The sequence below is a fragment of the Petromyzon marinus genome, chromosome 2, assembly GCF_048934315.1.
Source record: "Petromyzon marinus isolate PM22_M1 ecotype Great Lakes invasive population chromosome 2, UKy_Petmar_22M1.pri1.0, whole genome shotgun sequence".
In the NCBI taxonomy this organism is placed as follows: domain Eukaryota; kingdom Metazoa; phylum Chordata; class Hyperoartia; order Petromyzontiformes; family Petromyzontidae; genus Petromyzon; species Petromyzon marinus.
In genome coordinates, this window is record NC_133668.1 from 8222633 (window position 1) to 8293880 (window position 71248).

At 49.1% G+C, this 71248-nt stretch overlaps 1 protein-coding gene and 1 long non-coding RNA gene across 3 annotated transcripts; one reads left to right on the forward strand and one right to left on the reverse strand.

Annotated features, from left to right (window-relative positions):
• Positions 1-21952: 21952 nt before the first annotated feature.
• LOC103091701 (homeobox protein DLX-5) lies at positions 21953-33912 on the reverse strand. Its single transcript, XM_032964974.2, has 3 exons — positions 33091-33912; positions 30599-30813; positions 21953-23464 (listed from the first exon to the last, which is right to left on the reverse strand). Exons 1-3 carry the CDS (start codon positions 33605-33607, stop codon positions 23009-23011), a joined length of 1188 nt encoding a protein of 395 aa, XP_032820865.2. The 5' UTR covers positions 33608-33912; the 3' UTR covers positions 21953-23008.
• LOC142928757 (uncharacterized) lies at positions 25380-31216 on the forward strand. 2 transcript variants are annotated; one of them, XR_012945077.1, is made up of 3 exons: positions 25387-25723; positions 28779-28835; positions 30550-31216. It is a non-coding gene; the product is annotated as an uncharacterized LOC142928757 (long non-coding RNA). The 2 variants fall into 2 exon arrangements; XR_012945071.1 differs by lacking the exon at positions 30550-31216 and having other exon boundaries at positions 25380-25723; positions 28779-29185.
• Positions 33913-71248: the final 37336 nt, after the last annotated feature.

Consider the following 71248-nt stretch of genomic DNA (forward strand, 5'->3'; position numbering starts at 1 on the left):
GAACTTTGTAGATTATTTTCTTGAACATTTTTAGAGCCTGCTGACATATGTATATGTATCTAGCTATATATATGGTGACAGGTTAATTATAACATACGACGGTGCATGCTGCTACGCATATCCGCCCATTCGCTAATTTTTCATCGCAAGGCTTTATTGTTATTTTTAAGACGATCAATGAATCACGTCAGAAGTTAAAAGTCAAAGTGATTTCCTGCTCAAATGAGCGATGAGGCGGAGCTCCGTCTCCTGTTTACAGCCCTGCCTGATACACCAATCGAAATTCCACATTTATATGGCGGGGGAGTGTATATCCATAGGACGACCACTGTCAACATCCCCACGAGGTGATACTCATTGTATCTACCCCGGTCGGATGATTAATGTATGCATCATCTATTAATGTATGCATCATCTGTTTATGCATGTGTAGTGGGAACAAACTAGAGGGAGACTTCTCTCTTGGAGGCAACACGTTTATTTTCCAATAGCGATACGGCCCCTTCCACCCGCTACACGAGGGAGGTATATCCTCCTCACTGGCGTGCCCTAGACATTCGGGAGTAATGTCTATAGGGTCCTCCACTATCAGGGTCTAGGAGGCTATCTTACCCGACCCAACCAAGGTCCTCGGGTCCGGCTCTGGCTCCTAGGTCTTCAGGGCAGTCTTCAGGGCAGCCTCTTCATCTTCGAGTGGACGACAACTGCCGGTCCCATTCAGGGGTCCGGCTTTGAAACCGGTTCCCGGCTCACTCCATCACTAGCCACTCCTCCCTTCTGGAACCGTCTAGAGGGGCCTGGAGTGGAACGTTGTCAATCGCACACAGCGCTCAATGATGCCGCTACATCACCCCCCGCCCCTCGTAGCACACAGCCGTCCCGGCTGTCAACAACTCCCATCGAAAGAGGTAAGAAAAAGAAACGAGCAAGGTACATGTGCCTCACGAACAAGAACAACAACATCAACAAACGCAACAAAAAGTAAGTGACCCAACATAAATACCCCAGCCCACCTGTACAAATTTACACTATATATATACCAACACTAAGCAAGCAACGCGCGAAGCCCATGACCCCGCCTCACCCCCCCCCCCACCCCGTATTGTGTACCATAACGAACAATTTAATAAAGGCAAAAAGGAAATGGCCAACAGTGTGCGGTACTCAATGAGCGGTGTGCGGGGAGTGTATGTGGTTGGGGGAGGGGGGGTCAAGATAATCGAGGAGCTTTGGTCCGAGTCTTTGTCACCGGACTCCCGGTGGAGGCGGCCTCCCCCGACCCGGTAGAGCCGGGGGGGGGGGCGGGGGGGGTAGGCAAGTGTGGTGGGGCAGCATGTTCCGCACACGGAGCGTCCGGAAGAGAAGAGGAGCTCCCTGCGACCGGAGCCGGGGGCGCTAGGAGCGTCGTCAGTTGTGCGGCATCTGGGGGAGAAGGGGGGGAGAAGATTTTCATTAGCAGGCACACAACCCAGCTCGCCGGGCACACTCAGCCCTGGAATTGTGGAGGTGAGACAGGGTCACGTGGGGCAACGAATGGCTTCAGGCGTGATGGGTGCACGAACCAGCAACGGTGACCCTAGCGAATCTGAATGCATTGCGGATGGACAACGCGGATCACAACGACTGGCCCTCTCCAGGGCTTGAACAATTTGGGTGATGTCCCTACCGGAACCTGCGGGCAGTGGAGCCATGCCTTGTGTCCGACCCTCCACATATGTTGCGAAGTACGCAGGCCCTGCAGATGTTCATTGGCCAATTGGTGCGAATCAGAGTTCACCCTCGAAGCTTTAGGTGGCGTTATGCGCAGCTGAACGTCGATAGGGGGGTCGTGATCCTTGCCATACATGAGGAAGAAGGGCGAATAGCCGGTGGACGCGTGAGGGGCCATACGGTATGCAGCTAAGACGCCGGAATGCGTAAGTCTCAGCCCTGCTGAGATTAGCTGACCTATTGGCTGAGCATAGCTGTGAGCATCCGGTTCAGATGCTCAACCATACTATCCGTTTGGGGGTGGTACGGTAATGTCCGAACTTTCTGAGTTGCCCAGCAGGATGCACACTTCCCTTAGCTATTTTGATGAATTGTTTTTCCCTTGATCCGTCAGCAATCGCTCGGGGGCCCCCTTATCCATGACGTAACCATTAAGGAAGACTTCCGTGATGGCGGCCGCCGATTGGTTGGGGAGAGGCCAGGCCACGGGCCATCGTGTTAAATATTCAACCCCAACCAGTAAAAATGTATTACCCCGCGGAGTGGCAGGAAAGGGGTCCAAGATGTCTAAAGCGATGAGCTCATTGATGCGGGAAACCTGGATTGACTGCAGGGGCGGACAGCAGGGTTTTGCCGGACGATTTCGCCGTGCGCACTGCACACAACCCTTCAGCAGGTTAGCCATATCTGTGGCCATGCCTGGCCAGAAAAATTCCCGATGGATCGTGTCTAGGGTTTTATGCACACTCAAGTGCATAAGCCGTTCGTGAACCGCCCACACAACGCTCCCCCGCAGGGCTGTGGGCACAACGATGACATGTCAGCGAGCATCCTCAAGCATCCTCGGCCATCTACCCCGTCTGCATGCACGACACGGCAGCGCATCCTGACCAAGGAAGCATCCTCCATCTGGAGACGTCCCCATTCAGCCAGGTCAAGATTGAGCACGGCGTCACGTGCTACAGGATCGTGAGTCACCTCCGGGTTGACCACCTCAGCTGAAGCGGCAAGGGGCGGGGCTGAATTGCATGAAGGCTGCTTACAGCGGCCAGAGCCTGAAAGGCAAGCGCACTTGGCGCGAAGCGGCAAGTGCGACAGGGCGTCAGCAATTGAGTGCTGGGTGCCCTTCCTGTACAAAATAGTGAAGGAGAAATCCTGAAGGACCTCTCGCCATCTTTACAGCTGGCCGGACGGCTGGTCGACCCGCAGCGCATATTGCAGCGCAAGCGTGGTCAGATCACACCGTAAAATGCCTACCGTGCAGATACGGGCGGTATAGGCGTACGGAAAACACGATCGCCAGGAGTTCGCGGCGCGTAACGCAATGGAGTTGTTCGGTCGGGGAGAGAACCCTGCTACCGTACGCGATCACACAATCAACTCCATTGAGGATTTGCAACAGGACCACGCCAATACTGGTGTTACTTGCGTCTGTGTCGAGGATAAACGGCACAGAGGAATTGGGGTATCGGAGGGGAGGGGCGTTAACCAAAGCCTTCCGGAGCGCCCAAAACGAGGCCTCCTCCTTCCCCCAATTAATGTTTTGACCTTTGGCCGTCAACACGTGGAGTGGTTTTGCGATGGTGGCAAACCCGGCAACAAAGTGGCGGTAATATGATGCGAAGCCGATGAAGCTTCGCACTTCTCCAACCGACGTAGGGGTAGGCCACGTCCTGACGCGCTTAGTTTTCTTGGGGTCTGTTGCAATGCCGGACACGCTGACGATAGGCAATTGCCAAAACCCGGACAGGAGGTCAAGTGTGGAAAAGTACCGAGTGCCGGCCAGGGCATCTAAAGAATCGTCCATCCGTGGTAGCGGGTACGCATCTGCGACTGTAATTTTGTTGAGTTTATGGAAATCGAAACAGAAGCGGAAGCTTCCATTGTGCTTTTTAACAAGTACAATAGGTGCACCCCATGGGCTAGTGGATGGTGAAATAATGTCGGCAGCCAACATTTCATCAACGGCCAGCTGAACATGTTCCTTCTCTGCAGAACTGAGCCTGTAATCATTTCTGCGGATGGGAGCGGCGTCCCCTGTGTCAATATGATGGCTTTGCAAGGTGGTGCGGCCAATATCGAATTTGCCCGTCCTGAAGACATCCAAAAACTTGGGGCTCGACAACTCAGCCGATTCCGAGCATAGGGAGTCAATCCAGCGGACATCAGGTCCGGACATGACCCAGCCTCAATGCTACCCATGACGCACGCATCACGAAGTGCGGGTGATGCATGGGCAAGGACCGTGCCCTGCGACACGACAAATGTTGTCAACCCGGCATTCAGGACCTGGATGAACGGTTCCCTGTCAGCGGACACTAGGGTCTGCACACCCACGAGCTCCAACCCCCCTACAGCCGTGTTGGAAGGGCCCAACAGGATCCCTCTGGCCGTAGTAGCCAGGTCAAGTGGCTTACACAGGTGCAGGGGGACCAGTCTTTGCGCGCCATGGCATTTGCCACGCACAAACGGGTGGAAGACGGCAGGAATGCCAATCGGCGACCTGACGGCAACTCAACAAACATGGCCGATGATCTCCAATTTGGCCGATGATCTCCAATTTTGCCGATGATCTCCAATTTGGCCGATGATCTCCAACGAACCCCCGTTGGCGGCAAAACACGGAACCTCGAAGGGGCGCAGAGAGCGACATTTATCTGGCAAAATGCTGAAAATAAGCTCCGAAATAATGGTAGCGGACGCACCCGTGTCGACGAGTATTCAGAACTCAATGCCTTCTATGGAGCCCATAACAACGGACAACCCCGCGGTCGCGGTGACCACCCTGTGGGCCAACTCCGACCACTGACCCGGTCGGAGTGGCTAGTCCTCCCGGACACATTCCGTCGCCCTGCGAACCAACGTACGACCCGACCCTGAACCGGCGCGGTGAGATGTGTGAGGTGTAACCACGGGCCGAGTGTGTGAGGTGCCGCGACTCGCCTCAGGTTGACGTGAAGAGGATGGAGGTCGGTCGGACGAGGGTGGAGGACCAGGAAAAGCGGCGTCGAGGTGCCCAACAGCCTGAAGCGACGTGGTCCTGCAGGCCACAGTTGAAGCAGGACATGAGGCCCTGCTCCCAGTTGAAGCAGGACATGAGGCCCCGCTCCCGGCGCGGCGACGTCCTCTTCCAAGTGCGATCACCGTCCCAACGTGGCCGGTCGTCCCTCCTCCATCCCCTGTCAGGGGCAGACGCGAAGACTTGAGCAGGAGCTGGATCTTCAGGAGCACTGCGCACCTCACCGGCTGCAGAACACACCGTCAGCCCCGTCTCTCGCTTGAGGAGCAGGTGGGCTTGGACGCTCCGTGCAGCTTGCAGGGAGCACAGGTCTGAATAGTCGATCGCGTGGACGACCACGCCAAGCTCCCGAGCCAGCGCCAGCAGCTTCTCCATCACCAGCGTGTCGATGCCCACATCATCCATCCTCGGGTAAGCGGCCTTTGCCAACACCAGCAGCGCGCTGCGGAAGGCGACGGGTGTCTCAGAGTCCACGCGCATCCGCTCGGCGAAGCGATGGCGAGTGCTTGACGGTGATCCATAAATAGCGGCCATCTGCTGCATCGCCTGCTGTAAGGTGGCGCGATCAGCCGGCGGGATGGAGATGAGGGCTGCCTGAGCATTGTCGTCGAGGGGCGTGGGGAGCGTTCAGAGCGCCTCTTCCTCGGACTACCCCGCCATCGCAGCGTTGGTGAGGAAGCGCCTCTGGAAGGCAGCCCAGTGACCCTCGGCGGTGGAAAATTATTTCAGGGCGGGCAGGCGTTGCTGTAGCGATGGGACACGTACAGCCGGGCGGTGCTTCTCCCCACACGTGGCGGGAAATGCACCGCTCTCCCCTGGCAAGATTGCGGCTCCTTTTTCCGATCGCGGAGATGATGACGTGGCGGTTCCCGATTGGCGGGAAGTTTCGGCGGGTGATTTGAAAATTTCGGCGGGAGTCCTGGGAGCGTTGGTGGGAGCTGCAGCCCCACACGGTTCTACTTGCCTGTCCATCGCCGCTGGCTCCCCGCGATGTATTTTGTTAAGGGACGCCGCAGCATGCAGGCGCTTGGCGAGGTGAGAGTGCGCCGCCCGGAGCGCCCTCCCCGATGGCGGTGAGCCGCCGAGCGACCGGACGGCGTGATGCACGGCCAGTGGCGCTTCTCCCCCTTCCTCCGGGGTCCCCAGTCCCGGGGCTGTTGCATCGTTGTCGGCGTCTTCTGAAGCCCAGGTACGTACAGCTTTGCTTCTTGTCTCCATAGTTCCAACTGGATAACCAATAGCTATCTTGGCCACTTCAGGCACCAAATGTAGTGGGGACAAACTAGAGGGAGACTTCTCTATTGGAGGCAACACGTTTATTTTCCAATAGCGATGCAGAACACTGAGGGGTACGGCCCCTTCCACCCGCTACACTCGGGAGGTATATCCTTCTCACTGGCGTGCCCTATACATTCGGGAGTAATGTCTATAGGGTCCTCCACTATCAGGGTCTAGGAGGCTATCTTACCTGACCCAGCCAAGGTCCTCGGGTCCGGCTCTGGCTCCTAGGTCTTCAGGGCAGTCTTCAGGGCAGCCTCTTCATCTTCGAGTGGACGACAACTGCCGGTCCCATTCAGGGGTCCAGCTTTGAAACCGGTTCCCGGTTCACTCCGCCACGAGCCACTCCTCCCTTCTGGAACCGTCTAGAGGGGCCTGGAGTGGAACGTTATCCCCCAGCCCCCCTCTAGGGGGTCTGGGGTCTGTACCTCTGGTCCCGAGCTACCCTCACTCATCTCCATCAGCCTCCCTTCTGCCCCCAGTTGACTCGAGGCCATTATTACAGTCTGTAAGTAGTGGCAATCGCACACAGCGCTCAACGATGCCGCTACACGTCACATGCAAAGGATTGGTCAAATAACAAATTAAATATTTTCATTCATAAATGGTATTTAGTTCACATCGCGTAAGAACAAATGTGTCGTACTCCCTCCTCGACCCGACAAAGCCGAACATATACATTTGGCACGTCACAATAACTTAGTGGTGAACTGGCGGCTGTTTACATATGTACGGCGAACTTCTTTCGCATCGCACGTAGCCAACCGTGATAATAGGAGGTGTATTTGGGGCAGTCACGTGGCTCATCGGTTGCAAGTGCAGCCACAACACTGTTCCGATTAACACGGTTGACTACGTGCGTTTCGAATCTATTAGGCCACCCTGGTTAATTACTGTGACGGTTTTCCCCCCCATTAAACACGCACAGTTTGATTCACAGTGGACGTCAAAGATCCCGTGACATCATTCGAAGAAGGATAGGACATTGCATGCAGGGGTTGCGTATCGAATTTAGCCAGATTTGACAAATGTACTTGCTTGTTATTTAATTGACAAGCACATAACAATCATCACCCGTAACTACAAAACCGTACGTACGAGTCTTCAGACTCAGTCAGGCTCTCCCGAATAAACAATCGTCGTCGTCATCATCATTTGTGTTTGTCTGTGAGTGCGTAATTCGCTCTACGTGTGTCCATTCTTTTTTGTTTGTGATTGTGTTTGTGTGCAAATTGTACTGCTCCGCGGACTTATCTCCTTGACTCAAGGGAGAGATAATAGTAATGCCACTGATTGAGCCGGGAACGCCTCACTGAGTCTTGGTGGATGTCCCGCATCGTGACGTTTGTACTCACTTTCGTGACGATTAAATATCCGTGTGGGAGGAAACTGGTGTTGAAACTGGAGTGAGCCCACCACGCATGTGAGGAGACGATTCGCACGGACGAGTTCATCACCTCGCTTGCTGTATTGCCATCTCGTGTACGTTGGACTTCTTTCTCACCGTACGTAGCCAGCCGTGCTAATCGGAATTTGAGGGAGGGGGGGGACAACACACTTAACACAAAAAGCAGTTATAAAATTAATGTGGTAGCCCCGCTGGTTTGAGATTTTTCACAAATCGACGTGATCCACACATCCTTGTTTGCTCCTCGCACAAATGATTTTGCTGTAGGTTCTGCCGTGGAAGGCCGTGTGTGCAAGCATGGCGTATGTTCATTCGCATGCCAAGGAGAATCAAACCAGACTTTGTCCCTTTCATTATATTTAATAAATCGCCTATAGCCTGGCCATGAATCACCATGGTTACTCTTCCCATGAACTCCACTCATTGATTCCCCCATACCCATGAACTCGGTCTCTTCACCAGACTGGCCGTTTCGTCTCAGCCTACGATGTGTTCAACTCCCACCATCATCACTGCAGATCACAAGCACTCCTCTCTGTCTGCTTCTTACGTATGTACGTTGACCTTCTTTCACACCGTACGTAGCCAGCCTCGCTAATCGGAGGTGCGGGGGTTTCTGTACCTCGGACTGCTCAACTTTGGAATTCCCTTCCATTGTCTGTGTGTTTTCCTTGACGTGCCCGGTGCCTTCGGTGGGACTGTGCGCACTCGCGCGTTTTTCCAGCGCCAGCCACAATGAAACTCGAACGTTTCTAGACGCGCTGCACTGACGTCACGTTCAGCTATCCTCGTGCCCATTGACACGTGCGCGCGCCTGGCGCCCGTACTCCAGGGCTTGTGGTGCTGGCCGTGTGCTCGTTATAAATCACCATGGGACATGATCATTCCACTGCTGGTGTCTCCGCCGCTGCGGCGTGGCAGTTGTAGCGGGCGGCGCGCTGCGCTAAGAACCCGGCGATATCGGCCAACAACAGTGATGATTATCTAAACCGATCCTGGGCGTCCCCTAGGTCGACTCAGCCATAAATTAGGACCAAATACTGTGTGTGGACATCGCCAATAGGGAGAGAAATGCGGCCGGGCGTAGTGCTTGCCATCTACCCCCTCGTATGCCGTGTCAGCCTTCATAGGCTCCCACTAACAGCACTTTCCCCAAATGGTATGTTAAGGACATATGAGGGAGCTTTGTCTTTGCTCTGTATAAATCAGCATGGGACATGATCAATCCACTGCTGACTCCATCGACTCACGATGCTGCGATGTAACGATCCACCTAGCACCTGCACACGTGCTCCATCTTCACGCTCGGCGTCCCATCGGACACGTGCACTATATACGGCAGTGTGTGTGTTTCTACAGACCAATCATCTGGTTACAGTGTATAGAATGCAGTGTATTGAGAGGTCACATTAGGCCAGGTGGTTTACTTCCGCTCAAATGGAGAGGTTACATTAGGCAAGGTGGTTTACTTCCGCTCAAATGGAGAGGTTACATTAGGCCAGGTGGTTTACTTCCACTCAAATGGAGAGGTTACATTAGGCAAGGTGGTTTACTTCCGCTCAAATAGAGAGGTTACATTAGGCAAAGTGGTTTACTTCCGCTCAAATAGAGAGGTTACATTAGGCCAGGTGGTTTACTTCCGCTCAAATGGAGAGGTTACAATAGGCAAGGTGGTTTACTTCCGCTCAAATGGAGAGGTCACATTAGGCAAGGTGGTTTACTTCCACTCAAATGGAGAGGTCACATTAGGCAAAGTGGTTTACTTCCGCTCAAATAGAGAGGTTACATTAGGCAAGGTGGTTTACTTCCGCTCAAATGGAGAGGTTACATTAGGCAAGGTGGTTTACTTCCGCTCAAATGGAGAGGTTACAATAGGCAAGGTGGTTTACTTCCGCTCAAATGGAGAGGTTACATTAGGCAAGGTGGTTTACTTCCGCTCAAATGGAGAGGTTACATTAGGCAAAGTGGTTTACTTCCGCTCAAATAGAGAGGTTACATTAGGCAAGGTGGTTTACTTCCGCTCAAATGGAGAGGTTACATTAGGCAAGGTGGTTTACTTTCACTCAAATGGAGAGGTTACATTAGGCAAGGTGGTTTACTTCCGCTCAAATGGAGAGGTTACATTAGGCAAGGTGGTTTACTTTCACTCAAATGGAGAGGTTACAATAGGCAAGGTGGTTTACTTCCGCTCAAATGGAGAGGTTACATTAGGCAAAGTGGTTTACTTCCGCTCAAATGGAGAGGTTACATTAGGCAAGGTGGTTTACTTCTGCTCAAATGGAGAGGTTACATTAGGCAAGGTGGTTTACTTCCGCTCAAATAGAGAGGTTACATTAGGCCAGGTGGTTTACTTCCGCTCAAATAGAGAGGTTACATTAGGCCAGGTGGTTTACTTCCGCTCAAATGGAGAGGTTACAATAGGCAAGGTGGTTTACTTCCGCTCAAATGGAGAGGTCACATTAGGCAAGGTGGTTTACTTCCGCTCAAATGGAGAGGTTACATTAGGCAAAGTGGTTTACTTCCGCTCAAATGGAGAGGTTACATTAGGCAAGGTGGTTTACTTCCGCTCAAATGGAGAGGTTACATTAGGCAAGGTGGTTTACTTCCGCTCAAATGTAGAGGTTATGTTAGGCAAAGTGGTTTACTTCCGCTCAAATAGAGAGGTTACATTAGGCAAGGTGGTTTACTTCCACTCAAATGGAGAGGTCACATTAGGCAAGGTGGCTTACTTCCGCTCAAATGAGCATTTAGATGGTGACCATCTCCCATTTACAGCCCTGAGTTAATCTAGGAAATACCACATTCCCATGGCGGTTGGCGAGTATATCCACAGGACAACCATTGTAGACTCCCCCACAACGTGGTAACAATTGTATCAATCCCGGAGGGATGATGGGCTGAGTCAAACAGGATTTTAAAACTCGTAATATTATGTTTTCGTGCCGCTCACTCTACCGCCAAGATACCTCGCCAGATGGATTGGTAATGTGCACACTAGACAGACAGATCTCTTTATCTTGAATTATTACCAATCAAGCGGTGGTGCCATGCCTACTGGGCAGTTGGAGGCAACGACAATGGAGGGTAGAGGAGCGGACCGCCGGGCGGCGAAAGCGCAGCGAGTTCATACAGAAGGGACTATTTATTGATCGTGCATGTGCCAGTCATCTCAGTCAGTAAACCCATGGCACGTGGGTCTGTCCCGTGACCTCCTGCCATCAAGCGATCCTTCGACACTTTCACGTGGCCTCAGAGTGCACCAAGTCGTGGTGACGTCACCATCACTTAGTGGCGAATGACGGCTGCTGTTGTGCCTTGGCGCGCGCACGCGCGCGCGTGTGCGTTTGGATGCGTGCGGGGCGTGCGCGTTGCCTTGTTGGCGCGTGCGTACGTGCGTACGTGCGTGTGCCTGAGCGTGTGCTGGTTTCCTGCGTGCGTGACTCTTTATACTTAAGCGCGTGCGTGCGCGTGCATATTAAGACGTGCTCTAATGCCTTAGTGCGTTCCCGCGTGCAACTTGTATTCATGAATCCGTGCGTGTGTCCATTCCTGCGTGTCCACGCGTGAGTTTTTACGCGAGCAACGTGCGTCCATCCCTACGTGGCGTGGCGTGGCGTGCGTGCATTCGCGGTAATCGGAGTGATCTTGACGGCTACTCTCATGAGTAGCCCTGGCTGTCAGGGGGCGGGGGCGCTCTGGCTGAGCGGCTGTGTGATGTCCGCGCCTGCGGGCGCGCCCGCCGCCAGGGCTGTCACTCACGCAGCGCCGGGGCTCCACGGAGTCTGCCCGCAGATTTCGCGCGCGCATTTCGGTCGTGAGCGAGCGCGACTAAAAAGGAAGACTCCGCGTTGCACGCCTCCTTCGAGTCCCCAGTCAATGCGCGTACGCGCGCGTGTGTTACTGTGGGGGAGCGGTGCTGTCGTGGTTAGCGCGTTGTGCTACGAAGCCCGCCCACCCGAGTTCGATTCTCACTGCCGGCCACCAACACCGGTGACGATTATCTCAACCGGTCCGGGGCCTCCCCCTAAGTCGACTCGGCCTCAAATAAATACCCGGTGCAGTGTTGAAACAACCGCCCCGCTGGAGAGACAAGGTGGACAGGCGTGGTTGCTGGCCACCCCACTCCCTTTCGTGCGCCGTGCCGGCCTTCGTAGGCGCTCGCTAACAGCACTTTGCCCAATAGTCTGTTACAGGCTACACGGGACATCTTTGTCTTTTGTGTGTGACTGTGTGTGTGGGGGGGGGGGAGGGTGTTGGCGCGGCGGTGGTGAACGCGCTGCGCTGGACCCGGCGATCCGACTTCCGATTCCTGATCAGGGCGAACATCGGTGAACAAATATTTTGAGCGGCGTCTTGGACCCCCCTCTTGGCCAGGGGTCGGCAACCGGTGCCTCCGGATGCGCACGCGGCTCGTTGAGGACTGCTTCGTGACTTTGCTCACAAGCATTGCGGCTCGTGAAATATATAAATGTATATATTTTTTAGAATTTCCGAAAACAAATATTTTGGTTACCGACCCCAGGTCCTAGATCGTTAGATGTGTTCCTGGTGGAGGTCTTAAACATCGGTATTGGGGAGAGCGTTTTCCCCCACCAGCCCGCGTTGATTACACAGGGGAACTTTATCTTTGTGGGTGTGCGCGCGCGTGTAGTGTGCGTACGTGTCACGTCGACCACTCGCGCGCCTCGCCTTGCTCTTAATAGGCGCTCGCTGACAGGGCTTGCCCCGAAAAAGTCTGTTCAGCCGATACGTTGATGCTTTTGCTGTTGTTACGTGCATTGTGGGGAGCGGTGGGCACGGTGGTTAGCGCAATTAGCCGAGTTCGTTTCAAGGCCACGGGTAACGTCAGCGGGGCGAGTTTAATACCCGTGGCATGAATCGGGATGTGAGAAGTTACATCCCTACCTGCAGCGGCCTGTAGACATTGGAGAGACCAACGCGGTCGCGCATGGCCCTCTGACGTATACGAGAGTGTTATATTGTATATGACTGCATGCGCGTGTGTGTGCATGGCTGTACACGCGTGTAGGGGCGTATGCGGTTAGAGTGGGGATCGAGCGGTCGTGCATCGCTTTTGCGCGCCGCGCTCCGACACCCGGCCACGCGAGTTCGATTCCCGCTCGCGGACACCAAAGCCAGTGACGAACATCGCCCAGGTCGACGCAGCCTCGAATGGCTTGCCACTCTGGGGAGACAAAGGCGCGTGGATCTGCTGAGTAGGTGTGCTCCGTGACGTGACATTACTGTAGCCTGTAGGCGACAACTGTTGCGTGCTGTGTATGCGAATGGTGGAGGATATGTATTCGCTTGAAACTCGAGTCCATCAGCAATGCGCACTCGATGCATGAGTGTGTCTATTGTATGTGCGTCTAATATGGCTTTTTTTTGTGTGCACCCAGGCTGTTAAAATGCTACTGGGGGAACTGTGGCTGTGTTTGTATCGACTGTCGACTGTATGGTGTGGACGCCTGTGTATGTGTGTGTGAAGACTCAAATGAGTGCCTGGTGCGGTGTGTAAACATCGCCACTTGGGGAGACAAAGGCGGCCGGGCGTGGTGCTGGTCACCCCACCCCTTCGTGTACCGTGCCGGCCTGGTGCTAGCCAACAGCACTTGCCCCAGCAGTCTGTTCAGGCTATCTGGGGGATCTTTGTTGTTGTGAAGGTGCAGTATATATGTTGCTATGCAAGGTCGCGTGCGTGTGTGTTTTATATATATAGCTACACGGGGGAACGCGTGCTTGTAAGTGTGGGTGTGCCACTTCTATCGACTCAATGAGTACCGAGTGTGACTCAATGAGTTCCTAGCGTTCAAGACATAACCGTTAGGGGAGACAAAGGCGGCCGGCAAGCCACCTTGGTACGCCGTGTCACCTTTCATAGGTGCTCGCTTACGGCGCTTTGTGTGCCTGTAGGATAGCGAGTGTTGCCTGGCTGCGTGCATATTATTCAGAGTAGCACAGCGAGTCACGTTTTTTTGCGCAAACACTTGCGGCAAACAGGAGGAATGATTGCATCTGAACCTGTTCTGGGCCTCGCCTAGGTCGACTCAGACTTAATGACTAGCTGGTGCGGTGCGTGAGCATTTAGCAGGGTGTTTGTGTATGCAACTGTATAAGAGTGTGAGTGTGCGCGCGTGAGTGTTGACACGGGTCTTGTGTGCTGTGTGTATGACCGCGTAACGCCACAGATATATAACGCATTGCCGTACTAAGCCTTAAGGCATCTGTTTAATGGCTGTGATTCATGTATACAGAAACATAGTTGAAACATCCTCTGTTTGTGCAGCGCAGCTTGAGTTGACATATCTACAAAGTCTCAGTAGATGAACCCTTAAGATTTTTGCACTTGTTTAGCGACGTTCCTTCTCCGTGTGCGTATTTTAAACACGCATTAAACCACGTTGCGACAGGCTTGCTCTCAAAACCTTTGTATTGTCATCATTAATACGTACAAATACGCTGTTTCCAAATCGGCCGTGCCAATTCGACGTGACCCTACTCAAGCGGGGTGGCGCGTATTTTCTTCGCACTCGACGCTCGGGATCTCGCCACCTCGGCTCCGATTCCCGGCAGCGGTTTAACGACATCAGTCGAGAGCTGAAACCGGTTCTGAAAACACCGACTCGCACTGACCAGCGTGGTGAAGTATGGTCAAACAGGCCACATGATCCACACGACAAGGGTTGAGGCATTCGTCTAGCGGTGGCTTGACAAATTGAAAGTGTTATTATTGTCATACGCAGCGGTGAGTCCGCGTATGCACTGTGTGCAGTGAATAGGATGTTGTGAATAGGCCCTGTTCACTTCTCTACATACGGTTTTATATATATACACACACAGTGTATATAGGATGTGAAGAAAGCACGTGCTTAGTAATATTCTATATACGGAGATGTGTATATGTATAGATATAAACACGTGTATATATGGGATGTGTATTATGGTGAGACCGTGTATTGAGCTCTTGTATTTACATTATGGGCATTGTAAGTTCAATATGTATTTAGTCAGAAATTTCCCAGGGTGTATATTTGCATCCCATGTACACGGGATGTGTATTCATACAGCGTGCGTTAGAGGATACGTAGTGTCCTAATGACATAACGGGTGAACGGTGTATGTGTGTGTAGAACGCGTGCCCATCTCGTGTTCACAATGCGCGTGTGTGCTGACCCTGTGTGTAGAACGCGTGCCCGTTTCGTGTTCACAATGCGCGTGTGTGCTGACCCTGTGTGTGTACAGAACGCGTGCCCATCTCGTGTTCACAATGCGCGCGTGTGCTGCTCCTGTGTGTGTACATTGAACATGTGCCAATTTCGTGTTCACAATGCATTGTAGTGACCCCTGTGTGTAAGACCACGGTCTGACCGGCCGCTATCGAGTTTCTCGCATGCACGCAAGTGCTTCCATTTGCTCCGCAGGGGAAGGTCGCGCGCGTTTAATGTAAAAATACTGCGCGCCCATGCGTGCGTGTTATGTACGCGCGCGCGTGCGTTAAAGGTTTTGTGAGCAGCGGTTTTTTTCATTTCAGTTTCATCTGTTAGGTATGGCCCTGTGAGCCATGAGGCTCTTGACTCGGGTGCTACCGCAACAAACAAAAACGGTAGCTGGAGTGGTTAGCCCACCGAGTTACGAACCAGTGCAACATAAGTTCGATTCCCGCTCGCGGTCAACAGCAGCGACGAATATCTGAATTGGGTCTGGGTATGTAAACATCAACATTGGAGGGGGGGGGGGGGGGAGGACATGGTTCTGGCAACATAGGTGCCCTTTAACAGCGCTTTCCGCACAAGTATATGCAGGCTACACGGAGGATATTTGTCAGTGGCGACAGCCTTCGATACACAGAACCGTGATAGTCTCTTCAGCTTCGGGTCCGCACACAACACCAATGGCATGAACCTCATCCATCGTCACCACACGCAGAAGCAAAAGTGTTGCTGCGTTTGGTAGCATCACCGTTGCTGAATAACACTGGCGTCAAATGAAACGGAAAAAAATGGGATGTGTAACAGGCGACGTTTCAGGCAACGGCCCGTCCGCAGTGAAGCATGTGTTTGTCTTCTATTATATCCCTTGCCTGGTCGTGGGTTCGGTGCTCGACCCTGACGGCCTGCTGTATATATTTGGAGTTTGCGTGTTTTCTCCGTTCGTCGCGAGGATTTTTCTCCGTTTCCCTCCGGGTCCACTCCCCCCACCTCTCCACATTTAGAATCAACATCACGCGTTTAGATTATTTGACTGCTACTATACATTTCCACGCGGTAAGCCACTTCGTTGAGCTATCATTTATGATTGCCGGGTCGCTTCTTTAAAAAAAGAGCTATACAGCTCAGTGGACCCGTACCTGATAAAATAGAAATTAAATAGAACGCCGTCAATCATAAGCCGCGCGAGACCGATCCCCGTGTGAACAGAGAGGCGTCTTCGCGAACGTGAATGCAGAACTCTCACCCCGAACCTGCACGGCCGCTGATATCCATCTCGCTACCCGACTCTTGGTTCTTTCGGTAAAGTCACGTAGGTAGAAAAAAATATATTAATAAAAAAAATAAAGTGAATTAAAAATATCACGACGTTTCGTGCGCAAAGTCACGTAGATAGAAAAAAAAATATTAATAAAAAAATAAAGTGAATAAAAAATATCACGACGTTTCCATCGCAACGCACGGTGCGCTAACCGCTTCGCTACCGCTCGCGAAGCCCATCCAATATGTCCTGTGTATTTGATATGTGTAGAATACAATTCACGATAGACGATAAGTGCGTGTGTGGGCGTGTGTCTTTGAGCCCTGCAGTAGAGAAATAAAAACACCTCCCATCTCTCCCCCCCCCCCCACTCCCTACACCTTCATCCAGACATAGACCGACAACAAGGATTGTTGTCAGATAAAGATCCCCCTGATATAGACTAAATATAATGTTGGGGCAAGGGCTGTTATAACGAGCACCTCCGAAATGCCGGAACGGTCCATCAGGGAGTGGGTTGGACAGCAGCACGCCCGACCGCCTTTGGAGAAGTTTGCACACCGCACCAGGCACTCATTTGAGGCCGAGTAGACCTAGGGAAGGCCCAGGACCGGTTCAGATAATCGTCACCGATGGTGTTGGTGGACGTGATCGGGAATCGAACTCGGATCGCCGGGTTCGTTGCGCAACGCGCTAACCGCTAAAAACTCGTGCCCCATGCGGCTCCCATCTTCGGAATCACGAATCAGACCGAATCATTTGGGAAACAGAGGCCTGTGGAATATTATTCCGTGAAGCGCATTCATTGTACATCGTAGCGTAGGAAAAAGAGAGAGAGAGAGTGAGAGAGAGTCTCAGGTCAAGTCACCTGCACGCCTTGCGTGCACATGGCCACCGTACTCTGCCCCGTGCACGCACCCACTGCTGCACACGCGGCACGCATTAGTGCAGTGCGTGTGCACTGTGTATGTGTGCTATGTGCAGTGTGTGTGTGTGCAGTGTGTGTGTGTGTGCAGTGTGTGTGCACTGTGTATGTGTGCTATGTGCAGTGTGTGTGTGCAATGTGTGCGTGTGCACTGTGTATGTGTGCAGTGTGTACGTGTGCACTGTGTATGTGTGCAGTGTGTATGTGTGCACTGTGTATGTGTGCTGTGTGCAGTGTGTACGTGTGCAGTGTGCAGTGTGTGTGTGCAGTGTGTACGTGCGCAGTGTGTATGTGTGCAGTGTGTATGAGTGCAGTGTGTGTGTGCAGTGTGTACGTGTGCAGTGTGTGTGCAGTGTGTATGTGTGCAGTGTGTATGAGTGCAGTGTGTGCAGTGTGTACGTGTGCAGTGTGTGTGCAGTATGTACGTGAGCAGTGTGTGTGTGCAGTGTGTATGAGTGCAGTGTGTATGAGTGCAGTGTGTATGAGTGCAGTGTGTGTGCAGTGTGGTGCAGTGTGTGTGTGTGCAGTGTGTACGTGAGCAGTGTGTATGTGTGTACGTGTGTATGTGTGCAGTGTGTATGAGTGTAGTAAGGGGCCATACATTCAGTAGGTACGCAAAAATATGTCAAAACTTGACCCCTCTCCCCCTCCCTGTATGTACGCGAACTTTTACACCTATAGAACCGCCGATATTTAATCTACGCAGAAACGATAATGGATGCACAATATTAACGTGTTTAAGCAAACAGATAGTCCACCGCGGCTGCATTAAATAATAGAGTTGCGTACCTGTCAAAAGTTTGTCTGGTGTCCGCTCGGTTCAAACGCCGACTGAACCCAGTCGAACAGGTGACGTATTCTAGGGATTTCGCCAACAGGCGCGGTGTCAGGCTTGAAGCACAGCAGCGCGATAGCGAGCAGTCACGGGCACGGTGGCATACCAGTGGCACCTCTCCCACAGTCCCACTTCTCCCGGTAGCACTTGTTGTCTGACAGCTGAAGAAACTGAACTGTGGCTCATTTGAAGGCCAATCTAGACAAATTATTATGGAGGCTTCAACCCCACCCCCCGTTACCTATGCTACGTACATTGTCAGTAGGCCCCCCATGCGCCAGCGTACGCATTTGGGTTAACCCCCCCGCCTACCCCCTCCATGCGTACGTACTAAATGGATGGCCCCTAAGTACGCGTGCAGTACAAGGCCGTAAAATATATTGGGGGGGACACATCCCCCCCAATATTCAAATATGCTCAAAACGTCCCCCCCCCCCAATATATTGCTATAAAATAGATTTCTATTTATATGATTGTGGTTATGGTTGTAATTTATTAATCCCTAATCTCTGCCATTACATACAATGAAACAAGAAATGGTATAAAAGAAAAAAAAACAGAGCAATGTAATACAATACACTTTTAGACATTGTTAAAAATAAATAAAAAGTCCATCCTATGTGTTAGTGATTTATTTTTATATTTTAGGCAGGAAATTAGTTTTCAAATTTAGATTTTTTTTCTTGGGGGGGGGACCCACAGACCCCCTGGAAGATTTGGTCTCCCCCAATGTTTACTCCATGGCTACGGCCTTCGTGCAGGGTGTATGTGTGCAGTAAGTACCTGTGCAGTGTGTACGGGTGCAGTAAGTACCTGTGCAGTGTGCAGTAAGTACTTGTGCAGTGTGTACGTGTGCAGTAAGTACCGGTGCAGTATGTGTGCAGTAAGTACCTGTGCAGTGTGTATATGTGCAGTAAGTACCTGTGCAGTGTGTATGTGTGCAGTAAGTACCTGTGCAGTGTGTATGTGTGCAGTAAGTACCTGTGCAGTGTGTATGTGTGCAGCAAGGATGTCTCCAGTACGTGTACAGTAATTATGTGTGCAGTATGTGTGTGCAGTAAGTACGTGTGCGGTAGGTATGTGTGCAGTACGTGTGCAGTGATTGTGTGTGCAGCATGTACTGCACACGTGCTGCATTAGTGCAGTACGGGTGTTAGTATTTGCTTTATGCAAGCTCGCCCGCAAATGTCTTTAAATACACGTTGAATGCATTAATGTTTTAAATAAAGAACCATTTAATTATACTATGAAATCTAAATTTACTTCACGTCGCTATATCGTTATCTATATGTAATGTTACAATTGCTTCTGCTGTTGTCCTATGTACGTATATATATAAAATAAAAGCACCGGCTATACAGCTTATCTCAGATACACAACGGTAGTCGCTAAAGTTTCCTGCCTGCGTCCCCTAAAACCCCGTCCATGTTCAATCCACTGCTAGAGGAGAGGCTTCCCCACGGCTTCCCTGGTCGTTCGGAATACATTTCACCATACCTCGCCACGCGGGCCCGCCCTGGTGAGGCGTAACACCTCGCAAATGGAGCCGATTATCGCCTCCCGGTAATATTCGTGCTGTGTACGACACTGTGCGACAACGTTTACAGAAAGCGAAACACACAGCACGTGCGCATCGCTGTGAGACCTCGCGATCAGCATAATGCTAGAGGAGGAAAGGAGGTTGGGTGGGGGGGGGGGTGGGAGACTGGCGCGGGGCCTGGCAAGATCTCACGATTCGGTTGGCGAAACATCCCTAGATGAAATCACCACGGATGGCGAAGAACCGTCTTCTGGAGGCGAAGCATATTTCCTCACTCGCAATTGTGTTGATGTCCGGGACGCGTTACCATCTTTACCAAACGGTCGAAACTAAACCCACAACCTCCCATTGTTACAGGTGATACATTATTGCATATATTGTGTAGATGGGAAACTTACTTCTTCAGATTTTTTTTACGTTTAGTTTGTTTTGGCATTCCACCCGCACCTCAGATTATCGCGGTTTGGCTACGTACGGTGCGAAAGATATGCAACATACATACGTACGGTGATCAATTTAGAGACACCGCGCTTAGTGGTACAGAGAGTAAGCAACATGTATTAAATGTTCGTATCCTCCAAAGCAAACCTCCGTTCTCATGTATTCTTCACCTATAATGCTTCACAGCAACGAGACCAAAACAAAATAACGGATGATATTGGTTTGGAAAGACAATATGTCGAGTGAATAAAACGTAGTTTATTTATATGTGGCACCGAATTTAATTATGTAAAACATTACACATTATGTGTATAAACGTTATTTTCGGAGGAGCTGCTGTGTAGTGGTGAGCGCGCTGTACTGGCAATCCAAAGGTTGCCGTTTCAATACCATCTTCTGCTGCGACAGTAGAAATAATAAAATTACTGAAAACACAACACCGTAAAAAAAACCACTGAGGCCTTAAAGATGAAAAAAAATGACAATGATGATAAGTGGAAGTTTCGGTCAATGGCCCTTCTTTGTTGCACGTACGATCAGAAATAATAGGCGAGTTCTTCAGCAGAGACCCTTCAACCATGCAGATCGAGCGAATAATTATCAATGGCAGATTCATCCCAGCACGTGCGTAATCGCCGAGCCACGCGGTCGCGTCCTCGCTGGCTGCGTGTCGCTCTCGGTAGCCCTCCGGTGAACCTAATTAGAGGGCGATCATTAACGATACGCCACGTTGTGTTTTTTTTTTACAAAGCCACAACTGCAAGTCTGGAGATCGTCATGAAGGCATCAACGGTGGAGGTTGTCCGCACATAGGCGTTGCTCTGTGTCGGGAACCTGTCCAGCAGAGCCCATTGGCGACGTGGCAGTGTTGGAGCCTGCACGTGGACAGACTTTGACCGTACGATCCGCGATAATGAACTGGACTAGGTGCTGAAATACCCCTCCATTCCTCCTGGTCTCTGCCAAGCAGTCCAACGCCACGTTGGGTGTTGTGATTATGGGAACCGTGCGGTAACCGTCCGGTATAGGTGGACGTCGGGGATATTCGTTGTAGCTGTGAAGGGTTATGATGGTCGGCGTATGATCTTCACCAGGTGGGTTTTTTTTGCTCGTTGACAACTTCCCCGTCGGATGTGCGAAGGGCGGTTGCCCGTGTTGCTCGGGACCCAGGGGAGCGGCAGCTGCGAACACTCGGTCGCGTGTTCGCCAAGAGAAGAGACGTTTGCGGGACAAGGGAAGAATTGGGCGAATTCGCCGACAGCACGTGGAGCGACGCTGCCACCACCGCCGCCACCGCCGCCGCCTCGCGTTCTGCCCGTCCCCGTCCGTGGCACGGCGCGTGCTTCTATAGCCCCGTAGATATATTTATATATATGTTTTGACTCGGTCGTTTTTTTCTCTAAACACATGACTCTGGGCAGCACTTCAAAGCGCCCGAAAATTAGCAACAGATTTTCCGGACGAGTTGCCACGTGATGCCGGTACGCGCTCCGTGCTCTCGGTCCGTGCGTGCGCTGTGCCGCGCGTGGTGTGAGCTGTACACGACGTTCCAGCACCATCATCGCCGCGTTACGTGCGATGCGCGCAAGTGCGCTCCATTGACGTCAGGCAGGACTGGAATTGTACACCGCGTGAGATGAGTTTTTTGTTGTTGTTGTAAAACATATATATAAACTATCCCCAAAAGTTAATTGTGATAATAAAAAAAAATATATTGGCCGTCTAGAGACGGAGTAACCCCCCCCCCCTCATTTTGTAGTCATAATTAATAATCGTAATAACCAACGTTGATGAGTGCATGGATGTCACGCGAGTTGTGCGAACATACGAAAGAACGAATTGTATTCATGTCAGCTCCTTCGTCAGTCAATTCACGGCGGTGGGATGAGGACCTCCCTCGTGACGGTTTGCGCTACGGGGTAATTACGCGAGCGAGCACCCATTAAGATTTGCGTATGACAGCACGGGGGTTCCTGGCGTGGCTAGCACTACGCCAAATTAGAACCGGTTCAGATAGCACGAGCCACTGATGTTAACCGTGGCCGGGAATCAAACCTAGATGGTCGGCTTCACAGTGCCGCGTGCTCACCACCGCGCGTGTAGTAACTACGCGCACATATACAGTATACGTATACTGCATCATAATAGTAATTTTATCTCTCTCGCAGCGGCTGACGGGGCGCGTTGCAGCCACGCGTTAAGTTGGCTCTAGCAACTGCCCACGCTCTGCGGTCATCCACGTAGGTACGTGTGTACGGTACACTATATCGCAGCGTGGAGACAAGAGGCGGTATGCAGCAGAAGGAGAAAAATACCAGCTGACATGATTTAAAGAGAGCACGTTTCTTTATTAATGCATCGATTCGTAAATGGTGCAGTCTGTAAGTACATCGATAGGATGTTGCTTCATCGGCAGCAGCAGCAGCTATGTACATCGTAACCGAAGTGACGGGACGCCGCTTCGCAACAAACAAACCAAAATTAATCGGCGAGTTCCGTAACAAAATCATATCGCGGCGGCACTTAAAAGGGAATCAATAAGTTACATGCAAAACATCGTGATGCGCAAAGTGTTGACATTAGTTTTCCCCCTCGTTCAATCTCAACAATTGCTCTCTATGTACATTCTTGTATTTTACAAACGAAGCGAGTACACGCCGATTAAGTTAGAAATTCCATGTACAACCCAAAAAAGGCACTGCTGGATCATCGTACAAATGAGGCTCCATGCGTCTTTGACAGGAGCTCCGCGTAGCCCGCGTGTCTGTGTGTGTGCGCTCCCACAGTCTGTTAAAACACCTTAACGTGGAATCTTTGCTTTGAGTACGTATGTGCGTGTGAGCAAGGAGCGATGCAACAGGCGGTGCATGCGATGATGACGATGCCTCTGCCATTAACCTCAGTCAGTCATCCCGTAACATCTGGGTCTGGCCTATGACCCTCTGCCTCTTGACGCACTTGACCCCCAACGTGCACCTAGCCTGGTGCGGCGAGCACGGCGATGACGTCGCCACCCCTTAGCGGCGAGTCGTATCTACGTGCAGGAGTGGGCTCGTTGTATAACATCCCTTTCCCTGAGGCTAGCAACGCTATAACCAAGACGGACTCATTAATCCACTCGCTCGCGAACTATGAACGGGGAAGTCCTGTCGACGCAATGGTTGTTCATCTGCCGCGTGGGACAAGTGTGTGTGGGGGGGGGGGGGGGGTTCATGCGGGGGGGGGGGGGGCTCTCGGGATAGGAGAGTTCACCACGCAAGCACCGCGGGTGCTAACACACAGCCCCGTGCTGCACACAGCCTCGTGTGCACGCACGCGTCTATGTGTGTGTGCACGTGTGCGTGCGTTATGCACGTGTGCGTTGGAACACCGCGTTCGTTAAGTTAGTACACTGCCGAAGTGGCGCCACTTACATTCGGCTGCGCTAGCGCCAGCAGTGACGGCGGACTGTGCCTGAACGCGGTGGGACCTCCGCTCTGCTGCTGCTGTTGCTGCTGTTGCTGCTGCTGCTGCTGCTGGTGCTGCTGGTGCTGCTGGTGCTGCAGGTACCAGGGCGGCACGGGCGAGTAGGGGTGCTGCGGGAGGTGGTGCGGGGCTTGCAGTGCGGCCGATGGGACCCCTAGACCCCCAGCGGGGCTCAAGGGTGACTCCCAGGGCGCTGGCACTCCGTGCAGGAGTGGGGCGGCAGAGCCGAGCTGCTGGTGTTGCCGGCCCGGAGATGCGGGGGAGTTGCAGGCCATCGGGTCGCTGCTGCTCGGGCTGGCTTGTGCAGGCGCCATCTCGCCGTTCTTGCCCAGCTTCTTGAACTTGGAGCGCCGGTTCTGGAACCAGATCTTCACCTATTGCGAGGATGGGATGAATTGGGGGGGGGGGTGAGATATGAGGATGTTGATGATGATGCTTTGTAAATTCTACATAGTCGTCATTCGTGCCATAATGCATACATCGCCGTCATCCATACATGTCATTATTTTCGTTCAAACCTCAATCATCATCATCAATATATCAATCATCATACATATATACATCATATATCCATCGTCATCCATACACACGCTACATCATCATCACTTCAATTATTATCATCATCATCAAGCAAACGTCCATCATCGTCATCATCATCATCCATTCAACATATCAACGACCAACACCTTTAATTAATAATGCACAATGCAACATGTATAACACAACGGGGACGCATGCTATAAGAGGAAACAAAGTATATGTTGAATATAAAAGTAGTGTTTCATGTAGGCCTACTACAAAACGAGTACACAAGTAATATATAAGTAGACAACTATTGCACTAAATGATGTACTGTGTACAATTTGTATTCATCTTGTGTTAAGATAAATGTAAAAAAAAACTCATTACCTGCGCCATTAACACCATCCTATAACAGAAATTATTTACTAAGCTGATGTTTTGGGGAATGACCCTTCTGCAGAGCAAATACAGACCAAGAAGGACTGCGTTTTATATCTGGTGTTGGATCACTCTCCATATTATTTGGGGCCTTGTGAATACTCCTGATACGTTATGCTGTGCTGTACATTATCTTGCAGGGTTAATGATGATGTGAGATCTTTTTTTTTAACTTGCACAGTACTTGTACAGCACTGCATAACGAGTCTCCATTGTAAATTTTTCAACAAGTAAATAATTAGTGCAATGAGAGTTTACTGGTCTTTGCTATGGATGGGTTAATAGAGCAGTGCCCTAACCTCACCCACCCCCCCCCCCGAATGTGGTTGCTTGTACCAAAATAAAATTACGCTTGGATACAGAAAAAAAAACATTTCAGCACTGTAATCAATACAGCATTGTATACTGTATCTAATGAGCGGGGTTTTTAAATGTTTCATGTCCGAGATTATATTCCCGTGTACGTCATGACCTCGACGCGAGTGCGTTCATTATGCACGTACGAGTACATTTCAACATTCCAGTTTCGTGTGCTCTTGGCGACATTCATATATCTCGACGGGAAACTCTACTGGGGCCCGCGCTTACGGGTGTCCTCTGGAGTACATCTAAATGTGCATGCATAACGCGTTGCTGTGGAGTGTGGAACGATCTCACCATGAATAAATTGCACGGCGCGAGGGCCAATTCATCCAGCGGTGGATTTGACAAAGAGGCTGAAGTAATTACAATTCCTATGCTGTAAATGTGTGTTATCAAGGCGGTCGGGCGTGGTGTTGGCTACCCACCCCCTCGTGCGCCGTTCCGGCCTTTATCAGGTGCTCGTTTACAGCACTTGCCCTAACACACTTTGTGTGTGATAGTTGTGTTATTGGTATATATATAGTTTTTATGTTGTCCTTAATGTGCTAATACGCGCCATATTCTGTATTCACAATTATTTCTTTTGCAGTCTGAAAGTACATTGACATTTAAAAAAAATATATAAATGCACATTGTAATATGATACATTTTTCGTCGTTAAATATGCATTTATGTAGATCAATTAAATAGTGACCAATGTATCAGCTGGTTAAATTACGTACGTTTATATATATACATGCACACATATACACAAAATTAAATCGTCTCGGTCACATATCTTAAAATATTAACATCGCATAGCGTACATCAGGAGTTAATTGCACTGTTATCCACAACATAGAAATATAATATTAAAATACACATTTTAATTGCAATTATTACGCGTGCGTGTAAGTAGTAAGCCCGAAAGCACAAACGCGTGAATAAATAACTACGCGTGTATTCCAGCGCGGTCCAATTTAAGATGCAAGCATCTCGTAATAATATAATTACGGCAATCTTAATTCAGCACGCGTCTGAACACAGGTGGCATGCCTCGCAGGTAAACACGGCTGGAAACTGCAGACGGCTATGCGCAATGTTGCCTACAGCACGCGGTCAGCTATTTACACCCACCACACACAGAGACCGAGCAATGTCCCCCTTCCCCCCCGCACCCCGTAGAGGCTTTACAGACTGCTGGGGCAAGTGCTGTCTGCGAGCACATATGAAGGTCGGCACGGCACACACGGAGGGGGTGGGTCGGCCAGCATCACATCCGTGCTGCCGTTGCCTCCCCAGCGCGCGATGTTTTTGACACACCGCACCAGGTACTCGTCTGATGCTGAGTCGACCTAGGGGAGGCCCAGGTCCGGTTCAGATAATCGTCACTGGTGTTGTTGGTGGACGGGTTCGCAGCGTGGCGCGCTAAGCGCTACACCACCGCTCCCCGACAACGACGGACAAACAAAGACATACACACACAAGAGCGCATATACGGTACAAACACACACACAGCCAAACGTGCACACGGCTGAATCTTAATTTGAAGTCACAACCGCGAGTTTCCTGGCTCGTGAAACCCGCGTTAGCGTTGCGCACGAATTGGACAGAAAAGTTACGCAAAAAGCAATTTGAAAGCTGCATCCTCCAACTTGCCCCTGGCAGGCAGCCCGCCTGCTGATGCTGCTGCTGCTGCTGCAGCATCAGCCCTGCTGCATCAGCCCTGCTGCTGCAGCAGGCAGCCCGCCTGCTGATGCTGCTGCTGCTGCTGCAGCATCAGCAGGCAGCCCGCCTGCTGATGCTGCTGCTGCTGCAGCATCAGCAGGCAGCCCGCCTGCTGCTGCTGCTGCTGCAGCATCAGCAGGCAGCCCGCCTGCTGATGCTGCTGCTGCTGCTGCTGCAGCAACGCCCGCGACGAGGCGTGGACCAGGGGCTGAGCAAACACCGTGGATGCGTAGGAGCACAAAAACAGGTTTCCGAAAGTAACACAGTATAGCAGTGCTGGTGATGATGATGTTGCTAATAATAACAAAACTAATCGGTTTCAATATCGGTACCCGAATGTGCTTTTGCAAGTTGTAAATCAGCACAAGCGTAAGTTGTAAATCAGCACAAGTGGTTGGCCCAGGATTTATCCCCACAAGTAAAAGTGTCCGATGTGTCTCTCTCCTCGCACGCAAAGCAATGAATAGGGTGCTCGTAAATCGTTGGCGGTCCTGGGTAAATGAGTGGAAATTCCACATTCTCGCGGCGGCGGGGAAGGGGGGGGGGGATTGTTATTTTTTTTAAATATTCCAAATGTTGAGTTTATTTTTTAAGACTACGGTAAACTCCACTCGCGGTGTCAATGGCGCTAGACGGCGGTGTGTTGGAGCTGCGACGACCGGCGGGACGGGGTATGAGACTCGTACAAAGCGTCTCGACTGTGTGAGAGGGATGCGCGCGCGTCCCTGATCACACTACGAAGCTTCTGCGGGAACCGCGACGCGGGAACCAAACGCGGCCGAGAAGAGACGCCCAGGGCGATATTTAACAATACAAGGCGATTCGCAACAATACAACGTGATATATAACAATACAAGGCGATTCGCAACAATACAACGTTATATATAACAATACAAGGCGATTCGCAACAATACAACGTGATATATAACAATACAATGTGATTCGCAACAATACAACGTGATATATAACAATACAAGGCGATTCGCAACAATACAACGTGATATATAACAATGCAATGTGATATATAACAATACAACGTGATATATAACAATACAACGTGATACATTGCAATACAACGTGATATCTAACAATACAACGTTATACATTACAATACAACGTGATATCTAACAATACAACGTGATGTATAACAATACAACGTGATACATCACAATACAACGTGATATATAACAATACAACGTTATACATTACAATACAACGTGATATCTAACAATACACCGTGATATATAACAATACAACGTGATATATAACAATACAACGTTATACATTACAATACAACTTGATATATTACAATACAACTTGATATATAACAATACAACGTGATATATAACAATACAACGTGATGCATTACAATACAACGTGATATATAACAATACAACGTTATACATTACAATACAACGTGATATCTAACAATACAACGTGATATATAACAATACAACGTGATACATTACAATACAACGTGATATATAACAATACAACGTGATATATAACAATACAACGTGATGTATAACAATACAACGTGATATATAACAATACAACGTGATATATAACAATACAACGTTATACATTACAATACAACGTGATATATAACAATACAACATGATATATAACAATACAACGTGATATATAACAATACAACGCGATACGAAACAATACAACGTGATACATTATAATACAACGCGATACGTAACAATACAACGTGATATATAACAATACAACGTGATGTATAACAATACAACGCGATACGTAACAATACAACGTGATACATTACAATGCTACGTGATACATTACAATACAACGTGATACATAACAATGCAACGCATTACGTAACAATACAACGTGATACGTAACAATGCTACGTGATATATAACAATACAACGCGATACGTAACAATACAACGCGATACGTAACAATACAACGCGATACGTAACAATACAACGTTATACATTACGCTACAATATGATACATTACAATGCAACGTGATACATTACAATATAACGTGATACATAACAATACAACGCGCTACGTAACAATACAATGTGATACATAACAATACAACGTGCTATATAACACAACAGAACAATCTGATACGTAACAATACAACACGGGACGCAACAACACACCGCGCTTTAAAATATTCTACGCGCACGTAAACGTATTAACCAACACACAAACTTAGAAATCAACACACAAACATACAAAGCAACACACAAACACATACACCAACACGAAACATAACCAACACGCAAACATAACCAACACGCAAACATAACCAACACGCAAACACATACACCGACACACAAACACATAAACCGACACACTAACACATACACCGGCACATAAACCGACACACTAACACATACACCGGCACGCACTCGACCCCAGACACAGCCGCGCATTTAAACACACAAACGACACATTGTAGGCGCGATTCCTTACGAAACGACATCACCACCATCGTCATTAACCGATGATCAAACCACTGCTGGATCGATCGTACTTCCACATCGTTTATGATGATGATCGACGTCGATGATGATGATGATGATGACGTCGGTTTGTAAATATGTGTATATTTAAAAAATGTGTGTATTTGTTCATAAATCCCCCCCCCCCCCCCCGTCCCCGTAAATGCAACAGCCGCCAAGGGGATTCATCGAGACGGCCAGCGAGGATCGATTGAGTCAAATTGCCTCGGTGAGCGGTGCCGCCTTGAGTCTCGCGCCTCCACTCCACCACTCGCCACCACCACCGGGACCACGGCGCATTTGCCAGCGAGTCGCTCAAACTAGCCACGAGGTGGAAGCGCCTGGAGTCGACTATTTCAATCATTCTGTGCGGAGCTTCGGGTGTTACTGCTGATGGGTGTACCCCCCCCCCCCCCCACCGCGTACTCCTCCAGTTTCCTGCCGCATGAAGCAAGACAGCTCATTACTGGCAATGGTCAAGCATCGCGTGAAATATAAGGCCCTCTTTTAAAAAAGGTCTTGGTACGACTCAATGACTATTTTGTGTGAATACATTAATAAATAGCATCGGTGATGTTTTCTATATGTATAATATGCGTTTGTCGCTTCTGGTAGATATTATTTTTGAGTCTCTTAAACTTGCATTATAGTCCAAAGTAATAATATTATCACGTACACAAATAGGTATGTGGACATAAGCGATCACGACATATATACGCGCGCAAACGTTATGAATACACGCACAGAGAAGCATAGGATATGGCACATTTGTGAGTGTCAGATACAATGCCGTTGATGGAGACTCACGATAAAGATTCGTGTTCTTCGGCTTCGGCGTCAATTCCCGAGACTCGGAGTACCGGGGTAAACAAGGCAGCGGTCGTGAATTCATTTAGAGTGTTTGGATGCTATCGTTTGCGATAGTCGGCTCGCTTCTGAAAGAGAGCTATTATAGCTCAGTGGTGAGCCTTGCCTGGTAAAGTAAAATACAAATTGTAGTGTCGTTGATTCGCGGCTTAACCTGCTCACCAAAAAAATTACTCTAACCCCCCACCCCCACCACCCATATGTTACTGGACTTTTACTAATTTCACAAAATTATTGCTAACTTTTTATTCCTAACTCTCAAGTAAACACAACAATAAATGAAGCGGAAGAAAATTAAACTTATATATTCACACAGAAAAATCTCATGAGAGTTATTTTTTTATCAACACATTCGTCAATAATAGTGTGGCATTAAAATGAAACATAACTAGCGGCGTTTCGGGCATCGGCCCTTCTTCAGAGCACATACATTCCCAATAGATTAAGTTGTGGTTAAAATATCTGGCTAACTGGAGTTGGGTTTTTACTTATCGCGCGACGATTATCTGAACCGGTCCTGGGCCTCCCATAGGTTGACTTAATAACTCTTCATCAGTGCCATCGTCCCCCGAGCTCCTTTCACTCGGAATGAGCCCTCGTTCAACTCTGAGTGACAAAAACTTAACTGACGGATCGACCGTGACGAATATACACACTCGCAAGGCGTACAGCAGCGAGGCCTCTTACCAAACAAGAGTACTGTTATCCATGGGCAACGCACACGTTACAAACAATGATTTAATTCATCAGCCTGTTCGCTTTTCACATCCAACATCATCAAGCGGAATGTGTACCAGGGAGCAAACTGTACATCGGTTTCGAAAATCACCGGGGTTCTCATCAGCAGACTCACACTCGGCTCAATAAACAAACGCCGCCGTAGGTTAGCGGATGTTCTTGGCAAGAACGCTCCGCATGTATGTATATACACAGCGAGATCATTCCCGCTTCACGCATGCAGAAGCGGCAACGCACGGCGCGTAATTTGGGGGGGGGCGGAAGGGGTGGTGTTTGGGGGGGGGGGGGTGGGGTGGCGATGAAACGTTGACATCTTCCCTTCACTTCCCCTCGCGCAGGCAGAAAAATAAAGGGGGGAGAGTCGAGCAACTCACACTCGTACCGCACCTGAGTCTGCGTGAGTCCCAGGGAGGCGGCGAGCTCGGCGCGTTCGGGCAGCGCCAGGTACTGCGTCTGCTGGAAGCGGCGCTGCAGCGCGGCGAGCTGGAAGCTCGAGTAGATGGTGCGCGGCTTGCGGATCTTCTTTGGTTTCCCGTTCACCATGCGCACTCCACTCTGCCTCGACTCCTCCTCCTCCTCCTCGTCGTCGTCTTTGTCCGCCGCTGCGCCGAAGGCCAAGGCACATCACGCGGGACTTATGAGTTCGAGACCGTGTACGGGCGCGAGTGTGCGTGCGCGTGTGTGTGCGTGCGTGGCCAACGCCAGTGATGATTATTATCGGAACCGGTCCTAGGCCTTCCCTACGTTGAATTAGTCTCAAATGGGTACCTGGTGCGGTGTGTAAACATCGCCACTCGGGAGACAAAGGCGGTCGGGAGTCGTGCTGGCCACCCATCTCCTCGTGTGCCGTTCCGGCCTTTCATAGAACTTGCCCCAAAAGTATGTTGAGGCTATACGGGGGTCTTTGTATTGTGAGCGTACAATGCGGTGGTGATTAAAGAGATTGCGCGTGCGATTATACTCTGTTTTTGTTTAGCGTCTTGAAATAAAAAAAGTATATTCTGTGCAACCTCTCTCGATTCTAATAATACGTATTAACTATTTTCGATCGCATCTTCTAAAGTTATTCTTTGTTGCTATCCGCATCGCGTTCTGGACCTTTGAGCCTCCCCTTCAGCAAATGTGTATTAAGTTTGAATGTGCGCGTACTTCCGCGACTTTAAACCACATTGTTTCGTGGTGAGTTTAATTCTAATTATGAATAGGGATTTATAAACACAGTCCGGGTTTCCTGAAGGAGGCCAGTTGCCCAAAACGTCGAGATGCAGATTTTCTCTGAGTGGCGGCAAACAAACCTGTTCACTGAAGCGGAGAATGTATACAGTATAACCTGCGAATGCGCACATATATAGTTGAAAATAAACTGCGTGTAATAGACCACACGTGTGTACACTTAAAAAAAAAGAAATAAACCAGCATCCCACGCGCAGTCATACCAACTGTTGGTGACGGTTTATATTAGCAAGCACCTATGAAGGCCCGTACGGCGCACAAGCAGTTGGTATCATTCCCACAACAGCACACCGTACCAGATACTTATTTAAAGCTGAGTCGACCTAGGGGATGCTAACCGTGGCCGGGAATTGAGCTCATCTCGCCAGGTTCAAAGCGCAGCGTCCGATCCACTGCGCCGCCGCTGTCTGTATACGGTGCGTGTTCTCCGAAAACCGCACTTGTCCCAACCGATCGATGCAGCCTTTACGGGTGATATTTGTCTTTGTACACACACATAAACGCAAAGTCCTTCATCCAGCAGTGGATCGATCATGCCTGACGACGACGACGATGATACACGCGCATACTGTTGGGACAAAGTGCTGTTAGCGAGAGCACGCGTGTGCGCGCGCGCACACCGTGACATAAGCCTATACACATTTGTCGGAGATGGATGTTAAAGTTCAGTAGGCTATGCAAGTTTAGGAAGCTACTACGGCTACTGACGTGGTTCTCGCTTTGCGACGAGGTGCAACGTCTCGGCTGAACGCGTGAGTTTGGCGAATCGTGGACAACACCTCGGAATGTTCGGTGGCACAGATGACCACGGGTGCGAACGTGACAAAGATAAACACCCCCCCCCCCCCCGTATAGCCATTAATAGACTGTTAGATCAAGTGCCGTTAGCGAGTAGCAACCTATGATGTGACAATGCCGGCACACACGAGGGTGTGGCTGGCCAGCACCACGCCCGAACGCCTTTGTCTCCCCAGTGGCGACGTTTTTGTTGTCCTTCCTCCGAATGGCATGGTTGGCTACGTACGGTGCGAAAGAAGTTCAACATGCATATATCGCACTAGTTACTCATTTAAGGCTGAGTCGACCTAGAGGAAGACCAAGACCGGTTCAGATAATCGCCACTGGTGCTGGCCGTGAGCAGGAATCCAACTCGGGCGGCTGGGTTCGTAGCGCAGCGCGATAACCCCCCACACACACACACACAAGGTACACGTACACACAGATGCACCTGGAATACACAAAGAAGCACGCATTTAGACATGCGGACTCACACAAGCAGACACGGCGACAGACAGAGATATACATACAGATGGGCATACAACAGACGCAGGCGTGTAGACACACTCGCCGGTAGTATATACGACACAGAACGATGCAATTACAAATATGCCCCCCCTCCCATATAGATTTAACAGAAACGTTAGGGAAATTGCTATGCGCGGCATGACACACGAGTGCATATGCACGACCAGCATCATCACGCGCCCGGCCGTCTTTGTATACCCTAGTCGCACCAGGTACTCAATTAAGGCTGAGCCGACTTAGAGGAGGCCCAGGACAGCTCCCCCCCCCCCACCCACCACCACTACACACACACACAGTGACTGACTGACTCACAGCCCACACACACACACACGCGCGCGCACCTTCATCATCCTCGCTGGCCTTCCCAGCCGCGTCGTGCGTGAAGCCCTCGTAGGCGTTGCCCCCTCCCGTGGCCGCTCCTCCCGTGGCGCCGGGGCCGTAGCCCGCGGCTCCGTAGCCGCGCTGTCCGGGGAACGCCTTGGCAGCGCCGTAGCCCGCGTGAAGAGCATCCGCGCCGCGCCCCAGCTGGTGGTACGCGTAGGGGCTCAGCGGGGTCTGGTTGTAGGCGGCGACGGCGGGCGGGCAGTAGGGTCCGTACGCCTGGTAGGCGCTCGAAGGAGACGGGTGGTAGTAGCAGCCGGAGTCGGTGGAAGACGACTCGGGCAACGTGGGCGAAGACTGCGCCTGCGGGTGATGATGGTGATGGCTGTGGTGCTGCGGGTGATGATGATGCTGCTGCTGCTGGTGAAGGTGTTGGTGGTGTTGGTGGTGGTGGTGGCTCAGTCCGTACACGTCGGCGTCCCTCTTCATAAAGTCCGGCCGCGGGTCGGCTGAACTGCACTCGAACACCTCCGTCATTGTGACGTGTGACAGACCAACGACGGCAGAGTTCGCGGGCGGGCGGGCGGGAAGGCGCGCCTGTGTCCGTCCGTCTCAGTGTTTGTGTGCGCGCGTCAATGGAAGAGCGAGCCTCGTGTACAACAGGGGTGCGGGGGCTGGGCTGTGCCGTGTGGTTCCCGCTCGCTGCTCGGCACGAGAGGGCCCCCGTGGCTCGGGAACTGGGGTCTGGGTCGGGGTGCTCGCGAGGCGCGGCCCCTTTTATCGGGGGCAGAGCAGAGCGGAGCGCCTCCTCATTGGCCGAGGCGGCGGCGGCGGCGGCGGTGGTGGCGGCGGCACGGCGGCGGCCCCGAGGCTGTGCGCGCTCCCATTACCACACACAAAGACAAAGGTCCCCCGTGTAGGCTTAACAGACCGGTGGGGCAAGTGCTGTGAGAGAGGAGCTATGAAAGGGGTTAGGGGGTGGGGCGGACACGAGGCGGGTGGGTGGCTAGCACCACGCCCGGCCGCTTTTGTTTCCAAAAGTTATAATGTGTGTGTGTGGTTTTTTTTGCACACCGCATTCGGTACTAATTTTAGGCTCAGTCGATCTAGACGAGACCCACCCAGGACCGGTTTAGATCATTGTCACTGGTGGTGGCCGTGAGAGGAACTCGAACTCGGGTGGCCGGGTTCGTGAAGCAGCGCTTCACGACCGCTCCCCACACACATGTTCGCATGTACAAATAAACAGACCGTCGGGGCAATTGTTGTTAGCGAGCACATTTGAAGGCCAACACGGCACACGAGCGGGTGGGTGGTCAGCACCATTCCCGGCCGTCTTTGTATCCCAAGTGCTATTGTTTTTTTTTTATATACCAGATACTCATTTAAGATTGAGTCGATATTGGCCCTGAGCCGGAATCGAACTCAGGTCGCCGAGTTCGCTGAGCAGCGCGCTAACCACTACTCTCCCGCGTCCCATACACATGCTACACATATACATACTACACTTATGCAAACTGTATATACACGCACACACAAAGGCACACATATACAGTGCGTACATATATGTAAATAACTACGCAAAACGCACATACGTATACACACGTCTGTGACTCAAAATAAAGGAAAACGTGAGTGTGTGATGAGTGTGTGATTGTGTGTACGAGGCAGTCTGTGTGTGTGTGTGTTTGGGTCAGTGCAAAGTGTACGAGATATTGTGAGTGTGTACGGAGCATGAGTGAGGTGAGTGTGTGATTGTGCGAGTATATAGCGTGCGCGTGTAATTGTATTCGTGAGTGTAAAGTGTGCGTGTGATGTGTTAGATTGTGTGTAACAGAACTTGCCCGACAGTCTGTTAAGGCTATACGGGAGGTCTTTGTCTTTGTGTGTAATGGAGCGGCGGCGCCAGTGGTGAGCGCACTGCGCTACGAACCCGGCGACCCGAGTTTAATTTCGACTCAAGACCAATAAAAGTGGCGATCATCTGAACTGGTCGTGGGCCTCCTCTAGCTCGATTCAGCCTTAAAGTACCTGGTGCAGTGTGTAGTAAACATTTATACTGGGGAGACAAAGGCGGTCGGGCGTGGTGCTGGCCACCCACACTCTCGTGTATCGTGCCAGTCTTTATAGATGCTCGCTAACAGCACTTGCCCCAAAGGTCTTTGAAGGCTATAAGGGGGAACTTTGTTTTATGTAATGGAGAATGTATTTCAAAGTTTAAATGAGGTGTCGGAATCAATGTGTATGTGTGTCAAAAATAGAGTGTGATTACGTGTGTATGAGAGTGCAAAACGCGTGTGTTGAGTGTGTACGTGTTTTATAGTGTAGTATAAGTTTGTGTGAGAGTGTAAAGGGTTTCTTGTATTGCGTGTGTGAGAGATAGCGGTGTGAGTCTGCGTTTGTGTAAAGTCATCTCAGTCAATCAACCCATGGCAGATGGGTCTGACCCATGACCTCCTGCCAGCGGGCGTTCGATACTCCACGTGACCTTAAAGTGCACCTAGCCTGGCACTAGCCCCGTGGTGGCGTCACCGCCACTTCGTGTTGTTTTTGAAGTGAATGTGGGAGAGAGTACGTGTGAGTGTGTCACATCGTGTGCACATGAGTGTATCTGTGTGCGTTGTTTGAGCCGACCTACTGGAGGCCCAGGACAGGTTCAGACACCACTCGCCACTGATGTTATCCACGACCAGGAATCGAACTCAGTCTTCGCAGCGCGGTGCGCGAAACACTGAACCACCGCAACAAAGACAAATATTGCCCTGAAGGATTCGCAGACTGTTGGGACAAGTGCTGTTAGCGAGCACCTCTGAAGGCCGGCACGGCACACGACGGGGTGGGTGGCCAGCACCACGCCCGGCCGCCTTTGCCTAATGTTTTTTTTACACACCACACCAGATATTCCCACTCGTGGCCAACACAGTGACGATTATCTTGAGTTTGGTCTCTCCTAGGTGTACTCAGCCTAAAATGAGTACGTGGTGTGATGTGTAAACATCACCACTGGGGAAACAAAGGCGGCCGGGCGTGGTGCTGGCCACCCACCCCCTCGTGTGCCGCACCGGCCTTCAAAAGTGCTCGCTAACGGCATTTGCCCCAACAGTCTGTTAAGACTATACGGGGGTTCTTTGATGTGTATGTGTGGATAAGAGTGTGTGCACGTGTGTGGGAGAGTGTGTGAGAGTATGTACGTGGAGTGTCGTGCGTCCCTTCTTTGTTTACTTGCTCGAGGCTCGTGTGTGTGTGTGCGGGTGGCGTGCGTCGCACACACACACTCAGTCGGAGACGAGGTGGTCGCAGGAGGCACCGTCCTCCCCGTTTATTGTTGTTGAATTCACGCCACCAACTCGGGCCCCCCTCTCTCTCTCTCTCACGACCACGCTGCCGTACGACCCGGCCCAGACACGACCCCTGACCGCGTTGCACCGACGGCGTCGACCGCGACAGCCAATGACTGTCCGGCCGCGCAATGATCGGGCGAAGGCGGCGGCAACGAAGGCGGTGACGACGACGACAGAGACGAAGAGACGAGTCCACTCCCAGCACCGGCGGCCTGGAGCTCTCGCTCTCCGCTGCTTTTATTCCCCTCGGCGCGGCTTGGCTCCGCCCTAGCGGCGCCTCCCTTCTCGAACCCACTAGAGGGTTCCAGGGGCCTCCCCACGAGGTCTACCGTGACCCTTGCCTCAGTTCCTCCGCCATGCCGGCACACACACACCGCGTATGTGCTGAACTGCGTGTGTGCTAAGTGACCACCTGCAGTTGCGGCTGCTGTACAACAGGCAGCACTATGTCACTGCATCTGCATGCTAGTATGTGAGTATTGTTGTCCGTATGGATGTATGTACGTGTGTGTATTGTTGTATGTTTGTACCTGTGGGATTATTTTCTGACAAACCGGTGTAAATTTAAATTGATTACATTTAACGCATGTGTGCAACCCCTGGTATCAATATACTGTAGGCCTATATGCCTTTTAGTTTCTTGAATTGGCAGGACCCTTGTTAAATAGTCTTGAGACTCACTGAAGACTTATTGCGTAAACACGCGTCGTTATAATAACAAGAATGTTTAGCAATGACTCTAGAGGGAGATAACGATTTAAAAAAAATGTGGAATAAGACTATTTAACTTTTTTAAAAACAGGCCACGGTGAGATTGTGGCTATACAACCAAAACTATGGACCGTATAGTGAACCCATAGAAATACACAGAGATACATAGACGCACTCATAGATATACATACATCCCTCGTATAGATACATTGACGAGAGACCACAGTAGTTGCGATTGTGGCAATGCAACCAAAACCTTGGACGGTTGAGTTATCCACTGTAGTCTTACCATCCTTCAATGGAGGAGGAGGAACAGCAAAACTCCACCAACTTTCTCTTCCTCTCCTGAAGCCCTCTCATCGTAGCCAGGAGACCTCGGCATTGGCATTTAGGATTCTGAACATAATTGCTGCCATACGCAAGCGTAGACTAGATTGTAACTCTCAAATAACGAGATAAACACGACGCCTGTGGAAGGTATTTCGAGTTTAACGAGTGCAAGTGTTGTTGGCGCAGTGATTTGCACACTGCGCCAAGAACCCCGCAAATCTGGCCACCCGAATGCGATTCCCTGCCACGGCTAACATCAGTAGCGAGTGATGCCCAAGCCGCTCCTGGGCCCCCACCTTCACCAACGCGCACTGACCTCGTAACGGTGGCGGATGGATCCAACAATCCACGTGAGCAACTTGACATGGGAGGTGGCCTTCGTCCAGCGTGGGATTGACAAATGGCTTTGAAATGATGATGGTGGTGATTGTTATTATTCACGCGTGTTGACGCAGGACCTGCGTTGTATTAATCAATTGTATCTGGTAGAGGCGTGTCCTTCGCAGCATCATGTGCATTTGTAGAACTATAGTAATATTCAGCGCCCGCAGTCCTAATGAACATGTACCCTAAATAAATACTTCAGGGTACAATTTTTCAGGCCAAGCGGAGGGGCAGGGTGATCGACGAATTTTTAACTGTACAGTGCAGTCTTCAACAATTATCATTATTCATTCTCATGCCCCTGGTATCTCTGTGTGATAGGAAGTAGGGGAATTGCCCGAAACGTCTGTGTTGGGTTTTGTGATGGCCTGAGAAATCTGTGGTCAGGGTAAGAGAGTTGACAAAAGTCTGGATTGAGTAGCCAGCCACAAACAAACAATGCCACATATGTAGCATTAACGAGTTTAATCTAAAACCTATTTACTTCTCTAATTATCCATCCGTGTCTATATTTCTCTTGACAGATCACCATCATCAGCAGCAGTAGCGGCCATGAACAATCCACTGCTGGATGAAGGCCTCCCAAAGCCATCATGATCCTGCGATGCAACAATCGACTTCGCACAGGTACACGAGCTGGTACACAGGTACACGAGCTGGTACACGAGCTGGTACACAGGTACACGAGTTGGTACACAGGAATACGAGCTGGTACACAGGTACACGAGCTGGTACACAGTCACACGAGCTGATACACAGGTACACGAGCTGGTACCCGAGCTGGTACACGAGCTGATTCCATCGCTCCATCTCCCCGGCATAAACTAATTCGCAGACGCGCTCCATTCCTAGACAGCCTCTCCTTCACTATTCCTGACCTCACCATCATCCATCATTCGTGGCTGAGCCGGCTTATTCTACCTTCACTCACGTGACTGCGCGCACGTTCGTCCGTGTTATTATAATAATAATGTACAGCCCCCTTGTCAAATCCACTGCTGGGATGAGGTGACTCCGCACGCCGCATCAATCAGTCATGGGCAGGGTTCGGGGGATCGAAATAACAAGAGCCATTTTTTTTCGAATTCTGCAAAGAAAATTTTAATATTTCAATGCACGTGGTGAATGACGTCACAGAGCAGTGAGTGATTAAAGAGGCGCATGCGGTTCCGGAGCCGCACGTTGCCCTCCCGTGGTCATGGGTGGTTTTGTTTGTTGCCATGCTGCAATACGCTGGTCAGTGCCGGCGAGCGAAGGGACGTGCGCATTACGCTGTTTGCTACGTTAAACGTACGAAGAACACAACCGATGCTGTGGTCACATAGCCTCACAACACGACACGACGTCAGGGACGAGATACACACGTCAAGTGGAAATCCAATTAAGTCTATCTTAAATTTCGATTTAAAGCTTTCGTGACAAGGATTCGTCTTCTTTGGTTCTTTCGGTAAAGTCACGTAGAATGAGAATAAAATAATAGATTAATAAAATAACACAATAAAATTCTCACGACGTTTCGGCCACAACACAAGTGGCCTTCTTCAGGTAAAAGGAACAGACCTGTCGGGACGACAGAGCTTCAATGAACGTTGTTAAGATTCGTAGCGTCTCTAAACCAGCTTAAAAGACGCTACGAATCTTAACAACGTTCATTGAAGCTCTGTCGTCCCGACAGGTCTGTTCCTTTCACCTGAAGAAGGCCACTTGTGTTGTGGCCGAAACGTCGTGAGAATTTTATTGTGTTATTTTTATTTTATTAATTTATTATTTTATTCTCATTCTAAGTGACTTTACCGAAATAACCAAAGAAGAAGATAAGTCTATCTTTCCACGTCGGGGCAATGATCTGAGACTAAAGCCCGGCAGCGGTTTCATCTGCTGCATTGACGCTTTCAAGACGCATTCTCCCCACCGTGTTTCAACACCGGGCCGGCGACTTTAAGCGGCGTGGGCTCTGCGCCGCATGATCTGCCCTGCGTCGCATGATCTACCCTGCGTAAGGCGCATTCAAAATTTGATATTCTTGCCGTTCCGTTCACATAGCGGCGTGAAGGCTATCACGAAACAAAAAAATTGGCTGGTGGATTCAAATTTGCTGTTATTGTTTAGCAACATCGCCCCGAACGACGTAGCAAGGAGCTGCGGCTGCACGCGGCTGCCCTGAGATCCAGCAGAGTCGAGGCGGCAGCGAGGGTTGGTGGATCATCGCGCACACGGATGGGCTGTGAAACTCCCTTCAGATGGGCGTCGAGGAGGTGCCGTGACCCTGGCTCGCGCAGGAGAAGGCAGTGGACTAATCGCTATCCGTTTCTATCTCTACGGGGATGGAGTGTTGATTCCCCACCTGCCACCCCCCCCTTTCGCGCGCGTGGGGTTTCCTCCGACACGCACATCATTAATTGGATACAAAAAAAACACAGGAGTCAGTGGCGGTTTGAAGAACAGGGAGGCGGGTCGACGGGTGGCAGAACCGGTTTAGATATCACCAGCCACAGATGTTAGCTGTTGTCGGGAATCGAACTTTTGATAAATCGGGTTTATGGCGCTTATACCCTTACCACTGCACAGTCGCTCCCCCCGTAATTGTACAGTGCATGCTTTCAAATGTTTCCTTCACACGAGCAATGCGCGACCCTGAAGCCAGTGGATGACCCAACTGGGACCCATGTTCTAAAGAGAGGGCCTGCTGCTGCTGCTGTATATTTGGAGTTTGCGGTGTCTCTCTCTCTCCGTGGTCGCGTGGATATTTTTTCCCGGGTCCTCCGGGTTATCCCCTCCACATTTAGAAAAAAAGCATTGAGATTGTTTATATTATGTTGGTGCTATAAATGTCCAAATGATAAGGCCACTTGTTGAGATATCGTTTGTGGCCAGGTCGACTCCTGAAACATAAGTGAATACCTCAGTGGGCTTTGCCTGCTAGGATAGGGATGGTTTCGTGTTGTATTTGTGTTTTGGGTGATTTGTTTACCTTCCTTGTACTTTGCACTCCTATCACGTGTTGTGTTTGTATTGTTTGTTGTTGGAACGTTCCTACCCGTCCCTATTGGACATTTGTGAAAAGTGATTCATAGTTAATCGGATTCCTCTAGTATAAATGCATCTTCTGATTCTGATGGTGATCTGGCAGTTCACCAGAATCGGTGAAAGCGAGCCTGACACTGCTGTTGATGAGACACTGGGTGTTCAGACATGTCCACAGAATTTGCTTACATTTAATCAATTCTGCTGAAATTGTACACTCCAAAAAAGGTCCCGTGATTGACGAGAAGTGTAAAGTGTCCTTTTAATCTTTGCACGGGGGGGGCGGGCGGTGGTTGTTTGACCATAATTCACCGCCTTATGTTGTCTTATCACGTAAACACTATTTGTGTATCTCGGGGCTCCGTCTGAGACAAGGGCTCCCTGACACGTTCGCGTGACTCCGTAAAATATTCGACTGTTGAGCAACAGAGGGGTGGCGAACCCGCCGCCCAGGGGCAGTAACCCAGGCCCGTAACTTCATTTCATACTCGTCACTCGCGGCCACCTGAGGTCTCTTACATCCTTCGAAAAAGGGGCGCCGCAAAGATCTACAATTACCCGGCACTGCGAGTCACTCTCAGCCGCACCAAATCGGATGCTAAAGAGGGAGTATAATTTTTTTTGGAGCCGGCAACGAACACTCATGCTTCTAATTGCCGCGCGTGCTCATTCACGTAAGTCCAGCGCGGGCAGCCTCTTGCAGTGATGGAAGTGATTTGGCTGTGTGCGTGTGTGTGTGGGGGGAGCGGTAGTGTAGCGGTTAGAGCGCTGTGCTATGAACCTGGCTACCCAGGTTCGATTCCCGCCCAAGGCCAACACCAGTGGCGATTATTTGAACCGGTCCTGGGCCTCCCCTAGGTCAACTCAGCCCCCAAATGAGTTCCTGGTGTGTAAAAATCGCCACTGGGGAGACAAAGGCGGTCGGGCGTGGTGCTGGCCACCCACCCCCTCGTGTACCGTTCCGGCCTTCATAGGTGCTCGCTAACAGCACTTGCCCCTACAGTCTGTTAAGGCTATACGGGGGATCTTTGTTATCTTTGTTGGTGTCTGGTTGCCGGACAAAGGACTTGAAAGTCCTATTCGGCTGCCAGTAAGGGAAAGGTTTTCTTCCCCTGATTTAGTCGGAAGACATTTCATACAACGGGGACCCTATGGCCAGTACCCTCGTGGGCCCAAAACCTCAACAAACCCCACCCTGGGAGAAATTGGGGAGGGGGAGGGAGACGAAATTTTTGAGACGAAAGGTCTACCTTGCGTATTCATCATACTGACCAGCCATTGTCATCGTTCATAGTTTCATTTATTTGGTATAGCCCTGTGAGCCATTCGGCTCTTGAATCGGGTGCAACCGCAACAAAAAAACAAAAACATGAACAATAAAACATCTTAAAGTGACTTTGTGCATGTGCAAACAGAAAAACCAGGAAAACACATAAAAATATTCCTGAAATAGCACCGTACACCAACGCTGTGTGCAAAAATCCCAGTGGGATGCAAGTCAAACAACAACAAGAAGAAAACTTAGATTAAGGCCATCAGTCTATCCACCTCTCCCCACACTGTCGCCGTCTCTCACGGTCCAGTGTTGCTGACCGCGTCTTTCGCGCCTCCGATAAGCACGGTTGGCTACGTACGGTGTGAAAGAAGTTCAACACACGTACATACTTCATCCCCACAGTGGTTGTCCTCTTGGACGCGTTCTCTCCTTCGACTGTCGTGGAAAAAAAAGTTCATTCCGAACACCGACTCAATTTAATATTTGAGAGAGATACTTTGAAAACCATGTACACTGTAGGGCTGTATGCCTTGACATATACGTGTGTGTGTACACACACCGGAGGTGCGGTGATGCAGTGAGTCACATACTGCGCTTTGAATCCTGCGACCTGAATTCGAATCCCGGCAACAGCTAACTTGAGTGTCAAGATATGTCTGAACCGATACTGGGCTCCTCCTTCTCCATAAACCTGTACTGACCAGCGTGGTGAAGTATGGTCAAATCTGTCCCCATGACCGACACCCTGTGAGGAGCAACTCACCCACCAATCCCGAAACATGTTCCATTTTCTCCGGATTATAAGGCGCTCCTGAAAGTAAGACGCACCCCAAAGTTGTGCCCGGTGTCAATAAACGTTTACATATCTGGTCACACACACGCACGCACACAGCTACCGTACTATAAAACGCAGCCCCCAAAGTTTGTCTTTGAAATACAAAGCGCGTTTTATAATCAGGAGAATATGGTAACGTGTAGCCTTCACATCACCGAATAAGCAAACCCACTTTGAACTTTAACGTCTGGAAACTTGGCGCTTTAAGTGCCAACTCGTGTTTACTCGGGTTTTTGTTACTACTACCACTACACGAGCATGTGACGTCGTCTTGAAGCCCATTCGTTAATTTATTAATAACTGACCAAAGTGCCTCGTAGGTTTTTTTTTCCTTCTACAACGACGCGAAGCGTGGGCACGTGTGGGACACGTGGGCGCCACGGTGCCCACGTGATTCACGATCCACGGCGCCGAACACACGCGCCCTGTTTCACGAGTGCGTTACGAGTTTTCCAAATAAACGAGAAATCAAGGGTTTATTCTTCGCGAAAAACTGAAACGCACCCTTCCGTTGGAGTGATGTAATATCAATAATAATAATAATAATGTCATTTATATCCTGAGGAACGCGTCACTGAGTCTCAAGAAAAAAAATATATCAGCAGGGGTTCCTGATATATATATCTCTCTCTCTCTCTAGCTAGCTACATTTGCGATGTTCGGCCAATGTCATTAATGGGCGTTCGAATTCGTGTCGCGAGGAAACGATCATAGAGAGAGAGAGAGAGAAATTGACCATGCACACGGGGGGATGCAAACTCGACGCTCCGAATCCATTTCTGTAACTATCATCATCTGGCCACCCTTGCAGCCCGAGTCCACAATGCATGTGCCAAACTTGAAATGTGTCTTGCAATAATATTAACTGACGAAAACCGTCACTGTGAGGTTCAATACTATACATTATCACGTCCTTCACTGGGGAACTTTGGTCAAATGGCACACAGCGCTGTGACTCACACAAAAACATAACAAGTCGTCACTTTAGTAACAGTACCCCAGTGCGCGTGTTAGGCGAATGTTTCTTTGCGTTTGACTTTGAGAAGGGGGGAAAAAAAAACCTGGCGATATCACCAACACATTGGCAAATCACCCACGACCGTTCGACGAGTTGGGGGAATCTGGCCAGATGTTTGTGTTTTATCGTGGGTTGTCTGGAGCCTAAGGACATGTGTATTTTATAATCGCACGGGAATCCAATGGAAACTACAAATCTGTCCTGAAAAGTGGCATCCACGTCTCATTATGCGTGTTGGTTCTTGAGCGTCGATTATTGAACTTATACTGCACGTACGTACGTTGGACTTTTTTTCCGCACCGTCCGCAGCCAACCGCGCTAATTGGAGGTGCGGGGGAAAGAGCAATAAACTAAACACAAAAAGTAGTTCTCAAGGAAATTAGTTTGCAATCTAGATGATTTAAAAGTGCATAGCTCTAGTGGATCTCTAATATCGGAACGAAGAGCGTTCCAGACGGCCGTGCGGAAGCGCATCTGAAAGCGCGGTGGGCAGCCAAGAGCCCGTCATCGGCGTATATTGGGATCTGCAGGCCAATATAGTCCAACAACCGTTTGCTCTGAACAAAGACGGGACCGGTTTCGATCGACCACTCCTGGGCTTGCCAGAAATTATTGGCAAGGGCACCCCTCCCCCGCCCCCCGCGTCTCCCAGACAGTGCCCCGCTGTTCAACGCAGAAGCTCCGCGTGTGCGGCGGAGAGGCGCGGGGGCGGGGGAGAAGTGAGAGGCAGCCGCGCGCACCGCGGGTTCCCTCTGCCCTCTGCTGGCACGAGACGGGGACTCAGGGTCTCAGAATCGGGACGTGTATTTGTACTGCAGGGAGGAATCCGACGCTTGAAGCGATCCTGGTGAACTGCCAGATCAGAATCAGAAGATGTGTTTACACTGGAGGAATCCAATGAGCTATCAAGCTCTTGTTCACAGTTGTCAGAGGGTTACAACAACAAACAACACAAAAAACACAACATCAGTGAAGAGTACAGGAAAGGCAAACAAATCACTCAAAATATACAAATAAAACGCAACAATTTTCTTTTGTTTATCCTACCAGGCAAAGCCCACTGAGGTATTAAACGATTTTTCAGAAGCGGCGTGGCCGCAAATGACTGCTCAACAAAATGGCTTATCACGTGCAAATTTAAAGCGGCAAATTAAAATCTCAAAATCGTCTCAATGCATGTTTCTAACCGTGCAGGGAAAACCCCCGGAGGAAAAAAATCCACGCGACTACGGGGAGAAAATGAAAACTCCAAATATACCGGCGTTAGGATCGGGATCGAACCCCCGACTTCATCGTGTATACCAGGCGAAGTAGCTAACATCACAGCAACGGTTAAAGCCCAGTCATCGGAGCTGTAACGATCTAACCCAAGCGTTTTTCGCTAATTTTTAAAGGGGGGGGAGGGACACTTTCTCCGATAAGACATCATCAGTGTCAGGGCCGCCACGCCACACATTTGAAACCATTGGGGGGTTTAACAGCAGCACGATGATTTTGGGGGTGGGTGGTGGGGGTGGGGAGTTCACCATTGGTGTATTGTCAAGGGGCCGCCAGTGGAACCGCGGGCCTTAGCAATGAAGAACACTGATTTAACCTCTCCCGGTATCGCAACAATCAAATAATCGATTCTTTTGTTTAATTCTCCGCTTTGTGTCGTGTCTACACCGCCCGTCTCGTTGGCACCGCCAGGCCTACATTGTTTATTCCGTCTCGTTCTGTCGCGTGCCTTGCTCTGCTTGACAAACGCAACGTGGGGGGGGGGGGTGGGAGGGAAGGGGAGGGAGTAACAATTGTGCGGTTACGAACACGACACGCGCGGTGGTAGCTGATGTGGAACCCGTTCCACTCAAGAGTAGGCGCGTTCAATACGGACACGCTTGTGGGACGATGTCGCTCGGCTGGCCTGGGAACGCCTGGGAATTCCCCAGGAAGAGCTAGAGAGTGTGCGTATAGTGTGTAGTAGTGTATAGTAGCGTTATAGTGACGTGGAGCCATAGAGTCTGCCGCCAGGGGAAGGTGAGGTCTGGACCGCCCTAGTCAACATGCTGCCGCCTCCGAGGCCCTCTCCGGGACAAGCGGACTGAATAAACCAAGGGAACGAACGCATGCGCAGCTTGGCGAGTTCCGTGACTGTCTACGTTGACGTTGCGGTGCCAATGTTACTCCACGTTGAGTGTCAAACGCGAGCGGTTGTCGCCCTCTAGTCGTGAGAAAGTTGGTTGCATCGCTGTGACAGCTGCCTCCCGACGCGGCGTTGTTCATGATTCAAAGACAAAGATCCCCAACGGCGCAGCGTCAATGAAAGCCAGCAAGGCACACGACGGGGTGGGATGGCCAGCACCGCGGCCAGGCCGCCTTTGTCTCTCCAATGCTGATGTTCACACCACAGCGCCAGCGACTAACTTAAGGCCGAGTCGACCCAGGGGAGACCCAGAACCGGTTCAGATATTCGCCAGTGTAATCGAACTCGTGTTAGCGCCGCGCGCTAACCACTGCGCCACCACTCCCCACGATCATTCTAGCGATGCACACAGCGCAGATGTTTCTGTAGTCATTGCGATTTGAAGAACTACGTTGTGATGTTAGCGGCCTCTCCCGGGTCGCAGGGGGTTACATGAATCGCTTAACATTCGATATTCGGCTCGATAAACAAATATGGGGATTTCAGACGAGTGACCACCCGCGACTGTGCATAGCAATACTAACATAGCAATACTAACATAGCACTACTAACATAGCAATACTAACACAGCAATATTAACACGGCGATGCTAACACAGCAATACTAACATAGCGATACTAGCATAGCAATACTAGCATAGCAATACTAACATAGCAATACTAACACAGCAATACTAACATAACAATACTAACACAGCGATACTAACATAGCAATACTAACATAGCAATACTAACACAGCAATACTAACATAGCAATACTAAAACAGCAATACTAACATAGCAATACTAACACAGCAATACTAACATAGCAAAACTATCATAGCATTACTAACATAGCAATACTAACACAGCAATACTAACACAGCAATACTAACATAGCAATACTAACATAGCAATACTAACACAGCAATACTAACACAGCAATACTAACATAGCAATACTAAAACAGCAATACTAACATAGCAATACTAACACAGCAATACTAACATAGCAAAACTAACATAGCATTACTAACATAGCAATACTAACACAGCAATACTAACACAGCATTTAACACGTAGGCTTTCGCGACCAATATTATTCATAGTAAAGGTTTTTGGGTTAGATCGCGTTTATTTATAAATGTGTCGTAACCCTCCACCACCCGACACGGCCAATCAGCAAAAAAAGTGTCACGTTGACAAAAGACAAATAATTCACTACTTCAGCCCACCGGTGTGTTGAAGAGTTAATCCACATTTACAGTTTGAGTACGACGTTTCGCTGGTAAATACTTCCAGCATCATCGGGCAATTCGCCAGAATGGTAAAGCCCTCACTTGCTCCCGGTTTTATATAGAGCAGGAGGGTGACGTCATCACTTAACTCATCAGGTGCAGTGATTAGAGGCGGAGGGGGGGGTAATGTAATTATATAATCGATTAGTAATCAGTCATTGGTTATGATTAGTAATGAGTTGTAGATTAGTAATTCTTTAAATCAAAATGTAATGTGTATTATTTAATAATACGCTTCCAGGCCGCACTAAGCCGGTAGCTGTCAGAGCAATTAAAGTTATTCTTGTTCCTCTCAATTTCAATGGATTCTCTAATTAGTCTTTGCCAGTAATAATTAGTTTTACACACCACTGCAACATTGTCAAAATCAATTGAGTGTCCTTGTTGACAAGCATGTTCTGCCACTGCCGACAGTTGTGTTTGAGATAATTTAATATTTCTCTGATGTTCTTTTAGTCTTACGCTGATGTTACGTCCCGTCTGCCCAATGTAGCAGCTGCCACATGAACAATTAATCCGATATACACCTTCTGTTGATAGTTTAGGTAATGTGTCTTTAGTGCACGATACAAGTTTTTGAATTTTGTGTACTGTACCAAATCTTACTGTAATGTTTTGCTTTTGCAAAACGCGGGCTATTTTGTCAGTTACTCCTGAGATATATGGAATTTTTATTGTTTTAACAATCTGGTCGCTTTCAGTAGTATTGCTTTGCGATCGTGATTTGGCATTCAGTGCTCTGTTAATTTGAGCATTATTGTAGCCATTCTGTCGTAGTGCGTCTTTAACGTGTTTAATCTCAATCACTAGACTCTCACCATCTGACACTGTTTTCGCCCGATGTACGAGCGTCTTGATAAGAGAGGATTTTTGAGCTGGATGATGATGTGATTCTGCATTCAGATAGGCATCAGTGTGCGTTTGCTTTCTGTAAACGCTGTGTGTTATTTTACCGTTTAGGCCATGTCCAAGCAAAATATCTAGGAATGGGAGTGTGTTATTCACCTCCATTTCCATGGTGAACTGGATGGCCAGGTTTTGTGCATTGAGATGATTTAGAAAATCATTAATTGTATCTTTACCATGTGGCCAGACAACCAAAGTGTCATCCACATACCTAAACCAAAAGGATGGTTTTAATGTGCTCGAGGCAAGTGCTCTTATTTCAAAGTTTTCCATGTACAAATTTGCTATAGCAGGGGATAAAGGAGAACCCATTGCTGCTCCTTCCTTTTGTTTAAAGAAATCCCCTCTCCATAAGAAGTAAGTGTTATTTAAACAATGGCCAGCAAGTTTCGGAATATCTTTTTGTAAACCGGTATTCTTTACTAGTGTATCAAGTAATTTAAGCGATTCGTCCACTGGAACCTTAGTGAATAGATCCAACTAATACTTTAGAACGTAAGACCACTGCAATAATTGCAAATTCATTAATCCCTAAAAATGAGCAATACCAAATTAAGCCAAGGGCCTCAAAACCACCTAGACTCTATGGGCTACCAAAGATTCATAAAATCGGCATCCCATTACGACCCATAGTCAGTACAATTGGCTCTGCCACATATCAATTAGCAAAATATATAACCAAACAAATACAGCCCTACATCGGTAAGACATCTTCATTCATAACAAAATTCAGAACATCTTGTGAATGTGATTAAAGATATTAAACTTACTCCTGATGATATTCTGGTAAGTTTTGATGTGATTTCTCTATTCACTAAGGTTCCAGTGGACGAATCGCTTAAATTACTTGATACACTAGTAAAGAATACCGGTTTACAAAAAGATATTCCGAAACTTGCTGGCCATTGTTTAAATAACACTTACTTCTTATGGAGAGGGGATTTCTTTAAACAAAAGGAAGGAGCAGCAATGGGTTCTCCTTTATCCCCTGCTATAGCAAATTTGTACATGGAAAACTTTGAAATAAGAGCACTTGCCTCGAGCACATTAAAACCATCCTTTTGGTTTAGGTATGTGGATGACACTTTGGTTGTCTGGCCACATGGTAAAGATACAATTAATGATTTTCTAAATCATCTCAATGCACAAAACCTGGCCATCCAGTTCACCATGGAAATGGAGGTGAATAACACACTCCCATTCCTAGATATTTTGCTTGGACATGGCCTAAACGGTAAAATAACACACAGCGTTTACAGAAAGCAAACGCACACTGATGCCTATCTGAATGCAGAATCACATCATCATCCAGCTCAAAAATCCTCTCTTATCAAGACGCTCGTACATCGGGCGAAAACAGTGTCAGATGGTGAGAGTCTAGTGATTGAGATTAAACACGTTAAAGACGCACTACGACAGAATGGCTACAATAATGCTCAAATTAACAGAGCACTGAATGCCAAATCACGATCGCAAAGCAATACTACTGAAAGCGACCAGATTGTTAAAACAATAAAAATTCCATATATCTCAGGAGTAACTGACAAATTAGCCCGCGTTTTGCAAAAGCAAAACATTACAGTAAGATTTGGTACAGTACACAAAATTCAAAAACTAGTATCTTGCACTAAAGACACATTACCTAAACTATCAACAGAAGGTGTATATCGGATTAATTGTTCATGTGGCAGCTGCTACATTGGGCAGACGGGACGTAACATCAGCGTAAGACTAAAAGAACATCAGAGAAATATTAAATTATCTCAAACACAACTGTCGGCAGTGGCAGAACATGCTTGTCAACAAGGACACTCAATTGATTTTGACAATGTTGCAGTGGTGTGTAAAACTAATTATTACTGGCAAAGACTAATTAGAGAATCCATTGAAATTGAGAGGAACAAGAATAACTTTAATTGCTCTGACAGCTACCGGCTTAGTGCGGCCTGGAAGCGTATTATTAAATAATACACATTACATTTTGATTTAAAGAATTACTAATCTACAACTCATTACTAATCATAACCAATGACTGATTACTAATCGATTATATAATTACATTACCCCCCCCTCCGCCTCTAATCACTGCACCTGATGAGTTAAGTGATGACGTCACCCTCCTGCTCTATATAAAACCGGGAGCAAGTGAGGGCTTTACCATTCTGGCGAATTGCCCGATGATGCTGGAAGTATTTACCAGCGAAACGTCGTACTCAAACTGTAAATGTGGATTAACTCTTCAACACACCGGTGGGCTGAAGTAGTGAATTATTTGTCTTTTGTCAACGTGACACTTTTTTTGCTGATTGGCCATGTCGGGTGGTGGAGGGTTACGACATATTTATAAATAAACGCGATCTAACCCAAAAACCTTTACTATGAATAACACAGCATTACTAACACAGCAATACTAACACAGCAATACTAACATAGCAATACTAACATAGCAATACTAACATAGCAATACTAACACAGCAATACTAACATAGCAATACTAACATAGCAATACTAACACAGCAATACTAACACAGCAATACTAACTTAGCAATACTAACACAGCAATACTAACACAGCAATACTAACACAGAAATACTAACATAGCACTACTAACACAGCAATACTAACAGCAATACTAACATAGCAATACTAACATAGCAATACTAACATGGCAATACTAACACAGCAATACTAACATAGCAATACTAACACAGCAATACTGACATAGCAATACTAACACAGCAATACTAACAGAGCAATACTAACATAGCAAAACTAACACAGCAATACTAACATAGCAATACTAACACAGCAATACTAACATAGCAATACTAACATAGCAATACTGACATAGCAATACTAACACAGCAATACAAACATAGCAATGCTAGCACAGCAATACTAACACAGTAATACTAACACAGCAATACTAACATATCAATACTAACACAGCAATACTAACACAGCAATACTAACACAGCAATACTAACATAGCAATACTAACATAGCAATACTAATACAGCAATACTAACACAGCAATACTAACATAGCAATACTAACATAGCAATACTAACACAGCAATACTAACACAGCAATACTAACATAGCAATACTAACATAGCAATACTAACATAACTATACTAACACAGCAATACTAACACAGCAAGACTAACACAGCAATACTAATGCAACAATACTAACATAGCAATACTAACACAGCAATGCTAACACAGCAATACTAACATAGCAATACTAACACAGCAATACTAACATAGCATTACTAACATAGCAATACTAACACAGCAATACTAACACAGCACTACTAACATAGCAATAATAACACAGCAATACTAACACAGCAATACTAACATAGCAATACTAAAACAGCAATACTAACATAGCAATACTAACACAGCAATACTAACACAGCAATACTAACTTAGCAATACTAACACAGCAATACTAACACAGCAATACTAACACAGAAATACTAACATAGCACTACTAACACAGCAATACTAACAGCAATACTAACATAGCAATACTAACATAGCAATACTAACATGGCAATACTAACACAGCAATACTAACATAGCAATACTAACACAGCAATACTGACATAGCAATACTAACACAGCAATACTAACAGAGCAATACTAACATACAAAACTAACACAGCAATACTAACATAGCAATACTAACACAGCAATACTAACATAGCAATACTAACATAGCAATACTGACATAGCAATACTAACACAGCAATACAAACATAGCAATGCTAGCACAGCAATACTAACACAGTAATACTAACACAGCAATACTAACATATCAATACTAACACAGCAATACTAACACAGCAATACTAACACAGCAATACTAACATAGCAATACTAACATAGCAATACTAATACAGCAATACTAACACAGCAATACTAACATAGCAATACTAACATAGCAATACTAACACAGCAATACTAACACAGCAATACTAACATAGCAATACTAACATAGCAATACTAACATAACTATACTAACACAGCAATACTAACACAGCAAGACTAACACAGCAATACTAATGCAACAATACTAACATAGCAATACTAACACAGCAATGCTAACACAGCAATACTAACATAGCAATACTAACACAGCAATACTAACATAGCATTACTAACATAGCAATACTAACACAGCAATACTAACACAGCACTACTAACATAGCAATAATAACACAGCAATACTAACACAGCAATACTAACATAGCAATACTAAAACAGCAATACTAACATAGCAATACTAACACAGCAATACTAACATAGCAAAACTAACATAGCATTACTAACATAGCAATACTAACACAGCAATACTAACACAGCAATACTAACACAGCAATACTAACATAGCAATACTAACATAGCAATACTAACACAGCAATACTAACATAGCAATACTAACACAGCAATACTAACACAGCAATACTAACACAGCAATACTAACACAGGAATACTAACATAGCAATACTAACACAGCAATACTAACATAGCAATACTAATACAGCAATACTAACATAGCAATACTAACACAGCAATACTAACACAGCAATACTAACATAGAAAAACTAACACAGCAATACTAACATAGCAATACTAACACAGCAATACTAACATAGCAATACTAACATAGCAATACTAACATAGCAATACTAACACAGCAATACTAACATAGCAATACTAGCACAGCAATACTAACACAGTGATACTAACACAGCAATACTAACATATCAATACTAACACAGCAATACTAACACAGCAATACTAACACAGCAATACTAACATAGCAATACTAACATAGCAATACTAATACAGCAATACTAACACAGCAATACTAACATAGCAATACTAACATAGCAATACTAACACAGCAATACTAACACAGCAATACTAACATAGCAATACTAACATAGCAATACTAACATAGCAATACTAACACAGCAATACTAACACAGCAAGACTAACACAGCAATACTAACGCAACAATACTAACATAGCAATACTAACACAGCAATGCTAACACAGCAACACTAACATAGCAATACTAACACAGCAATACTAACATAGCAATACTAACATAGCACTACTAACATAGCAATACTAACACGGCAATACTAACATAGCAATACTAACACGGCAATACTAACACAGCAATACTAACATGGCAATACTAGCACAGCAATACTAACACAGCAATACTAACACAGTGATACTAATGTAGTGTTGTAAGGACGAGCAGACTTCTTATGGAGGCACACTCTGTTTATTGTATTATTTCCTTATACAACGCTTAACACACACAGAGGGATATTCGGTCCCCTCACCCAATACCCTAGGGAGGTACAGCCTCCGGACCTGGCGGGACTCACACGTCTACCGCTAACCTCCTTGATACCTAAGGAGGTACAACCTCCGGACTTGGCGGGACTCACACGTCTACCGCTATCCTAGTCCTCCGGCTAGGACCTAGGGGAGGCTATCTGACCCACCGCTGGCCCGGTGGGTCCTGACCACTGGGTATGCCGAGCCTTACCCCTTAGAAGGGCTGAAAGGCTGGTCCAGGGTCCTAGCTAGGCTTCAGCCCAGTCTTCTGTCTTCGTGCAGGGAGAGAACTCCTCGAGGTCCGTTGGGTCACCCGTCTTATACCCCTTCGTAGCCAGGTAGAACCAATCATACATTCCCACGTGGAACCGTCTGATTGGTTCGCACCAAACCCTGGCCACGATCCGTTTCACCTCGACTGACCCCAACCGTTGTACCCAGGGGTAATGCTGCACCGCCCTGGTGGCAACGCGGGTTACACAACAGCGCGTAGTTAACACCTCTACATCACCCCCTCCTTCGGAAGCTCCAGCCGTCCCGGCTGCAACAATGGGAAACTCCGAAATTACCAATGGTAGAAGAATTGTGAGTGTGCCTCACGAACAACAAGAACAATTAAACCCCTATAAATACCCCCCTTAACAACATAACGTATGTACAAGGCACTAGACATGCCAAAAAAACATGATAACAACCGGCGAGATTTCGTGCGCGTGCGTTTCGCGGGACCATCGTAGGGGATGGCAGGCTTTGTCGGCGGCACAAGGGAAGGAGGAGGATGAGCCAGAGCATCCGGTGGGCCTTTATGCATCTCCACGGGGACACCTGCTGCTCCACGGTCCATTGAGGCCGAACGTGGCCTGCATGGAGCCGTCACTCCCGCGTCATCTGCAGGAGGAATGACACGCCTGCGCTGTGGGTTAGGCACCAACGGGGCAACATCTGGCCCGTCGGACGCGTCGCACACTCGGCCCCCATGTCGTGTGTGTTGTGGAGGGACGCGTGGCGTGACGAAGGGTTTTAACCGAGAGGGGTGAACGCACCAGCGACGCCGTCCCCAGCTAATTTTAACACATTGGGGACGCAGGACTTCCACTACCTCAACCGGGCCTCGCCATGGTCTGAGGAGTTTGGCCGACGTGGACACCGGCACCTGGGGGCAGTGGAGCCATGCCCTGTCTCCCGGTGCCCACCGATGCGTGTACGACCGAGGGTCCCGCAGTCGCAAATTCGCCCTTTGGCGGGAAGCCGAATTTTCAATGGCGGCCTCCCGTGCCTCGGCCAACTTACGGAGGTTGAATCGCAAGTGGTCAACGAGCTTTGACTTTTGCGGTGGCTGTTCGATTTCCAGCCGAACGTCGGCGGGAGGAAAGGCATCCCTGCCGTACATTAGAAAGAACGGGGAAAATCCCGTCGCCGCGTGAGGTGCCATACGGTATGCGGCGAGGACCCCCGGAACCTGCAAGTCCCAATCGAGGTGGGATTCATCGACCTGATGGCATAACATAGCGGTGAGAGTTCTATGAAGGCGCTCCACCATGCCGTCGGTCTGGGGATGGTAGGGCGAAGTGCGCACTTTCTTAGTGCCCAACAGGTGGCACACATCAGTCAGCAAGGCTCCTGAAAAATGTCTTCCCTGATCGGTCAGCAACCGTTCTGGTGCGCCCTTGTCCAGGACGTAGCCTTGAACAAAGGCGTCCACAACGGCCGCCGCCGACTGGTTGGGGAGGGCCCAGGCCATAGGCCACCGTGTAAAATACTCTACCCCAACCAGAAGGTACTTATTACCCCGTGGCGTAGTAGGAAAAGGGCCCAAAATATCGAGAGCCACCAACTCATTTATACGAGAGACCGAAATGGGTTGCAGGGGTGGACATGCCGGTTTAGCCGGCGGTTTACGTTGCGCACAATGGGTGCATCCCAGCAAAATGTCAGTGACGTCGCGCAGCATGCCCGGCCAGAAAAATTGCAACCGCAACAACCCAATGGTCTTATGAACACCCAGGTGCAATAAACGCTCATGCGCCGCCCATACGGCCTTGCATCGCAAGGCGGATGGCACGACGATTTTATGTTGACACGAGTCAGCATCCCAATGCATCAACAAGCCACGCTTCATGACAAATGAATTAAATTTGCCCTGTCTTGGAACCGCATTATTCGCGTGGCGACGCAACCTCAATAATGACATGTCCTCGCCCTGGTGCCGACCCCATTCGGCCAAAGTTAGCCCCAGCAAATCGTCACTGGCCATTGGATCTGCATGATCCAACATCGGCGCTGAGGCGGCGGGAAGTGCGGCTGACACCATTGTGAGAGGCGCGACCTGCGCAGGCAGTGGCGGCTTACAACGGCCCGAGCCCAAAAAACACGCACATTTTTGAGCCGGCGGAAGGCGAGACAACGCATCGGCATTCGTGTGTTGTGCACCCCTACGGTAAGTGACATTGAAATCGTAGTCCTGAAGGACTTCGAGCCACCGAGAAAGCTGCCCGGACGGTTGGTCAACCCGCAGAGCGTACTGTAAAGCCGAATGATCAGATCGCACGGTAAAATGCTGACCATACAGGTACGGCCTGTATTGCTGAATAAAAAAAACAATGGCCAGCAGCTCACGTCTGGTCACACAGTATCTTTGTTCAGCAAGAGACAAGACTCTGCTACCATAGGCAACAACCCTTTCAATGCCATCAACTTTTTGTGACAGAACACCCCCAATCCCCCTATTGCTAGCGTCGGTGTCCAACACGAATGGCACGGAAAAATCGGGGTACGCAAGGGACGGTGCCGTCACGAGCGCGTTCCGCAAGGAGTCGAACGCAGCCTGTTCTGCGTCCCCCCAATGAAACGCCACCCCTTTTGACGTAAGGGCGTGGAGCGGCTTGGCAATCGTCGCGAACCCAGCAACAAACCGGCGGTAGTACGACGCAAAACCAATAAAACTACGAAGATCGCCCGCAGATGTAGGGGTCGGCCAATGTTGAACACATTTGTTTTTTTCAGGGTCGGTAGAAATGCCCGAGCGGCTAACTATGTGGCCCAGATAGCGCACAGACTCACGCAGAAGGTGACACTTCTGCGGCTTGAATTTCAAGTTAGCGGCCCGCATTTTCAAGAAGACAGCACGCAACCGTTCGATGTGTTCGCCGAACGTGCGGCTAAAGACGATGACGTCGTCAAGATAAATGAGACATGAGTCCCACTGGAGCCCAGCGAGGACCAGCTCCATGAGCCTCTGGAACGTCGCTGGGGCCGAGTGGAGACCCATGGGCAATCTATTAAACTCGAAAAGGCCCTGTGGTGTCCGAAAAGCAGTCTTAGGTTTTGACGATTCGTCGAGGGGGAGTTGCCAAAACCCCGACAGAAGGTCCAAGGTGGAGAAATAGTGCGCCCCTGCCAGGGCATCCAATGACTCGTCCATACGAGGGAGAGGGTAGGCGTCCGCTACCGAGATTTTATTTAGGCGCCGAAAATCAACGCAAAAACGGAGACTGCCATCGTGCTTTTTGACCAGCACTATTGGAGCACCCCAGGGACTAGTGGAGGGAGAAATTATATCGGCCTTCAGCATGTCATCCACAGCCGATTTAACATGCTGTTTCTCCGCCGGGCTAAGCCGAAACGGGTTTTGTCGAATCGGGGCAGCGTCACCAGTATCAATGTGGTGACGCAGCAGCTTGGTGCAGCCAATATCAAATTTAGATTTACTAAAGACATCGGAAAATTCTCGCAGAAGAGCGCACAATTTAATTCGCTGCGAATGAGACAGATCACCCGTGTCTGTGCAGAGCGCGTCCAACCATCTCTCATCCGATTCAGAAGGAGGTGGGACCTGCGGCGTGTCATGCACGTGTCCCGCGACTCCGGTCCCCAACGGCACCGGGGTCGCGTGAGCGAGCACAGTTCCTTGCGGAATGACGGTTGTGGACAATCCGACATTCAATACCTGCAAGAACGGCTCCCTGTCGGCTGCTACGAGGGTCTTTGCAGCCACCAAATCTAACCCCTTAGCAGCTGCGTTTGAAGGCCCCAGCAAAATGCCATGTGCCGAGGCCTCCGGGGCTAGCGGTTTTTTAAGTTGCAAGGGCACGAGCATTTGTGTCCCTGGTGGAATGCGGACTGTGCTCGCAACAAACGCCTGCACCGAGGCACTAGCCATGCGCGGATGTGAGGGTGTGGGCAAGAACGCCATCCGTCGACCCGACGGGAGTTCGATGCAGCCTTGATCTACAAGGATCTTAATAGGCATTTTCGCGAGAAAATCAGTGCCTAACAAACACGGCACGGCGAGGGAAGAAGAGACCAAAATAGGCCCTGCCAATTTAATGTCTCCAATCGAAATTTTCGCCCGAATTTGCCCAATAATGCCAAGTGAACTGCCATTAGCGGCGAAACACGGGATAGAAACCCGTTCCAAGGGGCGGCATCGTACGGGCAGTATATTGTAAATCAGATCCGAAATGATCGTAGCCGACGCACCAGTATCGACCAACACGCGAAATTCCACACCCTCGATTGATCCGACAACCACGGACGAACCTGCCGTCGCCGCGACTACCCTATGGGCCAACTCAGACCACTGCCCAGGTCCGAGTGGCCGCGAACAAACGCCAGAATACCCCCCATCACACGCCGAATCGCGAGCCCTTCTTATGGTGCGTTGCAGTGTGTATGGTGTGAATGAGGGCCGAGCGTGAGAGGCGTCGCGACTTGCCTGGTTTTGCCGCGATGCCGTGGACGTCCTGTAGTCCTGGCCCCGGGATGCGGAGGGGCGTCGTCGAGGCGCACGGCAGTCAGAGGAGATGTGGCCTCGTCGGCCACAGTTAAAGCACGTCACGTCGCCGCGTGGAGCAGGCTGTCCCCGCTGCTGGTCGTTGCGGCGACCAGCGTGGTCGGACGATCGCCGGCCCGTTGACCTGGTCGCCATGAAGGCCCGTTCGGGGGAGAACTCGGCATCCCTGCTGGCAGGCTCCGACGTCGAAGCCGAGGCGGCGATGGTCGATTCCCTGTGGAGCAGCAGATGTGCGTGGATGCACCGAGCGGCTCGTAGCGAGCACATACTGTCGTCGTCCACCGCTTGGATGACGATGCGCAGCTCGCGCGCCAGCTCCAGCATCTTCTGGAGAACGATGGCATCGATGGCCTCGTCGTCCATGCGAGGGTAACCCGCTCTTGCCATCGCCAGTAGAGCGGTCCGGAATGCCAACGGAGACTCTTTAGGGCGGCGTCGCCTGTCGTAAAATCGGCTGCGGACGTCAGATGGAGGCCCGTACACGTCGGACATCCGTCGAAGGGCCGATTGAAGAGTCGCCCTTTGTTGCCTGGGGATGGTGAGGAGCGAGGCGAGAGCGTCGTCATCCAAAGTGGCCGGTAGTGCTCGGAGCGCCTGTTCATCCGACCAGCCCACCATCTCTTGGTGGCTCAGGAAGCGACGCTGGAACGCCGCCCAGTCGCCCCCTTCATATGTGAATTCTCGGAAGATGGGCAGGCGTTGTTGGAGGGCGGACGTCGTCTCCCCCTCAGCTTGTACCGTCTCGAGCCGGAGATCGGCGATTTCCCGGCCGATAGAGTCTACTGTACCGTGTCGGTACAGTGATGACGCGGCGTCCGCTGAGAAACTTGAATGCGCAGCATCGCGTGCTGATGACGTTGCGGGTTGTGATGTGCCCCCCGCGTTCCCAGGATGCCCCTGGCTTCCGCTTCCGGCGGAATCACGTGGTTCCCCAGCGGGAAAATCAAAATGTCTGCCCTGGCCGATGGTGGGAACGTCTGCCGGCGGTTGACTCGGCCTGCCCGCAACCTCCAAGTTGATCTCTTCGAGAATGGAGGCCGCGGCATGTAGGAGTTGAGCGAGACGGCCGTGTGCTGCCCTGAGTCCGTCCCCCATGGCAGGGGGAGCAACCGGCTGCTCAACCGGTGGCTGGGCGGCCGTCAACGCGGCAGCGTTTTCAGCGGAGCTGGCGGTGCATGCAGGTGAGACAGCGTTATCTTCGTTCTGGCTCCGCGCGTGGGCTGAACTTCTGGTTTCCATTTTCAACCACTTCTGACTCCAGTTGTAGTGTTGTAAGGACGAGCAGACTTCTTATGGAGGCACACTCTGTTTATTGTATTATTTCCTTATACAACGCTTAACACACACAGAGGGATATTCGGTCCCCTCACCCGATACCCTAGGGAGGTACAGCCTCCGGACCTGGCGGGACTCACACGTCTACCGCTAACCTCCTTGATACCTAAGGAGGTACAACCTCCGGACTTGGCGGGACTCACACGTCTACCGCTATCCTAGTCCTCCGGCTAGGACCTAGGGGAGGCTATCTGACCCACCGCTGGCCCGGTGGGTCCTGACCACTGGGTATGCCGAGCCTTAGCCCTTAGAAGGGCTGGGAGGCTGGTCCAGGGTCCTAGCCAGGCTTCAGCCCAGTCTTCTGTCTTCGTGCAGGGAGAGAACTCCTCGAGGTCCGTTGGGTCACCCGTCTTATACCCCTTCGTGGCCAGGTAGAACCAATCATACATTCCCACGTGGAACCGTCTGATTGGTTCGCACCAAACCCTGGCCACGATCCGTTTCACCTCGACTGACCCCAACCGTTGTACCCAGGGGTAATGCTGCACCGCCCTGGTGGCAAGGCGGGTTACGCAACAGCGCGTAGTTAACACCTCTACACTAACATAGCAATACTAACATAGTAATACTAACATGTCAATACTAAAACAGCAATACTAACACAGCAATACTTACACAGCAATACTAACACAGTGATACTAACATAGCAATACTAACATAGCAATGCTAACATAGCAATACTAACTTGGCAATACTAACATGGCAATACTAACACAGTAATACTAACACAGCAATACTAACATAGCAATACTAACACAGCAATACTAACACAGCAATACTAACATATCAATACTAACACAGCAATACTAACACAGCAATACTAACACAGCAATACTAACAAAGTGATACTAACATAGCAATACTAACATAGCAATGCTAACATAGCACTACTAACATGGCAATACTAACATGGCAATACTAACACAGCAATACTAAAACAGCAATACTAACACAGCAATACTAACATAGCAATACTAACATAGCAATACTAACACAGCAATACTAACATAGCGATACTAACACAGCAATACTAACACAGCAATACTAACAGAGTGATACTAACATAGCAATACTAACATAGCAATACTAACACAGCAATACTAACACAGCAATAATAACACAGTGATACTAACACAGCAATACTAACACAGCAATACTAACACAGCAATACTAACATAGCAATACTAACATAGCAATACTAACACAGCAATACTAACACAGTGATACTAACACAGCAATACTAACACAGCAATACTAACACAGCAATACTAACATAGCAATACTAACACAGCAATACTAACACAGCAATACTAACATTGCAATACTAACATAGCAATACTAACACAGCAATACTAACACAGCAATACTAACACAGTGATACTAACACAGCAATACTAACACAGCAATACTAACACAGCAATACTAACATAGCAATACTAACACAGTGATACTAACACAGCAATACTAACACAGCAATACTAACACAGCAATACTAACATAGCAATACTAACATAGCAATACTAATACAGCAATACTAACATAGCAATACTAACATAGCAATACTAACACAGCAATACTAACACAGCAATACTAACATAGCAATACTAACATAGCAATACTAACATAGCAATGCTAACATAGCAATACTAACATGGCAATACTAACATGGCAATACTAACACAGCAATACTAACACAGCAATACTAACATAGCAATACTAACACAGCAATACTAACATAGCAATACTAACACGCCAATACTAACACAGCAATACTAACATAGAAATACTAGCACAGCAATACTAACACAGCAATACTAACACAGTGATACTAACATAGCAATACTACCATAGCAATACTAACACAGCAATACTAACACAGCAATACTAACATAGCAATACTAACATATCAATACTAATACAGCAATACTAACACAGCAATACTAACACAGTGATACTAACATAGCAATACTAACATTGCAATGCTAACATAGCAATACTAACATGGCAATACTAACATGGCAATACTAACACAGCAATACTAACATAGCAAAACTAACACAGGAATACTAACATAGCAATACTAACATAGCAATACTAACATGGCAATACTAACATAACAATACTAACACAGCAATACTAACATAGCAAAACTAACACAGGAATACTAACATAGCAATACTAACATAGCAATACTAACACAGCAATACTAACATAGCAAAACTATCAAAGCAATACTAACATAGCAAAACTAACAAATAAATACTAACATAGAAATACTAATATAGCAATACTAACACGGCAATACTAACTCAGCAATACTAACACAGCAATACTAACACAGCAATACTAACATAGCAATACTAACACAGCAATATTAACACAGCAATACTAACATAGCAATACTAACATAGCAATACTAACACCGCAATACTAACACAGCAATACTAACACAGCAATAATAACACAGCAATACTTACATAGCAATACTAACACAGCAATACTAACATAGCAATACTAACACAGAAATACTAACACAGCAATACTAACACAGCAATACTAACACAGCAATACTAACATAGCAATACTAACACCGCAATACTAACACAGCAATACTAACACAGCAATTCTAACATAGCAATACTAACACAGCAATACTAACACAGCAATGCTAACATTGCAATGCTAACACAGCAATACTAACACAGCAATACTAACACAGCAATACTAACATAGCAATACTAACACAGCAATACTAACACAGCAATACTGACACAGCAATACTGACACAGCAATACTAACATAGCAATACTAACACAGCAATACTAACACAGCAATACTAACACAGTAATACTAACACAGCAATACTAACACTGCAATACTAACACAGCAATACTAACACAGCAATACTAACACAGCAATACTAACACAGCAATACTAACACAGCAATACTAACATAGCAATACTAACACAGCAATACTAACACAGCAATACTAACACAGCAATACTAACATAGCAATACTAACACAGCAATACTAACACAGCAATGCTAACATTGCAATACTAACACAGCAATACTAACACAGCAATACTAACACAGCAATACTAACACAGCAATACTAACATAGCAATACTAACACAGCAATACTAAGACAGCAATACTAACACAGCAATGCTAACACAGCAATACTAACATAGCAATACTAACACAGCAATACTAACACAGCAATACTAACACAGCAATACTAACACAGCAATACTAACACTGCAATACTAACACTGCAATACTAACGCAGCAATGCTAACGCAGCAATACTAACGCAGCAATACTAACATAGCAATACTAACACAGCAATACTAACACAGCAATACTAACATAGCAATACTAACACAGCAATACTAACACAGCAATACTAACACAGCAATACTAACACAGCAATACTAACATAGCAATACTAACACAGCAATACTAACACAGTAATACTAACACAGCAATACTAACACAGCAAGACTAACATAGCAATACTAACACAGCAATACTAACACAGCAATACTAACACAGCAATACTAACACAGCAATACTAACACTGCAATACTAACACAGCAATGCTAACGCAACAATACTAACATAGCAATACTAACACAGCAATACTAACACAGCAATACTAACACAGCAATACTAACACAGCAATACTAACACAGCAATACTAACACAGCAATGCTAACGCAGCAATACTAACATAGCAATACTAACACAGCAATACTAACACAGCAATGCTAACGCAGCAATACTAACATAGCAATACTAACACAGCAATACTAACACAGCAATACTAACACAGCAATGCTAACGCAGCAATACCAACAGCCGATTCTATGAATCGTTACACCCACCCCCACTCCCGTGCTCGCAGGCCTTGTATGGCCCACCGTGGCTGAACTCAGTCTACATGACGATGTACTGACCCCCAGCATAATAATGTCGAATGTCCACTCCAGGTTCAGTCGTTGCACGAGCACGCGCTTCCATAGTACTGCAGGGGGCAGTCACGTGCGGCTGGGCCGGGAGTAATCTATGAGTTAATGGTCCTGCATCGGGTCGGTCCGAAGTAAACCAAGTACTTCAGGTGGAGTATATTCATGGCTTGCGGTTAGGGTGTGGGTCGGGTCATGCCCATCGCGAATGACTCGAAAGTAGCCCGCGATGAACCCCATGTAATAACGTTCTCTTGCACTGGATGGGCAGAATCACTGTGCAAGCACGTGCTCGAGCAAGTGGTCGCATGAGAGAAGCATTGAAGGAGCCTGGGTCCGAGTGGAGGAGCCTGGGTACGAGTGGAGGAGCCAGGGTCCGAGATGAGAAGCCAGGGTACAAGCGGAGGAGCCAGAGTCGGAGTGGAGGAGCCACTATCCGTGTGGAGGAGCCAGGATCCGAGTGGAGGAGCCAGGATCCGAGTGGAGGAGCCAGGATCCGAGAGGAGGAACCAGGGTCCGATTGGAGGAGCCAGGATCCGAGAGGAGGAGCCAGGGTCCGAGAGGAGGAGCCAGGATCCGAGTTGAGGAGCCAAGATCCGAGTGGAGGAGCCAGGGTACAAGCAGAGGAGGAGCCAGGCTCCGAGATGAGAAGCCAGGATCCGATTGGAGGAGCCAGGATCCGAGTGGAGGAGCCAGGATCCGAGTGGAGGAGCCAGGATCCGAGTGGAGGAGCCAGGGTACAAGCAGAGGAGGAGCCAGGATCCTAGAGGAGGAGCCAGGATCCGAGTGGAGGAGCCAGGATCCGAGTGGAGGAGCCAGGGTCCGAGTTGAGGAGCCAGGATCCGAGTTGAGGAGCCAGAATCCGAGTGGAGGAGCTAGGATCCGAGTTGAGGAGCCAGGGTCCGTGTGGAGGAGCCAGGGTCCGAGTGGAGGCGCCAGGATCCGAGGGGAGGAGCCAGGCTCCGAGATGAAGCCAGGGTACAAGCAGAGGAGCCAGGGTCGGAGTGGAGGAGCCAGGGTCTGAGCGCAGGAGTCAGAGACCGAGTGGAGGAGCCAGGGTTCTAGTGGAGGAGCCAGGGTCCGAGTTGAGGAGCCAGGATCCGAGTTGAGGAGCCAGGGTCCGAGTTGAGGAGCCAGGATCCGAGTTGAGGAGCCAGGGTCCGAGTTGAGGAGCCAGGGTCCGAGTGGAGCCGCATTCCACTCTGGCCCTGGAATAGTCTGTGTCTGTGTTCATTTTCCCAGCCCGTGTCCCCAGAGTGTAACGTACACAGATGAATCACACAGAACCAATCATACTCCGCTTCAGGGTTTTTCTTTTTGCTCACTCTCCAGGTCAGGTCATGAGCCCAAAAAAATCTGTAGAAATGCATTAAAAAGAGGAATTCATTCGGTTTTTAAAATGTTGGTGCATCTGTCACCCTTGTACTACTTTACGTGCTGGAGCTATAAACGGAACGACGAACCATAAATAAATGCGTGTCACTGATAGCGTCTTCGACGACACGGACATCCATGACGTGGCCTCATGCCTCACCTCCAACGGCACTTGGTCAGAGTTGGCAGCGCTATTGCACCTTTGCCCAGCTGGCTGAGATTACTGTCTGCAGTAAATAATGTAGTTCGTGCTCAAGGCACACGCACACAGATGTCTTTTTACTTTAACTTACTATTTATTTGTCTAACATTGCTAATACTGCAATGTTTTTAGTTTCAGATTCAGCATGAATGAACGTAAAGTTTTCGTGATATGTAACACGGCTAATGACCACTGGGCGCATCCGAGAGGACACCCGTGGAGGAGATGGAGTGATGAACTAATATCCCATTTGTTGCCCTTTGCCCGCACTTCTGATTAGCAAAGTTGGCTACGTACGGCGTGAAAGAAGTTCAACATATCCGTACATACATGGTGCAGGTGCTAGGTGGATATAATTGCATCGCGGGATTGTGACAGATGGCCACAGCTTCTAAAGGTCTTCATCCAGCAGTGGATCGCTACATCACGGCTAGTGATAATGAATGGCACTCATGACCACGAGGGATGTATGTATGTTGAACTTCTTTCGCACCGTACGTCGAGCCAACCCTGCTAATCGGAGGTGCGATGACGACGGCTTGATGCGACACCTCTCTCCAGCAGTGGCCAGAGCATGGATGATCATTGATGATGGCAATGCCGTAAACGTTACACTGGTGAATGTTTGCGAGCGTGACACGACGCTGGTAAGTGACTTCCTGTTTTTTCCATACGGGCCACTGATCGCATCACTCAGGAACTCGGTCAAAGGCCGAACGCGTAGGCGATTTTTTTTGTGTGTGGGGGGGGGGGCATAGGCCCCCCCCCCCCCCAGGCTCCCCATCCCCCATCCTTTGGTCTGGCATGAGGCTAACTCACACAGGTTTCCTTGACCGATTTGGCCACTGTGATTCGCTGTTATTCGTCCCCTATCATTCACTTACTGCCATTCATTCACGACCATCGAGTTGTCCATTCACATCCATCACGATTATTCGTTCCCAATCATTAGTTCGCTATCATTCGTGCACTATCGTTCATTCACGATCATTCGTTCACTATTATTAAACCTTCCCAATTACTCATTCACCGGCATCGACTATTATTCGCTCACAATCATTCTTCCATTCACGATCATTCGTATTCACTATGTCTCACTATTTGTTAATTTTTCACCATCGTTAATTCGTTTCACCGTCATTTATTCGCTATTGCTCATTCCCTCTCTCATTCAGTCCAGTTTTCGCCATCCACGTGGGGGGGGGGGGGGGCGGGGGACACCCGTTATCTTTTTTGCTGACGTCCTTCAATCCTGGGGCTCGATGAGCCCCCAGAATACAAGGGCAGAGTGACCACGTGGTACGGTAAAGAGCACTGCTGTTCGCCGCAGGTTTGGGATTAATGACGCCTCCTCTCTGACCTCCCTATATATTTTGCTACCTACACAGGGTGCTCCAAGCGACCGTTTGTGTTGCGATCGAAACGTCGTCGTTTTTAGTTACTTTGTGTTATTTTCTTTGAACTTATCTGCGTGACTTTACCGAAAGACCCAAAGAATATGAATTCGTGCAGTCACGAAAGCTTTTGGTCAATACTTCTGAGAATTGGCAACAGTACCACAATAAATGTGCTGCCTCCGGGCTCTGGAGACCACCTGGAGAATATTCCAGGCACGTGTTGACAATGATGGCGAACAAGTGGAGACTCTTTGACTTTTCGAAGCAATTAACATTACATTTGTTATCATGTTAGAGTGTACTATCCATTATTTTTCTATTAAAAACGATAGTCCCATATAAGTGTAGTGTTCTTCACTGAGGCACACACTTGGCTTGGAGGCAACCCGTTTATTACACAGCCCCAATCGGGCCAACTACATAAACGGACACACGTTAACTAGACCCCAACAGGGTGACTACATAACCGGGTCAGTAACGTCCTGACGATGCTGAGCGGAGACCGAAGATCGGAGAGCCGTAGCGCCGAGGGTTGATTCCAGAGAACAGCCACAAATGCTCTCGGGACTCACCCTTTATGCTCCTGAGCCTGGCCTGGCTCCGCCCTCGGCCGCGCCCCGTTCTGGATCTTTCCCGAAGGATCCCGACCGAGCATCACGTGTCCCTCAAGCCCCCTTCGCTACCCTGTCCCAGTCACGTGCCCTGTCGGGTTCACCCAGACAACCCCGTCCTCACTTGCCCTCTCTCAGGCCGTCACCACCACTATGCCCCCTAGGGCCTGCTCGCATGCCGTACTTACTCTGGCCCCCGAGAGAGGTCCCAGACGCACTGCATCACTCTTGTGACAGTGTCTGGCGCTAACACCATAGTGACACCATGAACGTCGCTACCCAAGTGTTAACATGTTTTAAAGCACCATGTATTACTCCACAACGACGCTGATGATTGCACTGTGTGTGTGTGTGCTGCATGTACGTATGTTAAACGTCTGTCACGCCGTACGTAGCCAACCGTGCTAATGGAAGCTGCTGGGGAAAGAAGGTCAACAAGCCCGGCTTGCTGACCAAATACGCTCGCTTCGTTGTGCGTGATGGGGGGGGGGTGGGTGCTGGGGTGGGGCGTGAGGGGGGTGGGGGGTACCGAGCTATTCCTACCACGTCCAAGGGCCACGCCTAAGTGAGCTCGCGGTGTACTTTTGAAATATTCCACTACGCGTGCAATTACCTCTTGCTCTGGTCTGGTGTTGTGACTTGTGGTCATGGCTGTTAGGGTCCCACGTGGTGTCAACAATATATTGTGCACATATATCGCCTATATAAATCGTCATCAGCAATCAATTCAATAATGCGACTTTCTTCTCTAATCGATTATTTAAATTTAGCGGCTCCTAGCGGCTGGCTGTAAGGGAGATGCAACACCACTGCTTCATGCAACGTATGCGGTTTGGAAAGCAGCGATTGCTATTCTCTCTTGCGATTTGAGTCGTGTATAGGGAGCTATGATCACAAATCGATATTTGATTGATCGATGCATTGTTACACCGCTTGTATAAGGAGAGTCGCCGAGTTGAACTCGTGTACTCACTGCTGTACCACCACCATCATTATTATCATCACCACCCACGAGCTATCCGCTGCTGGATGTAGGCCTCCCGAGCCTCATAGCCTCACAATCTTTCCACGTGTCGTGAGCGACTTCCGAGACAAGACGTGTAGAGGGCTCATTGTTTATTTATCACACTTCACAGGCAGAATCACTGAGCGACATATACACTGGGCTACGTAGAGCTGACCCACTCATACAGCCGCATCGCCGGCGTCTAACTTTCTAGCTGGCTGACTAATACAGCGACGACGACGATGGGGAACCGTGCAGCGGACCGTCCACACGGCCGGACGATGAAGAAGAGATGACGGCGACGACAGCGACGGCAGCCAGGACCCGAACCCCCACGACAGCCCCGAACCTCCGGTTACCTCCCTCTTATATACTCCTTAGTGTGGCCAAGCCCCGCCTCTGGCCACGCCCCCCCCCCCCCCTTCTAGAACTCTCATGCAGGTTCCAGGAGCTTCCCGGCTGGTCCGGGCCTCTGACCCTTGGCCCAGTTACGCCCCCCTTATGGTTGGCTGTTATATGGCGCACCCATACACGCAGTTATCCTTCATGGTCAACAGATGGCGCCCTGTCACTACACTTGCAGCAATCCATCTCGCTCCTGCATTGGAGTTGAACTCGTTGCTCAGTCTCCAGCGGAGGACGTCCTCTTCTCAGTAGTGTTTCCGCTCCTTTGTCTGCCACTCCGTCGTTAGTCTCGACCACCGGCCATCATCCCTCACCTCTCTTAACACTTTGAATGGTGCCATTGACCGGTGTTAGTTCTGTAATTCACGTGTTCCTTTTTCTGTGTCTCGGTAATAATTCCAAGCGCGCACCTCTGCACGCTTCTCTGCACATTTTTCAGCTCACGTTCCATTTTCTTTGTCCGTATTTCTCAACCCATTCAGCCCATAATCCCCCCCATGTGGTTAATACAATAGGCCCCACTTAGTGGGGAAGTTACCAGTGGTTGTCCTGTGAGTCGACTGGCCCCCACCATAGGAATATGGAATTTCCACCACTGGCTCGCGGCTGTAAACAATATATTTTGTATTATTTTATTGTTTCCCTTCTACGTGACTTTACCGAAAGAACCAAGAATATGAATCCCTGCAGTCACGAAAGCTTTAAATCAAAAGTAATCTTGCCACATTGGCATGTTGCTATTCGTTATTAAGTTGTACTCACCACGTGGTGGCATCATATGCTGTTTTGTTCTATGGCAACGTCACGAACTCATCACACGCCGCACCACGCTGCAAACACGACGCAGCCCGTGGACCAACAGCAGTTGAGGGGGGAACACTGTGGCGGTGACGGTGTGGCTCGTGGGCACATATCTCCTTACCATACGAGCGCGTCATGAATTCACGAGACGCAGGGGAGCTTGAGGTGGGGGTGATCGAGGCTAAATTTAGTGAGGCACTGGTCGCGTGCACTTTGAAGCGCAACCGGCCGTGCGGTAGGTTACGTGGCGTCTCTCAACAAATGTGCTTACCGCTACTGCGTCGGTGACCAGCCACGTGGAAAGAGGAAGAATGGAGAAAAGTTTTTGTTCTCGTGTCAATGTGTGTGTGGTTTTTCGTCCGTGATTAATTAGAAAAAAATATATTTAGAAAAAACGTTCTTTTACCAGGTAAGCCCCATTGGGCTATACAGCTCTTTTTCATCAGCGACCTGGCCACAAATTTCATCTCAACGAAGTGGCTTATCATGTGATAAGCCAAATATTCTAAACACACGTTGATTGTCTAAATGTGGAGGGAAAACCGGAGAAAAATCCACGCGATCACGGGGAGAGCATGCAAACTCCAAATATACAGCAGCAGGCGCCAGGGTCGCGATCAAACCCACGACCTCCTGCACACCAGGCGAGGTAGTTTGCATCTCGTCACCGCACCGCGGCGCTCCAGTATCATCAGATCACCCGGCACACCACGTTCACTGTACTATATCTCTCGCTATGGCGGTGGCTACTTTAATCAAGTGCCTCCTGAAGCCTACCGGCCACCCGGATAATATTCGGTGAGAAATAAAGCCCTCGTCGAGAATTCATCGCCTCATAGAAATGCCGTCAGTCCACACCAATGCAAGAGACAAAAGCCGGAGAAACAGACAGATGCAGACGAAGACATCCGCAGAGAGGCAAGGACAAAGATGCTCCGTATAGCCTGTAGCAGACTGTTGGGGCAAGTGCTGTTAGTGAGCGCCTACTCTCGTGTGCATGTGTGTGTGTGTGCGCACGCGTAGAAAGGCACCGTTTGAACCCGGGGGCGAGTGCGCTACGTGCCGCAGATGTCGCACTGACCCCCACTCCTCTGTGTCCCCGCCTTACCCCACGGTGCCAACACTCCGCGAAAACAACTCCCGTGACGTCACTGCAGAAGCCAGCTGATGGTGATGCGAGGCAACAACACGCGGAGCTGAGTGCACCGCAAGCTGCTCATTGTCGTCGTCAACAACCACGTCATGTCCACTGCTGGATGAACGCCTCTCCCCAAGCCGTCGCTACACCTTACGGTCATCATTGTCCGTGAACTATCCACTGCTCAATGAACGCATATCCCAAAGCCGTCGCTATCCCTTACGGTCATCATACCGGTTAGAATCAGGCGCGTTCTATCCACTGCTGGAGGAACGCAACTCCCCAAGCCGTCGCTATCCATTGGGGTCATCCTCATCATCCATGAACTATCCACTGCTCGATGAAGACCTCTCCCAAAGCCGTCAATTGCAATCGCGGTCATCATCAATCAGGATGGCGTAATGGCCGTGAAACTCTCCACCTAAATGCAAACAAGACAATGTGTGTCACTGTTGTGAGCTCAGACTAGGACCCATCGCACCGTGCAGCGCA

What these genes read in the sequence shown, in the direction of transcription:
- LOC103091701 (XM_032964974.2), bottom strand. Translation starts at nt 33,607, where the DNA reads ATGACGGAGGTGTTCGAGTGCAGTTCAGCCGACCCGCGGCCGGACTTT. An exon ending in GGCCAGCGAGGATGATGAAG is followed by an intron (nt 30,814 to 33,090) that starts GTGCGCGCGCGT and finishes CCTTCGGCGCAG; the next exon opens with CGGCGGACAAAGACGACGAC. An exon ending in TGGGACTCACGCAGACTCAG is followed by an intron (nt 23,465 to 30,598) that starts GTGCGGTACGAG and finishes TCCTCGCAATAG; the next exon opens with GTGAAGATCTGGTTCCAGAA.